Here is a 72,089-nt window from a genome sequence, read left to right on the forward strand (position 1 = left end):
CCTGCAAAATCGTTAATATTTTGCTTCCTTCCATTCCCCAACCCCCAGAAGCCCCAAGCTACACAAGGAGGTGTGCAGATCCTTTATTTATTGTCCAAAGCTTTAAAATGACAGCTTAGATAATAGTAAGTTATTGTACGTTTCTGGAAAAGGATAAAGAAAACTTTATATTGTTTGATGAATCTTTTGCTGCTCTCAGAGCGTTAGCCTTTCATGACTACTTTGATATTTATTCATAATGTAAGAATAAAAAAGCCATTTTGGAAACTTTGGTTCAGATTTGTTATTTGCAAATTGCTATTTCTCTCAGGTCCACACCAGATGTGATACTGGAAAGAAAACCCAGAATATTGCAAATGCGCTCTCCGTGTATTTTATGATTGTTTGGCATTGAGATTAGCCCACCTCTCCTCAGGGCTCAGGGAACTCAGAGGTCACTGGGGTCTGGGAATCCAGGTGCTGAGATCGTAGTCAGTTACATACTTATCGGGAGGATATGAAACAGCAGCCACTTTTTCCTAAATGGAAATGAAACACAGGCTGGCCAGGTACAGTTGCCTAAGCCATTCACTGCACAAGTCACCAATCTGCAGATGCATCAGTTAATAATGACACAAAGGGCTACTAGCATCCTTGACTGAGCATTTCCCCCCAACTTCCACAGATTAAGCCTCCTGGCATTTCAACAATTTAATAGCATATTTGATGCCCTTTGTTCATTGGTCGTAAATTCAGTTGCCCTCATCAGAATCTTAGTGCTGTACTTTACTGACTGCGTTTTTTATGCCACTACTTGCTTCCGACCTCTGTAACTGCAAGAGCAGTATTTCATTTCTTATGAAATCAGACTTGCGTCATTTTTAAATGCCTTAAATTTTACCATTTAAAGTAGGTCCAATTTTTTAAAAGTACAGTAATATGAGATCTGAAAACGAAGTTCAACAGATATTATTATTGTAAATGAACTACTGATTTATCATGAGAAGTATTCAGTGTACATCCCAGTTAGTTATACATTAAGGAAAGATTTGAAATGAAGCAGAAAATAACATGAAAGAGGAATTGTTCTGTTAAATTTAGATAGTCCAGTGATCATAAGAATAGGAAAGGTTGTAGTAAATTACATATGTTAATGAAAAAAGCACATACAAAAAACAAGAAACAAAAAAAAAGTCATGGGTAGAAGTAAAGTGAGGGGGAAGACATCACATTTTGTGGCTTCAAAGAATCACGAAAAAATATAAAGCAAACCAGGAGTGTTCAGAAACTGTGGACCAGAGAGGTGAGTAACTTCCCCAAATCCCACAGCTCGTTAGTGGCAGTGCTGGGACTAAAATCAATTACTCTTGGGAGTGGGAAGACAATACATTTAGAAGGTTGACCTCAGCCATCAACCTACACATCACAGTGAAAGCATGAATATTTAGAAAAAAATAATTTTGTGATCATAACTAAAGCATTCTATTGCTACAGCTAACAATGCTTTTGCTTTCAAATTCCTTTGAAACATGCTACTAGGACTGATAGATATAGAGGGAAACAGGAAATATTAGTTGATTGAGCAACTCCTAAGTGCCAGGGAGTTATGTGTATATCTTCACACACACACACACGTGCACACATATATATGGACTGTGAAGAGTATATCAGGATACGTGTGTGTATTATTATCTCCATTTATACTCAAGAAGAAACTGAGGCTCCGTGACAATTGGGAAATTGCCCAAGTTCACACAGCTGGCACAGAGCGCATCTGGAATCCGAGCCCACTTCCATCTGATCGAAAGTCCATGACCCCCCTACAAGAGGGTGTCACACATTAGAGAAAAAGACTTGTACTTCCTCATCCCAAATGACTTCAACACCTCTTGTCTGGCACCTGAAGCGAGGCAGCCAGTCTCCCGGGTGGTTCGCGTATTCCTGGGGCCACCAGCACATGACAGACCAAGTTTTTCCAAGTTCAAGTTGCGGCAGCTTATTTGGGTTGTAATGGATCGTTTTTGGATACTGAGATTGCTCCTCCCAGGACCCCTCTAATTTAGTATAATGTATGGTATCGTGACATAAAAGTTAAACACTTTTTGAAACAGCTTGAAGTTCATACCCAGCAGGTGGTTTACATGGAATGGGGGGTACACTGTATGATATGCAGTCTGGTTTCCCCTTGGTTTGGTACTATTCACTAAGTCTTCGGTGTATCTGAGTAGAGTAGTATTTTTATTCTCAAAGCACCATTTTACTAAATCCTGATGCCTCGCTTAATGGAGAAGAAGTTTGATTTACTTCATCCGAAGTGGTTTGGGTAAGATCGTATACAAATCAGTTACATTTGGATGCCAATAATTTATCCTCCTTCTACCAAATGATTGCTCCTTTTACTTTTTTTTCCTTTAGCAGTAAGTCCAGATTAAAAGTTAAGGAATGTATAGGGCTTCCCTGGTGGCATAGTGGTTGAGAGTCCGCCTGCCAATGCAGGGGTTCGAGCCTTGGTCCGGGAGGATCCCACATGCCGCGGAGCGGCTAGGCCCGTGAGCCATGGCCGCTGAGCCTGCGCGTCCGGAGCCTGTGCTCCGCAACGGGAGAGGCCGCAGCGGCGAGAGGCCCGCGTACCGCAAAAAAAAAAAAAAAAAAAAAAAAGTTAAGGAATGTATATTAATTGACAAAACACTAAAGGAACCTAAGAATCTGCTGCTGGAGATAATAATAATAGCTCATAATTATTAGCATTCGTACTGTGCCAGCTACTGTTCTAAGCACTTAACAAACATTATCTCGCTTAATCCTTACAGCAACTGTAAGGTGGGTACGATGAGTTTCCTCTCCTCACAGCTGAGGAAACTGGGGCACAGAGAAGTTAAGAAAATTGCCCAAAGTCATGCGGGAAGAAAACAGAGCATCCAAACCTAGGCAGTCTGGTCCGTAAGCCTGCGCTCAATCTCAGCTTAAATCAGCAAGAAAAACTCTAGATAAGGAAAGCAGGAATCAGAAACTCCAGCTAAGTTGCTCCAGGTTGTACAACTACTAAAAAGAGCAAACGTTGTCAGCCCAGGTGTCTGGGTCTGTCTCAGGTTGGCCTCCTTTCCTTTTAGGGCTTGCCTCAAAAAATGGAGCACATCCATTCACTGGAAGAAAACCCCCCACTGCTCACCGTGTGTCCTTACCCCCGAGGCTGGCCCTGCAGGAAGACTCAGTGCTCCTGCTTCCAAGGTGACAGGCTTGGTGGCTGGTCCACGCTCGGGGCTGTGCCCCACTGTGCACTAGCATTGCCCTGGAAACGGGTGAGACTTTTAAAATGCAACCATTCTGTTTACATTCTAGAAAAGATTATCGGCATTCATCCTTGCTCTTATCAGCTGTTTCCCACACTTTTTTCCCCCTTGCCCACATTCCAGCCTCTCTAAAAAAATCAATGGCCAACCAACAGTTCTGTTCAGGAGCACTTCTAGAAAATAACGGGCTTCTATTTAACAGAGGGTCTTCAAGGGGTCACTTTTCCCATTTGACGATTACAGAAGAAAACTGATCTCCGGCAGCACATCAGGACCAATTATCGCCTCTGGGGATCCCAGAGAGCCCCGGTCATTGGTCGTAGTGATTTCTTCCTCGGCTGCCTCTCCGAGGCCTTGTCTCATTGGGCAGATCATTTTTCCTCCTATGTAAAGTGGATTCTGACTAGATGCGCTGATGACCCCCGGTGTCTTAAGAATCTTTGCATCTGGAAGTGTCAGCGGCTGGCAGACGCGGCCTCTCCGCCTGAATCCGGCCCCGCGGCCAGCCTCCCTCCCCAGGCAAGCTGCTATCAGACAGAACCAGCAGGCACACAAGGCACGATAAATAACTGATCTCCAACATGTGCTTCCAATTCAAATAAACAGCCTTTAACCACAGTGCGCAGCGCACGTGACAGAAGTATTTTATGTGGAAATTTGAAGGTTTCTGATAACTTGCTGTAAAGAAGTTTTCACAGGGTCCAAACCTCTTGGGGCTTTTCTGTCTCAAGTTCACGTTACTTAGATAGTGATTAAGAAGGTTTTATAAGCCCAGTGGTAAATGACAAAACAGAGAAAAAGCATTCTTTGGCTATGTAATTTAGCAAGACTTAGTATCTGTTTGGGTTTTCATCCACCGGGCCTGCTGAAAACTGAAAATGATTAACCTGCCTCCCTCGGCGGCCTGTGGAGTCTCTAGAGTTTTCATGGAGAACCTGACATCAGTGATGACCCAGCTCAGGTTACCCTCATTATCTAGAAGCCTCTCGATCTCAGCCCAGTAGCTTTTTCTTGGGATGACAGACAGACTCGAGATCCAGTATTCTTTTACTCTGTAGTACTTACAAACTAGAATCAATCAATGAGACCAAACAGCAGAAGGCAAGCGTTTATTTTAAAAGTTCCCTGCTAGGTGCTCAGCAGCTCAGCGTCTCCTGAACTTTGAAACGTTCAGCCATGTTGACCTAAGTCTCCAAACTCTGCACAAAAGCTCCCAAACCACAGGCCTGGATATTTCCCGAGGAAAGGAGCACAGGGTGACCTGATGAAGCAACAGGCTGCTTGCCCCTGGCCAAATCTCATGACCCAACCACACGGTCGTCAGAGGCTTGTGTGAAGTTGCTTTAGTAAACTAAGAGCCGTGAAAGAGGAACTTGGGAATTCACTTGGACGTAAGGTTTTTCTTACTGAAGAAAAGCTCCAAAGCAATGCGGAGGAATCGCGGTGTCCAGGCAACAGTAGGCTTTTGCCTCTTCAGGAAAACGTCCCTGTAGGAGGCCTTGCTTGCTCTCTGCCCACAGATGGATTCAAACTGCGTCTGTTACTAGCTTTCATTTTTAAAGCCCTCCCACCCAAGACAGCCTTTGCAGAGAGTTTGCCAAGTGCCTCCCTGCTGCTTTGTCTGTGTTATTCCTCCTTGCATTCTGCGTGTGGTGCACAAGTTTCTTCTCCAGAGCACGGGTCATAGTGCTTTTAAAAGTGAAAGTTAGAGAGTGAGAGATTGGCTGCAGCAAACTTAGAAGTGGGGCAGGGCTTTGTGATTTAGAGAGTGCCAAGGGTGTAAAGGATGTTTCTAGAAGTCCGAAGGCAAAGCTTACCTCAAAAAAAAAACAAAACAACTCAGGGGCTTATAGTGTCTTACAGCATATTCAGAATGGAAGAATCAATGCTTAGAATGGATGGAACTAATAGAGTATTTTAAACTGAGCAGAATGAGCGCCCAATCATTTAAAGGAGAGTGGTCCAGAGAATCTGCCTCACGTACCCTGGCCAACTCAGACGGAACGAAGTACGACTATTTAAAGTCAGGGTCTGGGTTCCTTGGTATATTATATATTCAGAGTCCACGTGGATGAACTCATGCAGTCTGATCTCGCCGGGGGTTCTTAAACACAGCCTCGGTAGAGCTCTGCTTTCCTGCCCAAGCTGTACGGTGCTTGCCGGCCTCAGTCTGCAGAGATTTCAGGTCACCATTAAAACACAGGTGCAGGAGGGATGGAAGAAGGTTAAGGGCAGCCCGACAGCAGGCCTGGCCCGTTATCTTATCAAGGTCACTCGGCCCTCACTGTCTCAGAGGGATTTCCAGGCCTAAAGTAATTCTTTTGTATTTGTTTTACAGTCATAGCGGTATTTCCTCAACTCTCCCAGAAAATATGTGGTTTCCACAGAGACCCGCTCCGTGAAATGGCATCTACAAGTTCAGGTTGGACGTAACTGGTACATCCTCCTTTTCCTTCCCAGCCTTGTTTCCTGGTTAACTCCCTCTAGATCTACGGCTCACTCTATCAGTTTGGAATCGCATTTATTGTCACCCCTGCAGAAGTCTGGAGATATGCAATCTAGGCTTGCGCTCTTTTTTTCTTTTTTTTTTGCAGTACGCGGGCCTCTCGCTGTTGTGGCCTCTCCCGTTGCGGAGCACAGGCTCCGGACGCGCAGGCTCAGCGGCCATGGCTCACGGGCCCAGCCGCTCCGCGGCATGTGGGATCCTCCCAGACGAGGGCACGAACCCCTGCATCGGCAGGCGGACTCTCAACCACTGCGCCACCGGGGAAGCCCTGCGCTCTTTCTTACTTGTCCAATTCCCCTCGTCAGGAGCATCCCTGATTCTCACTCTTAAGAGAAGGGCTTCAGGAGCGCCAGCCGCCACGTCTGAGGCCCAGGTGAGGAAGAGGACGAATGCATGAAGGTAAGAGGGCCTTTGATCGCTAAGTCAGCCGCAGCCAAAGAGCCTTCTTAGAAGTCACATCCAGAGAGTTCTGCTGGCACCTTGTGGGTCAGAACTATGTCACAGAAGCACACCCTCCACTCCACCCTCGGCTGCAAGAGAGACTGGGAAACACAGCTGGAATTTTTTTTTTAACCTGGGCACTTTATTATCCCAGTTGGGAATGTGTCAGTCAGGATGAAGTTAAGAATGAGATATTTGATGACGTGGAAATTAAAAATATCCACCCCTTTGTCTTCTGTGTGGGGATTAAGTGTATCTGTGCAAAGCACCTAAGGGTACTTGATGAGCTGGTGGTCCATGGAAACAGCGTTTCCTTCTCTCTTCCTGTGTTCCCTCCTCTCAGGCTATAAAACACAGTGGAGCAGCGCCTTGATGCCACGATTTATTTTCTAATTGGGTCTACGGAATAATGTCTTTTTTAGGGGGAGACGAATGCCAGAAGAAAAAATATTCTCATCATCGACAGAGCACTTCCAACTAGAAATGCTATTTTGCAGGGAGGTTTCTAGCAATGCTTACAGGAGCACTTAATTGTTCATTTGAATAGAGCTGTTCTGCAAGCTGTTAGAAACGAATAAAAAATGGTTTCTAATTCTGCCCACATCCTAACTCTATGAAACAGCAATCTCGGTTTGGGTGCCCTGTCCCCCCTGCTGACCACAGCCACAGAATTTCCACTAGCATAGGCACACACTTTTTGCACAATTTTAAGATCTTTATTATTATGTAACTCATTGGGGTGTCAAAGTGTGTTATCAATCTAAACAGAAAATGGGAGATAAATATTACATGGGGTTGCTGATTGTACATTCTATTCTGGGTAAGAGAATTTGACGGAAGAGGCACGAAGCCCGACAGAGTGTGTCTACTGGACAGTGACACCTCTATCCGGATACTAACAAAGCAAGATCGCGAACGAGCAGAGTCCAGGAAGGAAAGTGAATGAAACTAGACGGGTGTGAAACATGCCAAAAAAGGGGGCAAGTTTGTTGTAGTGTTGGCTGTTTTCTACTTGGTAGGTTGTAATATTCTAATTTAGCTGAGTAACTGCTGCTCCAAAATCCGAATCTACAGGCATGTGCAGTTTTAAAAACATGGGTTTTGCGTTCCTGAAACAAGGCTGGAAGAAAGAAACGCATTATTTAGCACTCTGATGTTAAGTTTCAGGACGATTTTGCAACCTGTGACCTGAACAGATCTCTTATCCATACAACAACAGGAATACAAGCTTTGCACTTGTGCATCATAAAATAACTTTATTGCTCACAGGCAGAAGAAAGGAGGAGGAAAAGGAAAGAAGGAAAACAGGGAGGGAGGAAGGAAAAAGGAGAAAAAAGAAGGCAAACAAAAGAAAAACTTTATATACCTATACATTTTACTTCTGTTGGTAATCTTGGACTGCGATTCAGTAAAATTTACTTGTGTGCTTTAATTTAAATGAGGAGAGAGAGAGAGAGAGATTTTCCAGAAAAAAGCAAAAACTGTGTGTGTGTATATATATATTTAAATAAAATAAACACGTGAAAACCTGTGGCATATACTTATTACCAGCTCAGCAAGAATGTAAAAAATAACACAGATAATTCGGAATATAGCTCGTAAGTCTTCAACTGATAAAGCTTAGAGTGAGTGCCTCTTCACTCGCAGGTGATTGGATTTGTGTTTAAAGTAATCATGATTAACATCTTTTAAGGTGGAAATAGAGTACACACAGTTATCTCCTGTCCTACAATTTAAGCAATTCTAAAGCACTTAGCTGACCCACTTCATAATGTGCATTAAAATCACCTTAATTATATTCACAAAATCCTGCATTTAAATGATTGTTCCACGTTCAATGGAAGCGTTTCTTAAAATTCACAATTCAAGTTATTTGTGTTTTCTAAAGTGACCCATATGGGAAACTTACATAATTGCTTCTCGGCACAAATAAATACTTTTCCCCTCACAGCCTCCCCACCTCCTAACCCCACCGTAACTGCTAAAAAACCCCCAAAAAAACAGGGTTCCATCCCTTGTGTAGCCAGAGCTCCAGTCTTCCAGGAACACGTTTTCTCTCAAAGAGTCTGAGGATGTTTACGGCTCTCCATTCCCTCACCCTATCTCTAGGGTCCCGATCCTTCTTCTTGTCCTTCCTCAAAGAAGGTGTGGGGAGGTGGACATAAGCAGTCCCCTTGTCACACACTTTACAAAGCTCCTGTTTGCCTTATTTCTGCCCCCCCCCCCCCAGCCATTTGTTGGAGTCAAACAGAGCATTTAAGAGAGAAATACCTCTCTGAGTAATAACGCCAACTTTTCTTCTGCCTCACGGATGAGAGAAAAAGTAGCTTCTAGCACTGCTTGATCATTACCTGGCAAGTGGCAGGGGATTCACCGTCAGAACCGGGGGCATTGTTACTTCCTACGGCCACTGCCTCTGCCAGCTGATACTGAGACACTCTGCGGGGCAAACACAGGGACTGATTTCACAGTTAAACAGCTCAACGTTACAATCTCCCGAACGCATCCCTTGCACATCTTGATTATATGATATAATGTCTTTATAGGTAACTCATACTACCGATTTGGATCCATTTAAAATTTTTATTATTCATGCTATTCTCCTTTCTACTTTCTATTATCCCAGTGTCCTACCTTTGTTCCCCATTATTGAATATTATACCTCCAACTGACAATACAAGTATACGGAATAACAAAAGGAGATGAAATTTAAATTAATCAATTAGGCCTCTTAATAGCACCCCTAACACAAAATTTGCTAGCCAAAAAAAAAAAAGTTAAACAGCTGGATATGATGTAATGCTTAGATATCTTTTATCAAGTTTAACCTGCTCTATTTATCCTCCTTCAACATCAAAGACAGCTATCACCTTCTTTAAAAGCTCTGTTGATAACTACTTGCCTTAAGGCGATTGGTTTGGGGGTAACAACATTGACTGGGAGCCCTCGTACTTACAACTCAGGACTACATTTGGGATTCTACAGAGATCCTATTCAAAGTCAGGAGAGCTTTCTGATAAGGCGCTTCCTTACACTGATCCGTGCCAGAGGTGGTGGTCTCCTCTGGGTTTTCACAGCTGCTGACGATGGCAACGGCGCTAAATGACCTTCTTCTGACATTGGTGTCTGATGTGCCGGGTCCTTGGGCTGGCGGGCCTTTTCCCATGTTGTGGATCTGCTGGTCCTTCCAGTCCAGTTGCTTGGCGCTGCAAAAGGGAGCATAGACTTCCACGCTGCCCTCGAACTGTAAGCAGTTCACTTTGTAATACTTTCTCTTCACTTCCAAGACATCATTAAACCTATGGCCCCAGAGAATTTCTCGGGGAACGTAGGAACTCCTGGATTGGTGAGAAGTCCCGGTAGAGTCGCCAGTATAGATAAACGTCACCAAAATCTCGAAGTTATCTTTGGCCACGGCTTTTCGGTCAAGGGCATACAGAGGGCTCTCGTGGTCGATTTCATGAACGATCGTTACTGGTGTGACAAGGATGATCTGGTCATTGACTAACTTTAGGTCCTTAAATGCCATCGTCATCCGCCCGTCGCTGTCTTCCGTGTAGCGGAGAAGCTGGGCCCTGACCGTGCCTTCTACCACGTGGTTGGGGCGGAATTCACCGATGCGCCACATGAGGCAAAGTTTCCCGTCTCTCATGCCGATGAGGGCGAAGTAGCTGAACCGGATGGTCTGGGCTCTCTTCCTGGCGGTCGCCATTTTGGCCAAGGCAGCCCCAATGATGAAGGTGTTTATGATGCTGCTTAAGATGGACTGAAGGATCACCATGAGCACGGCCGCAGAACATTCCTCGGTGACACAGCGGGAACCGTACCCGATGGTGGTCTGGGTCTCCAGGGAGAATAGAAACGCCCCCGTGAAGGAATGGACGTTGTCCACACAAGGCGTGATGTCGGGATCGTTCAACAGGTCTCCGTGATGGAAGGCTATGAGCCAAAAGATAGAGCCAAATATCAACCAGGAGAGAATGTAAGACAACGAGAATATCACGAACATGTGACGCCACTTGGTGTCCACGAGGGTGGTGAAGATGTCCACCACGTAGCTGCCCCATTCTCCAAAAATGTGCTTGAAGTACACGTTACAGCTGCCGTCTTTATGCAGGAGACGCCTCCTGGCTCTTCGCTTCTCGGCTAGAACGTGCTCCTGGGGGTAGCCCGGGTATTTGGGGTCCACGTTCACGATCGGGTAGCTGCTGCCGTAGAAGCTCATGCTTTCTACTGCCCTTCGGGCATCCGGGTGGCTCCTGGGGCGGCGACTGTTCTAGGGGTACTGACTGCTGTTTGTGAGTTTTCACTTCAAACCTGAAAAACAGAAAATTCGACACACTTGCTTTTAATTTCCATCTCTAGAGCCATGTGCCCCACTGGAAGCAATCTGATGCCATCTGAAACAGCTACGACTTGATTTGCGCGACAGAGGCATTAAGTATTGATTACTCAGTTCAGTTTAGAATTCAACTCAGTCATTACAGGAACAAAATATGCGATTAGAGAAAATAACATTTTTATACATGCATAAGGCTTCAGTAAACACTATGATTATCCCAAATGAGTCCTCACTACCTCTTCTGACCTGACATAAAAAAAAAAAAATTGTCTTCATTTCGTAGACTCTTCTGGCCTGAGGGCATTTAGAAAACAAAATAATCTGTAACGTAAAAAGGCAAAATAGAACTCAGGTATTTGTCTAGCCGTCTTAGAGGCTTTCTAAGTCAGATGGTTTTCCTTAGAAAAAAGAGGCAGTTAAGGGTTTCTACGTTCCTGTTGCAATGTAACTTACATACAGGTTGTATCATAGACGGTCCCTCGCCTTCTGCACCTGTGGCCTCCTCTCTCTTCCACGGAGATTTTTCCTCCCTGCGTACTTTTCAGAACAGAACTGACAGGGATGCTATTTCAGATCCAATTCCTTTACCCTAGCTCCACCTTCGGTCTTGAGAGGAAAAAAATCTTTCTTAACCCCAGAGGAGTTAAAACCACTCCCAGGTAAGCTTTCAATAAAGTATAAGATTGCTTCTGCCTTTGTTTCAAAACATCCATCCTTTTTTCTTTTTTCTTTCTTTCTTTTCCTTTTCTTTTTCTTTTTCTTTTTTTTTTTTTTTTTGGACACTGGAAGCTTTTCTCTTTCCCTCTGAAAAGAAGCCGAAAATTTGCCAAGGTTGCTGCTAATCTTGCTTCCCTCTTAAAGGGAGAATGCTGCAATTGGACTCTTCTCACCAGCTCTTCACTGTATTGCTGACGGTTTCACAGCTATGACTGGGCACAATCATTTTCCTCCCTCCAAATCCATTCAGTCTTTAAAAGATCAACTTATATTGATACATACTCTTATTATTGCTTTTAGCATCCTTGATATAGACCAATAGTTTTCCAGCTCAAATCTCAAAGTAAGTTTTAAACTTTCAGTATTAAATGGTCCTTAGTTACTTTTCTGCCAAAAAAGGAGTCACTGGGGCCCAATGTTAACAGTTTAGTAATTACTAGAATAAGTTTTCCACATCATCTACCTGTGCCAGGTGCAGGAGGGGCGTGGAAGGGGGAGGCAAGGCTCTGGATTAGAGGATCCTGCCACTCGGCAGCACAGAACATTCCGTGGGTGTAAATACCGTTCCGGACATGGAGACACCCCTTGAAACCAACCAAGACAATTAATCACCAAGTACTTATCCAGCGCCTTCTCTGCTAGGAAAAGGGAGGAATGAGTTAATTTCCCTCCAGTCAACAGAAATCATTTTTCTGCTTCTCCAGGGATCGGGCCCTCTTTACACTAAACACTTTGTTTGGTGGACCACAGTTAGGATGGACACTGGTTACAGCCAAAATGTCCTGTAAGGCGTGTCCGCGTTTCTCCCTGTCTGTCCGCCCGCCCTGGCCACTTCACCCAGCCGTCCCCCAGATCTGCTTTGAAGAGTTACAGCCTCTCTTTGGTCACCACTTCAGCCATGTTTCCGGGAGACAATTGTATACTTTCAGGATGGGACCCAAGGCTGACAAGATGCTTATTGGAATGTTGAAGGTAAAATACTCCCACAAATTTTGCCCAGAATATATGTGATTCGTTGTAGGTTCCTGTCTGACTTGCCATTGAAGGACACTTTACAAACAAGAAGCTATTCACGGTCGTCAGTTTCCACTCCCTCTCACATGATCATTCAAGGCATGAGAACGGGACAGTTATAATCAAAGGCCCACATGATTGCAAATTAAGAAGGAGATTTGGAGGTAGGGTTATTTTCTTGGTAAAGGCTTCCTTCTAACCCAGTTCCTTAAAGGGAACTGTACGCATCGTGGGAGTCTGAGAATGAGAAAGCACCATTCGATTCATAAATCAAGAGCTACTGTGTGACTCTGCTCTTTCCTGCTACCAAAAGAAAAAGGAAAGGTTTTTATTTGCAGTGGCGTTTGGTCGGCAACCCTGTGAATTCCGGGAGTGCCAACAACTGTTATAAACAAGCCATTTTTAATATACCTTCAACAGTATGCTAACTGGTGAATGAAACTTCACTAATGCAAGCTACAAGTGAGCAAATGTGAGTATGTAGAAAAATTACTTCTGAATAATGGAACAATTTCAGGGATCCAAGTTAACAGCTGTGAGAATTCTACCCCCAGCCCATCACATCCTCTGCAGTGGGTTATTATCACGATCATTCATTTCAACTTATCCAGAGAAACGCTTTCAGATTCTGTTTGAATGCATACTTTTATTCATCTATCCTTTGCTTCTCCCACCACGTAAATGATGCATTTCCAAAAAGACAACTGTTTTCAAGCTAAATGATAGATCATAACCAAACTAATCTTATTTAATAGTAACCATCTCTCAGCCTACACCATGAGCTAAGGCGTTTACAGCGGCCCTTTTGTCAAAATGGCTAGACGACACATGTTTATTTATTAATCTCTTCTTTCATATGCTGTGTTAACTTGAGCACTTTTCCAATTGTTTGCCATTAAGTAACAGAAGATAAGGCTTACTGATTGACTGGACATTCTATATTTAACATTTGTTTTTCTCAGAATTGAGGCTGGGCTTTAAAATTGCCTTAATGCTTTCCTAATCATCTTGTCCCCATCGATTCCATGATGAAAAAGTATTTTCAGTGCTCCTACTTCTGTATTTCTTCTCACATGCTGTGTTCCCTGCTCTCCTGAAACTGATGGTGGCTATTTCATTGATTGCAAAATTCCTTTTTTTAAAAATAAAAATGGAAATATGATCACTGCAATTACAAAATCGTGGGATATAAAACTCAAAAGTAAATGCTAAATCAAAGGTCCCTCTTCTACACCAGTTTCAAACTATTTTGCCCGGCGACTAATGACAGAGGTAAGAAAGGACCTTTGTCATTACATGCAATTTCTTTGTCGTGACATGGGGTCCTTTTACAAATGCGGCTTAGATTAAGAGGCAGCGCACAGTGAGGATGGTGGCTCTTCCTGAGAACGCCATCCAAGTCCATTACAATTTGCAAAGGTACTCAGGAAAGCACTGCAGACACATGTGAGAAAGTCAGAGGGGTGAGCACACCCAATCCTGACAACGACTTTTCTCAGACCTTTGCTCATGGCACTAAGTCAAGACATTAAAAAATGTTCCTTAATCTACTCTGGCTGGTGAGACCTGCTTTTAGTCCCCAGGTTTTTAGAGCTTTGTATGAATTCAAGGAGAAACCTTTATGAATAGAGCACATTTCAAACGGGCTATAGAGACGACGGGGAATATTTTCAGCGAAACAAAGGGGCAGGCTGTGTACCTGTCCCCTTTGCTCAATGCACAAAAGGGCCTCAGTCAGACTCAACAATTTGGAAGCAGTTCCTCTGCCGTTTTGCCACGTCCTCTCAAATTCCGCCACGTACCAAGCAGGCCGCTCTGCAGGTAGCTCTTCAAAGCTAAGCTCTCCATTAGCATGCTGAGGTGTAACACAGTGGCTAAGACTTCACACTCCTGTGTCACTCTGATAATAAAATGTGAACTGTCCCTAGCATCTACTTAATATAAACACATGAACAGCAATAGTTACCATCTCTGTATAATTTGAGATGCTCCACAAATAAAGGTCTAAAATATCTTTGGTAAAATTCACTTTTTCATGCCCATGGCCTTTGAGGTGAACAAGTACTTTCTTCAGCATGTAAATGAGTTTCATGAAGTCATCAGTAATCAAGTTACTTTCCTGGCAAAACTGTTAGATGAGATAAATTTTAGTGGAAACGTGAGAGTTGACGGGGTAGAGAGTAGAAAGCGCGGCCTGAATTCTGCATGCGGGTCATTGTCTTTGAAGACCCCCTTGGTAGAGTCTGGGGTAAGGGAAGGGGGAAGGGGGCCACAGGGAGGTCCAGGGAGGTGTGCTCAGACGACACTTGGGGTGGGCTCTGGTCGGTGAGGAGGAAAGAAAGAGGAGTTTGACGAGTTAGGGGAGAACCCAAACAAGTTATTTTGCTCAAAACCTGTCCCACAGCTTCTTGCCTTAGAATTGAGCCTGAACCTTATCTTGCCTGGAATCCTCATAAGACATTCAGACGCTCTTAGGTGGACCTCGACATTCAGCCACTGAACACCTGCTTCACCCAGTCCCTGCTGGACACTGCCTGTCCTTTTCCGCACACTCCCTGATTTCAAACAGTCTCTCCTTTGTTGACAGGTCCACGGTATCTCACGTTTCCTTCTCAGCTGCTGTCACCCCCCGGGCAGCCTGTGGCTTCACCTATAGCTTTTGTTCCCTCTCCGTTTCCTCCCTCCCAGCCCCACCCTCCATCCCTGGTCCAACTTCTCGGTGACCATGGATTTTACCTCTTCCCTGACATAACCTTGCAGTTTCTCCTTCTGAATCAATTTAGAAAGATTTGTGCCAGTTTATGGAATAGAGGGGTTTCATCATAGGAAAGGAACTTATAATATGTTATCAACCAACTGAACTAGATGCTGGGAAGCAGCAGAAATCCAGCCTGACAATATTACTCGTAACTTTATCTGGAGATCCTTGTTGCAGCCCCGTTTTCCGCTAAGTAATATGTATCACCTATGTAAATTCCGCCTCACCCCAGAGGATGCTGTGTTTTATAAAGAAGTAGAAGAAATTTGAAGTCTGGGATTCTGTTTCTCCATTTTCTGGATGTCAGGACAGTACCAAAATAATATGAGTTGTAATAGCCGGTTGTTCTGGTTTAGAAAGAGAATAACCTCATTATTAAGAAATAGCCTGAAATAAAATGTGTTTTTGGTACTGTAGAGAAATCATGCATGGGAGGTAGACTCCAGGTCCAGATCTGTCCTCTTCATCGCGAGTGGCTGATGTGCGTAACATTTCTCTGAACCTCAGTGTCTTTAAGGGTGACCTGGGGTTACCGAGGCTACCGAGTTATCGCGAGGTTTGAACGAGATAGGGATGGGCAGCCGTCTTGCACCGTGCTGGGCTCACAGCAGTTATTCAGTAATTATCTCCTGAATCTGGATCGCATGAGCACTGTTGCCCCTTCTGTAAAATACCAGAGCACATGCTTTAACTTTCTCAGAGAGCTTCCCAGTTGCATAACAGCAGGGCAGACAGCACGTGGTTCCCAATAAATACGGATGTCACCACTATTTCCTACCATTAAGCCACCTGGGCCACTTCTCTGTCCTTTCACCACTTCCCCCAAACCCCAGGGGCTTTTCTCTTTCACAACTGTTACCAAATGGAAAATCCCCTAGTCCTTGTTCTCAACACACACATACACTCTTAGGTGCACGATACATACACTTCCAGCTCACGTTAAGAATTTTTTTGCTATTTAATCTGAGGAACCAACCTAAAGGAAACAAGAGTGACAAGCTCGGCAAAGTTAACAGGTTAAAGAAATTCACAAGGCGCTTATCGTACTTATTCTTTGTCTTAAATGGTATGTACCTGCTTTACTGAGACAACTCTTAAGGTTTCTCTTGTTCTTATCTTGCAAATCAGCCTGCCCGTCCCTGTCTTGGTTGGACGTCAGCCCCCGTCGCTCAGAGTTTACCTTGAGCGGGACCCGGCTTCACGCAGAGGCTGGATATCATGAGATCTTAACATCTCTCTAAGAGACCACAGTTCAATTTCCCCTGGTTGTGTAAGGACAGCACTTCCCCAGTGGTCTCTAAAACCCTCCAGTGGAGAATTAGTGACTGACTGTTTTCATTCTTCTTTTTTTTTTTTTTTCATTAAAAAAAAATTGAGCTTCTATATGTGCTAGAGCTACCCACCTTCAGGAATCAGTGAAGAGTCCCACCCTTGTGGGATCGGCATTTGAGAGTTGGGCATCAATAAATAAAAGGAGATGATCACCCAGACCGTGGTGTAAACACCACGGAGAAAAGCAAAATGAAGTACGAAGTCGGAGAGTGTCTGGAACCAGAGGCGATGGTACCATTTCACGAGGGCGATGGGAGAGAGCTGGGTCCGGGACCCGACACTGGAGCTGAGAGATGCTCTTCAATTCTCCTGGCTCTCGCTGTGGGTAAAAATGCTCTCAGCTCACGCCTTGCTGCCCTATTTTCGTTTGTTTGCGGCGCTCTCATTGTCAAGGCTCTCACTGTTGATAGGTGCCGTGTGGCTGCTGCATCCTTTGTGCTCAGCTAATCTTAAGGCCTGGTTCTCACAAGAACCTATCATTACAGGAACTCATCTGCATTTTATCACTGAATTCAAGCTTTCCTGATCAGTTAAGAACCTGGTTTTACCTGGTTTACCTAACAGCCTGCTAACCCATCTCTTGCCACTTTCATCCCGCGTGATATTTCTGAAATGTAAATATCCTTCTCCTGTTACCACGGGGCACAGTCCAAGTTACACAACATGGTCCTCCAGTAGCGCAGTTAAAAGGCAGGAAAATGGAGATCAAAGATTTGGATTCTAGTTACGGTTCTACCACATCTTAGTTGTATGATATCTGCATCTTAACAAATATCTTTAAGCCGCATTGTGTTTATTTAAAACATAAGGACAATAGCTGACTTATTTCAAAATGTTTTTGTAAGGAATGAATGGCATAATATAAAAGGCTACAATGGCTACCACCTTGGAAGCTGTCCTTATAATCTTCCTTTAACCCTTAACTTGAACGAACGTTTCTCCTCTGTTTTTCGCAATAGCTTATAATCCTGGGTCCTGATGGAGTCTGGGAGAGATGGATGTCTGGATTACAACCTGAACAATGAGGACAAGTCTAAGAGGAAAGGGAAAACGAGGTTCCCAGGCAGAAGAACAGCATTTGCAGAGGCTCCGTGACTCAGAGATGAGTAGGGTGTGCTTTCCAAAGAACTGAATACGAGGCAGGGGGTGGAGTGGTGGTAGGGTTGGGGATTTGAAGCTGGAGAGAGAGATAGAGACAGAGCATAAATGACCTACTAGGTAGAATTAAAGATTTGGGTCTTTCTCCCAAGAGCAGTGGAAGTGATTGAAGTGTCCTAACCAAGGGCACAGCATGACAAGGCTTGCATTTTTAAAAGATCACTCTGGCTGTGACATGGAAAATTGGCTGGAGAAATTTCAAAGCAAACATGGGAAGGTAAGGCAGAAGCCACTTCTCACTACAGCCTTTCCCCACCCCACACCTGGACGAGGGTCACGGGAACCTGGACCGACCAATCAGAACGTCACAAACAAGACTTTGATTCCTGAGGACGTGACAGAAGCATGCTGAATCCTATGATTCCAGGCAACTACCAAGAGTCAAGAGGCCAGTGGTGTGATGGTGCACATCTCAGTCACCCAGAGAAAGACACAAGCCGTGGCTTCCAGGGAGACAGTTCCTGAGGTTAGATCTTCATTTGGCCTCTTGATTTTGCTCAGATCAGGGTCTTTCTCTTCATACTTCCCTTGATGCTGTAATATTATTTCAATAATATTTTCTTCTGCTTGTATTAACAAGGGATCGCTTTTGTTTCTTGAAACAGAAAGCACTCAGTTACAATTCAGTTTAATTTACGTTTTAAAAGCATCTCCTGTATGCAAGAGTGCTGGTCTCTCACTCTCCTTTACTCCCATTATGGACATGAGCAGCAAGTCCTGTGGGCTCACCTTCAAAGCAGATCTTAAAACTACTCACTTCTCATCATTGTCAAAACCACCACGTCTTTAATGGACCAGGTCTTCAATGGACCCACAGCAACAGCTTCCTAAGAGATCCCCTCTTTCTGCCCTTACTGTACTTGGATCTTCTCTTTTTAAAAATAAAATCAAAACATGTCACTCCTCTACTTAAAACCATCCAGTGTCTTCCCATTGCAATTAGAGTAATGTGCATAATCAGTGTTGTATACAGATTGTATATAGCTGACCTCTGCCCATCTCTGAAAATTATCTCCCAGTCTTCTCACCACTCACTCTCCTTATCAAATCTCCCTTTTTCACTAACGCAGGGGGCAGAAAACTACAGTCCATGGGGCATGTCCAGCTCTTTGGTTGTTTTGTAAATAAACTTTGACTGAAACACATTCAGACCATTGCTTATTCATGGCCTACGGCTACTTACTGCCACGTTTCCCCTGTAGACCCGGGTAGTTGCAACAGAGACCATGTGCTCCACAAGGCCGACAATATTTACTATCTGGCGTTCTACAGAAAAAGTTTGCTAAGCTCTACTCTAACAAGTAAGGGTGTTCCTGCCCCAGGGCCTTTGCACTTCCTTTTCTGCCTGTGTGGCTTCTTATCATCACTGATGTCTCATCTGTAAGGCCACCTTTCCAGAGAGGTCTTGTCTGATGAGGATATAAAGTAAAACTCGCCCCCATACTGTTATTTTGTCTCGTTAACGTGGTTTATTTATTTCAAAATGCTTACCTCTAACTGATGGATTTGTTTGTTTGTTGGCTGGGTTGCCCCACAGAACAGATTGTAAATTCCTTGAGAAAAGCTCTCCTCCTCCTATTTACCACTGTATCCCCAGCAGCTAGAGAGATAAGCAGCATGTGGACCCTCACTAATTAGACTTTGAAGGAGTGAACTAACAAATAATTGAATAAGACGAATTAAACAATGCAACATCCTCAAGGAGGTTTCAGTCCTAGCAAGAGAATCATCATTCCTAGATCCATAAAACCATCAACCCTGCCAGTTCTCCAAACACCAGCTCTCAACTGCTTCCATTTACCTTGCCTCTCCCCTGTCCTAGCTGCCAGTTCATACATAGTTTAAAAAAAACAAAACAGTCTTTCTGTCCACTTTTGCTTAGCGGCTTCCCTAGAACTGACCATTTTTAGCATGGTAACTATGTGTAACTATGCTGCAGAACTCTCTGGAAATCTGGAGTTGAAAAAATAAATGTCTGGCACTAAAAAGTGTTTAATAAAATTTGTTAAAATGATGATTGAATTCTTAGAAATGTGGTTCTCCTAAGAGGAATGCATGTTATTATACTGCCATTTCAAAGATATAATACTACATTTTATACATATATATATATATTTAATTTGAACTATTTCTGGAGGTGAGTTGGGTACATGTGGCAAAAGTCTATGAATTTGGTTCGGCTTCTGATCTAGCAACTCCGCGTGTAGAAATTTATCCTAAAGAAACGATCGTGAATGAGCAGAGAGACTTGGCTGATTTGTAGGGCTATTTGTAGTAGCAAGTTTTGGCTACGGCTTAGCCACCTAATAAATGTGGGATTGTTTCATAGGTAATGGTACAATCATATCATTACTCATCACATTTAATGTAGTCATTAAATGTGAGAGAGTAGAAGAATGCCAGAAAAAATAGAAAACATATTGTTTGGTGGAAAAAATGAAAGAGGACTATAAAACAGCTTGTACAATATAAGTTTTTAAGTTTAAATACATTTAAACATGGAGAAAAGACAGAATGATAGAAACAGAATGTGAATTGTGGCCCTCTCTGGTATGATCGTTGTTTTTTTTCTCCCCCCTTTTCTTCTATTTGTCTATTTACAATTTCAAAAATTTTACAATGAACATGCATTACTTTTGCAAAGAAGAGAAAAACAGGTATTTTCAGCTGGTACTTTGAAGTGTACCGATTCCGAGGCTCCATCAAGGGGGAGCAGACCAATGGCTACCTAAAAGCATTTATTAGCGTGTTTAAAAGGCAGCTATAAATAGCCCAGAGAAGCAGACAGTCTTAGAGACATTTAAAGTCAGACACTGATGCTGTAATTTTTGCTGGAACAATCCACAGAAACAAATATAGTGACATTTAATTCATCTAAGTAAAACCAGATCTCATTTAAAACAAGGAAGTGGGGGAAGAGGGAGCTGGGTCAGAGCTGGCCGCTGGAGACCAATTGGAGAAATCATGAAAGCAGCTGGTCACAATTCAGGGCTACATAAAGCAGAGTTCAGATTCAACAAGCATCGAATGCGGTTCTTCTCCCTCAGTGCCCTCTCGTCTCCCTTCCCCATTCCAAAACCTATTAAACTGCTAATGCCTTTGCTTCTTGGCTTGGTATACCAAAGTCTGTTTTAAGAATCTTTCTTTTATCCTAATATTTGCAATCACTTTGGAAAGAAAATATTAAAAATTGTGCTATTTTGCAACTTAACTACTTTAAGGTCTATGTTGATGGACTTTTAAGACACAGGGAAACGATCTTTAGAAATGGATGCATTTGAAGAAGGCAATTAGATATTTATGATGTAGATTTGCCTAAAGAGCTGGCCCTAGCCAGTTCTTCATAATTCTTATTCATGAACTCCGAAACCTCATTCAGATATCCCTGCAAGCAGTAGAGTGTTTTTGGAAAGTACAGTCTACTACAACCTGCTTCTGAGATCCTAGGGGAACACGTTTATACCTCCAGATCTTTGGATCCCACTCCAATCATTGTGATTTATTCCCCTGCCCAACTCCCCTGTTGATTCTCATATATCCTCAAGATGGAGATCCACCATGTTGAAGCTTCAAGAATGGAGAAGATGGGTTCTAACAGACATGAAATTGAGTTCAGAGGCTTGCTCGATCGCTAGTAAGACTGTGCCCCCTGCGTGTTAGTCTCTGAGCCTCTGCTTGCCCTTATGAAAAAAGGCAGGTCATAGGTTGCTAGGGCGAGTAAATGAGCTATGCTCCCAAAGCTCCTTCCACAGTCTTCAGTATTTAAGTAGTTAAACTGCAGTGCTTGTAGCTGTGACTACAGTCGGTTCAAGTATAGATCCCAATGAGGAGACAGAAAGAGTGAGGGAGAGAGGTTGACAGTTACCTACCATTTTTTTTTTTTCCTCTAAGAATCATGAGGCTGGCAATTTCCAGACTTGTTTTAAAGTCCCTTCTAGCACCTAACTGCCCTGATATATCCTTCAAAGAGCCATGGCAGAGCTGCCGGAAGAACCACAGTATCACTAGGGATAGATCTTATTGCATACTAGTCATCCACTTTGCCTTCTAAGTGCCAGGTTACCTACGACTGGCCTGGAATAGCTCCTGTGTACGTTGGTTTGGGAGCTCCTCCGGTTGAACTTAACTGTTCATTCCAGAGCGAATATATTTTATGGAAAGTGTACAGGCTGTCATGTTTGACCTTCTCCAAGTTTGGTATGTATAGTATTCCAACAGAAAACCAAGTCCTATCTCTCTGTTGTTATTTTCCCATTTTGTGAGAACCGCCTGCAAACTGTCCTTCTGGCAATTACAGACAGTCTATTTATTAGTCTGTTCAATCTTCTGGGCGTCTTTGATCTCACAGATGTAATTTGCTCATAGATCAGGAACTCCTGGGATAATGTCTACTACTTCTCTGACCTTTAAATGATTGAATTTCTGTTTTAAGCTGTCAAAATGAAAACCCAGGACGTCTTTATCGGGGAGGAAAATAAAGCGGCTGTTATTGGCTATTATCTCCATTCCCGTTTTCCCTCGTTGATACAGATAAATTGAGAAGGTCTTAAAATACAAGACAAATGATGTCCCTAGGAAGATCCAGATAGACAGCCTCCTGATGCAATACTTTAAGCAGTGGGTTGCCTATGACACGAGATTAGCTTTCTATTAGACCGAGCCTTTTCAAGGGTACTTGGCAAAGAAGCACTGCCTCTTACTACAGATAACAGAAGATTTAGGTAGCTGACAGAAATTAGTGCATTAGATAGACTCTTGGATTTCCATGCATTTCATTTTCTATACCTTCTCCACTGCTCGTACTTCAGTTTCCACTAGAGTGCTAGAGAAGAAGAATAAATCACCCTACCTAAGTTGGAAGGTTACATGTCATTATCTGTGAATGCCTACACAGACAGAGGTGACCCAGGTTAGCAAGACTTCTCTTAAAAAGAGAAGTGGTTCTGTTCCCAGCATTTCTTAGGCTGGAATATTCATTGGGATGAACACTGGGGAGTTGAGTTTGAGGCAGACGGGGGCACTTTTCCCTTACCTCTCCTGCTAAGATGTTTAGATGTGCGCTGTAAGAGACTCTATCGTACCAATGCCTGTAATGAGCTGGAAAAGATCATGGAAACAGCCTCTGTGTATTCTTCAGTTCAATCGACTTTTAACTGTGCCTGAGGCATTGGGGGACTATTCCCGAGGACTATGAGGACAGTTACCGCCCCTGAGCTGCTCAGTCTTGCCAAGTACACCGCATTCCACTCTGTCAAGACAGGCCACTGAGAGTAGAGGCTTCTCCGGTGGAAGAATATCAATCAAAGTGACATCACGCAGTAGACCCCAAAGAAAGGTAGCTGTTTGAGACTTTTCCCAGCATTTAAGGTGCAGAGGTACCTCCCCAGCATTCTGCTTTTGTGGTTAATTCTTGATTTTCTAGGCTAAGGAAGGAAAACGGTGGCATGGATAAGCCACAGAAGGAAAGAAGTGAGAAATCGATTTGCATTTGGCTTGGAGTAAATCACAGGCTCTGAAAAGAATGCCCCATTTCTGTCTGTGGCTGGCTTTTAAAATGACCTGAAGTCAAGCCATCAGACAGGCAGAATGTAATCAAGGGGAACACTCTGGGTAGTTGAGCAAAAGGCAGTTTAGGAATTTTCATTTTTAATTCCTTGGGCTAATTCACTCAGCAGATAAACTGCCTATGGAACTCTGAGTGGTGCTTGGCTTGAGCAAACAGATGTCCCACAGCCAAAGCAAAACTCATTCTTAGCCAGGAATGTACACAGCATAGCGACATGGAGAAAGATTTCCAATGTATTTTGAAAATTCAACAATTTTTAGCTACTTATTTGATTAAAAATCATTCATAACAATTGTAACTGTAGCCAGCATGGCCTCCTTTTATTTGAGGCTGGTTGGAGGAGGGCAGGTAGGGGAAGGTTTTCTCTGCTAATAAAATAGCTTTTGGTTTCAACTTAATCAAAATGCCAGCGTGCACCCACGTAAGGTAGATAACATTTATGAAAAATTCACTCTATTGATGAGCGCTGGCAGTCCTGCAGAAGTTTAATTATCTTAACAGAAAGAATATGCTATGAACGAAAACAGCTTTTTCCACGCATAGAGTTTAGGGCCAGGGGAAGAAATGTTGGCTTTTTAACTGAGAAATGTAAATATCATTGACAGTTTGAACTCCCAAATCTCATGCAAATTTCCTGTAGAGAGATTGGATGCCCTCATTGAAAAAAATTAGAAGCCAGTCCTCAAAGACAGATGTTCAAACGCTTGTGAATACACCCATGCCAGCTTCCACAACCACAGACAGTCAACAGAGGAGACACAACAGTACAAGGAGATACTTGTTCTGTTCATCATTCGGACTTGATTACATGACACCAAAATCTTGTGAACGTCACTCCCCAGCACCATCAACCAAGAGCTTCCGTTTGCTTCTTGGGTTCTCGGTCCATGGTTGCCTTGCCAATGGGAACACAATATCTACGCCTGTGTCATCAAGCAAAGCTGGGGTCCACCTCCTGTCCCCCGACCTCCATCCTTGTCATTTGAATCAAAGAACACTCTTCGTAATGAAGCAACACGTAAGGATTTTTGAGCTTATCCATCTGTAGGATGTGTTCCCCGGCCGGCTCCTTTTGCCAAGGAGACTTTACTGTCAGTTCAACAGAGCAGCACTAATCAAAATCTCGATTATCTAAAAAGTGATGGCTCAGCGGCCAGAAAGTACCTCCAAGTAGTTCAGAATGACGCGGCCCGGGAGGTCCAGCCCATAGGCGACCTGTGATGCTAAACAAGGCGTCTCTCTGTGCTCCCAGCCCACACTGCTAGTGGCACCTGCCCCTCCGTCCAGCTGGGTCTCTTCTCTCAGTGCCTGAGTTCTGTGTCACTCTCCCCTAATTTTAGCAAAAAACCTGAAATGCTTGTTTTATTTTACCTTTTTTTTTTTTTGCTTTGCAAATTAACAAACTAAAACTTAGAGAAAAGAAGTTGTTCACTATCTATCACAGAGGTGGAAAGTGAAAGAACCAGGATTGCAATCCAGGTCTCTATAACTAGATTCTAAATGGTGCATAAAAGTTAATGTCCGGCTTCCCTGGTGGCGCAGTGGTTGAGAGTCCGCCTGCCGATGCAGGGGACACAGGTACGTGCCCTGGTCCGGGAGGATCCTACATGCCGCGGAGCGGCTGGGCCCGTAAGCCATGGCCGCTGAGCCTGCGCGTCCGGAGCCTGTGCTCCGCAGTGGGAGAGGCCACAGCAGTGAGAGGCTTGCGTACCGCAAAAAAAAAAAAAAAAAGTTAATGTCATCCTCTTGGATGTACATATCTTTTGTAGAAAAGGCTTGAACCAGGTTTTCTAGAATTAAGGAGATTGTATGCTATTCCCTAACTTTAAATATGCAGGTTGTGGGAAAATATCTCAGCATCTGTGGTTGTTTTCAAGCTTTCCTGAGATACGTCTACCCACTCTACTGATAAGATCGGCCCATGATGTGCCACCAGTGTGGGTACACCAGTACCCACAAGCCCCAGTGACTGTCAACCAGCAAAACCACTGGATTGAACCACTCAGAACCTAAAGAAGGTCAGCAAAGAAAGAGGCCAGAGGAAGCCCAGGCCTGGGGTGGGAGTGGGGTGATGCTATCAAAGAAGGCGAATTGGGCGATGCCTCTACACGGAGCCGAACGTTTCCAGTTGTGAGATTACACGGCCCATGGGTGGGTGGCAGGGAAGGTCTGTTGCCTTTGGACGCCCTTTGGAATTAAGCCAAAGTGTTTGAATACAAAGGGAAAAACAACCCAGTGTGGATGATGTCACAGAGCATCCTGAGGAAAGCAGCAAAAGGATAAAGCTTCCTACTGCTTGGATCCAAAGAACACAGACTTATTTTGGCATTAATTTCTTCTGCAGCCAGAAGTGTGATTCTTATGGAAGGATTAGCCCTAATCGTAAACGGCCAGTACTGAGGAGGATGTGTGTATGTGTGTGTGTGGTTCTTGATCAGTAAATCAGAGTACTAGCCTTCCCAGCCCTCCTGCACATGTTTTAGGGAGTTTATGAATCCCTGTCACTAGGCAAAGGCCATTTTCCCTGAGGTTCACAGGACATTGGCGTGCTCTCCTCAAGAACACTAAAACCGTGATCAGAAATCTGCCATGTCATACAAGAGCAGTGGTTAGTAAACCCAGAAAAATTCAGGGTAGAGAAGAGGGACCCAAAACTGAAAGGGCTTTAGGTCAGTGGCAGGCTAGTATCAGTAAAGTAAAGAGAGATTCATTTTACTGAATTTCTTAGGTGACAAAGGAGGGTCTGTCTGTCAGCTCAAGCCACAGATGAAAGAATACCTATGCACGGTAAAGGTTTTAAAATTTTCTGTCCATTATGATGTTTCGACATCCTAAAAGGAAAACAAAAACAAAGACATATTCTGGCTGGAGAGAGACTGCCCTCCTCAGGGATAGCCAGTCCTTAGAGATAGAAGAAGACCCAGCCTGGGGCATGCTTTAGACACACAAACTAACTCATCCAGGGCCACATCTCCTCCAGGTGGCTGTACACCCAAGAAGGAAATATTCTTCTGCCCCCATCATCCCAGGGCCAGGCATCAAGCAACCAGGAACAACCCAGAGTTCTCCAGAATCATTCAAACTAACCACAGCTAAGCTATTCATCCTGCCCTGCTTTGAGTTTCTCACGCAAACCCCGATAGAAGCCAGCTGTGACTTGACCTCCCCTCTGCTGCTGTCTTCTGCCTCTGGACCACCCCGGTGTCTTTCCCACGTGGTCCTGTGCCACATCTCCCGTCTCAAGGACGTTTGAGGATAATACTCTGGATTTTTTTCTGAGCCTCGATGCTGTCTGCTGTCATGGCCACACCTGACTATCTCATAAAAGAATACAGAGCAACCCAAGGTTGGGATGAGAAAAAACACATTTCTATCTTCATTGCAAAAGAAACGCCCCAAGGGTGATGAACACATTGTCATTACAATTCAGCATTTTTTAGATGCAAGGGAGGGAGTGCCTTCTTCCGCTTTGGAGGGACACCTCGGAACACTGTAGCTGGAGGACCGCCGTATTCTGAGCCTCGCAGCCTCGGGAGATCATTGCTAAGGCTGACCCAGCAGCTGGCTGCGGAACATGGCTGGCTGTGCTCACGGCTTCTCGCTCTGCAGCCTGTGGGCTGGGGGAGCCGACTGGATCACCTCAATGGCTGGGAGCATGCATTTAGGGAGAATCCGGTAATGCCTTTCTAGGTGCCAAATCTGATGTGTGTGGACTGATAGGCAATAGAACGGCCAGACCCCTAAGGTCAAAGGCCAAGGATTTCGGGTTGCCCACTGGAGAGGGGTGCTGGCTGTGCCTTGGAAGCAGGTCCACCTATAATTGTGGAAGGACGGGAATTCAGTTGAGCTGACAGAGGACAGCATGGGGAGAAAAGACTCCTAGGGCTTTTGTGAATCAGTGTTACAGCCCCGTAGTGAGAGGCCGAGGGCCTAGCAGGAAGGGGAAACACAGAGGTGGGGAGTTCAAGAGAGGGGAGTGGGGGCAGCAGGGAGACACCCGGGCAGGAGAGTGACCACATCAAAGAGGTGTGGCCAGAAAGAACTGAGCCTGTGTGTGGAGCTGGGCTGTAGGGTCATCGGGAATCCAGACACAGGGAGGATAATAAGGGCTGCATATACCCGTCAGCCTGAAAAGAAACATTTCTTAGGTGCCAGCACTTCACATCCATGAATTTGTTTAATTTTCTCCCAAATCCTGAGAACAAGGTATCAATATCATCACCATTTGAAGGGTGAAGAATTTTTTTAAATTTATTTTATTGGGGTGTAGTTGATTTACAATGTTGTGTTAGTTTCAGGTGTACAGCAAAGTCAATCAGTTGTACATATACACATACCCACTCTTTTTTAGATTCTTTTCCCATATAGGTCATTACAGAGTATTGAGTAGAGTTTCCTGTGCTGTACAGTAGGTCCTTATTAGTGATCTATTTTAAATATAGTAGTGTGTATACGGGAGGGATAAATTGAGAGATTGGGATATATATATATATATATATTCTTTTTTATATTCTTTTCCATTATGGTTTATCACAAGATGTTGAATGTAGTTCCCTGTGCTATACAGTAGGACCTTGTTGTTTATCCATCCTATATATAATAGTTTGCAAGGGATGAAGAATTAAAGCTTAACTAGTTTGGTAGATTTATCTGGGGTCACACAGATAGTAAAGAGTTGGGGGGAAAGGACTACAAGAAATTCATCTCCTCCCATAGCTAAAGTTTTAACCCTTAATGAGAAGAGGAACTGCTGGGAGCAGAATCCGTGCGTAGGTGGGTTTTTTTGGTTGTTGTTGTTAAGGACCTAGAATATCCAAAGCGAACTTGAGAAACATAAACTTGGAAGTCTTATGTTATGCTACATAATTTCAAGATGAACTGTAACATATGGTGATCAAATAATTACTTTACTGGCACAAAGATCAATAAATGGGTTAAATTAACAGAATAGAGAGCTAAGAAATTGATATATACTTATATGCCTATTTTATTTTTTTCGACAAACACATGAAAACAATCCAATGGGAGAAAAAATAGTCAACAAATGGTGTTGGAAAAACTTGATATCCCTAGAGAAAACGATATACCTAGTCCCCTACCCTACACTGAACACAAATATTAACTTGAGATCTATTACAGACTTAAATATAAATAGAAAAACTACACAGCTTTTAGAGAAAAATATAGGAGAAAATCTTTGTGAGTTGGGTGTAAGCAAAGGGTTCTTAGGACACAGCAATCAAAACCATGAAACACAAAACATGATAGTTAGATTTCCCCAAAACTAAATATTTCTCCTCATTAAAATTGGACTTGATCTCAGCCAAAAAAAAAAAAAAAAGAAAAGAGGAACCCCAGTCACCAGGGCTGGGGCACGAGTTCAGAGCAGCAGTCACGGCAGGAGGTTACGGCTGAGTCCTTTGGGATGTGTTCCGGAGCCACCCAGGTGCCCCAGGGATTGACCCACCTCAGAACCGGCAGCAGAGGGGCGTGCCTGTGGGGTACAGTCCCCTAAGCCCTAGGTAGGGACTGGGAAAATTCACAGCAGGGAAATCTAGGCAGATGATTCCACTAAACGCGGATCAATGTCAAGCTCAGAAGGCCAGCGGAGAGGAGCAGTGGCGGGGGGGGGGCGGTGGCCACTGAGCTGAAAAAAATCTAACTTTCCCAGAAAATCAAGGCCAAGAGTCTTGAAAAACTAGTTTTTCATCCACACACAACTCCCCATGAAAGTAATAAAAGTTTGTGTAATTGGAGAGATTCCATATCTGAAGATAATGTTCAATTCTGGGTATTTTGCTTTTCGGGAGAAGTTACTACAATAGTGAAAACTAAGAACTGAAGAAAGAGATACTCAAGAAAGTATCCATTCGCGTATTCAAAACCCTACTGAGCACCAACGATAGTCCGCGAACTTGAACTAGATGTGCTGAGATAATGAAAACATGACCCTGCTCAAGGAGTTCACACCCAGACGTGCAGAGAGGGGACATCTAAATTTGTGCAGTAGAGAGAGGGACCCTGCCGGGTGATGCCACAGAGGTGTGGACCAGGATCTGTGTATGGCGTTTACAGGGAAGTGGAGTTAATCTCTGTACGGAGAAGAATGTTTTTATTGTTAGCGTCTCTAACGATCTGGTGACGATGAAGACTATTGACTCAGAATCTGGAGGACCAGCTTGCAGGATATATAGAGAAGAATGTCCTGAATTTGTTAGGAGGTTGAGCTAAGTAATTCTGAAGGCTTCTTTTTATACAAAGATTGAAAGGTTTTATGTTATTTTTCATTAACCACTAAATAGCATTTCCTCCAATTTTATGAAATGAACAATGGTGAAAGATTGTCCAAGAGGATTAAAAATAAAGTGTCAGAAAGACCTCATCTTCTCGTTCAAGTAAAAACACTTGGGTCTGCTTCTTAATTTTCATAATTATGAGTCACATTTTCATGCCGAGAGAAAAGCTCACACTGATCCATGTTTTGGTATTATTTGTGCCTTTGTTCATTGCATCAACGTTGTATTTTAGTTGATCTGTTTTTATTTTCATTTTGTATTTCTGTGTATGTCCTAAATTAAAAGAAAAAAAAAATCTCGGGCAGGATCATGGATTTTCTTAAGAGAAAAATTAGGGCAAGCCCAGAATAATGGCCGACAGGGAAGTTTCCAAGGGCCAGGGATGCTTCCGGATCAGTTACTCTTGTGTTCCAGGCTGTCCCTGAATCCCGCTGTGAGGTCAGACATACTATTCCTTGCAGGTGAGCCAAATTCAGGTTTTGATGGTCTGGGTCTCAGAAAGGTCTTATCAGGTTCTCTTCACAACCTGTTATTCCATTTATATTATTTACATAATGCAAACAAAATAGTACCTTAACCTACATCATTTATGTTTGATTTTTGGAGGCAGACTGATTTCTGTTGGAATCTCATGTCTACCACTTACCTATGTGAATTCCAACCAGTTATTTTACGTTTTTGATCCCCGTCCCTTTAAAAGGGTAATTAAGAGAATGAAATCAGATAGCATTATAAAATGGTAGATGTCCCATGAATGTCAGTAGTTTTCACCTGGACAAAACCAGGAACTTTGCCTTGGCTGACTTGAAGCAGCCATGGTGAACATGATGGGGCAGATGTTCTGATTTTTTAAAAGATCAGAATGTGAAACGACTGATTTGTCTTTATTAGACCACATACGCACAAAAGCACGCCCTCGGCCTGGACTCGCTTCTTGACCCTCATCACCCTGATGCCAGCCCATCCCACATACCTTCCTGGACCTCGGCCGCATCACTGGGGAGATTGGCCTCATCAGAGAGGCGAGGTCCAGGGATGGAATGTGGGTGTCTGGAAGCTGAAAGTGGAAGACTGCTGCTCAGAAAACCATGTCAGAAGCGGGTCAAATTCTAGAGAAGCCCATAGTATGTGATAAAAAAGCAGATCAGTGGTTTCTCGGGGCTAGAGGTGAGGGAAAGAAGCTGACAGCAAAAGGGCATGAGGACCTTTCTGGTGTGATGGAAGTGATGTGTATCTTTATTGTGGTGTTGGTTACATGCCTTATACACTTGTCAAAGTCCATCAGACTATACACTTAAAATGTTTGAGTTTTATTGTATGTAAATTATACCTTAATACAGCTAATAAGAAAGACAAAAAAAAAAAAAAAAAGAAGAGGGTCAAGGCTGGTGTAAGTTGCCAGAGCTACCTCTGATATCATGAGTTTTCCGTCATCCTAATTGCAAAAGTGCAACGGACACGTATGTTCTCAAACCTGAGAACAAGATGTACGTTCCCTGGAGTCGAGCCATTTGAGATATTACTTTAAGCTTAGCTATTAACCGACGATCACCGTCTGTATCAGCGTTTCCCTCCTCTCTAAAATGGAGCTAATAAGAATTGTCTCCATTGAGTGTGTGCTCACTGTGTGCCAGGCACCACATCGAGGGAGATTAAATCGAAGGAGATTAAATGATATCTAAGAGAGCGAGATTATGAAAGGCTTTTGAAAAGACGGCAGAGAGAAGCTAAGTCACTTGGGAAGGTCACGCTGGTGTAAGCAGCCCATGTGAACTCCAGCTTCAGGATTACGGGCTTTCAGAACCTCTAGGGATGTTCCCCTAGCTCCCTGGGAATTCTCCAAATGATTTCAAGGCTCATGGGAAGTTAAAGAAGGAGGGGGAAGGGCTTTTAAAAAGAAAAGCTTAAACAAATATGGTATTTGCTGCGTTTCTGGTATATACTTTTCTTGTCTATTTTGTTAATGACTTTTTAAAATTATGAATAAGCTTCAAATTTTATTTAATGAGCTTTCTGCATCTACTGGATACATCATACTGAGAAGATCACTTTTTTCCTTGACTGTGTTCATATATTACCTGTATTGATAGATTTTTCTAATGTATATTATCCTTACATTCTTGGGTAGACGTATCCACTGGCAGATTTAATTTGCAATTTCTAAAGTTTCTTTTATTATACAGCAAAATTTAAATTGGCCTATAATCTTAATGTTTTGTGTTTAATCTTTGTTTGTTTTAGGCATTACAATTAAACTAGCCTTGTAAACTGCAAAAAAAAAAAAAAAAAAGAAAGAAAAGCTTAAAGAGTTTCGTAAATAAGACATATTTATGGTTAAACCCACGGCCCTGCATCTACGCAATGTTGGAATTTCCAGGTAGACAAGTTGGATTATCTCAACCTCTGCTCCTTTCACCAGAGAAATGAACTCTCAAGCCATGGGGTGTTAACCGATGTTAATGACTCCCTGGCAACCAAATTGCAAACCAAAAGGCAGTGAGTAGAAGAAAAACATTAAAAGTTAAAAAGCCCAGTGCTTCTCCACCTAATCAGACGTCAAAGCCTGAGGAGCTCACTATTTACTGAAGTTACCTTTTAGCAGTTTTTCTTTTCTAATGCGTCTTCCCAGTATTTCTGTCTATATTTTTAGTAGTCAAGACGTCATTAATGACAGGTCAATGACAGCACTTCTTATCACACAGTTTCAGATCTTCAGTGCCACTTTGTTGCCACTTTGGAACAGTGGAAGAGTGACGAAGACACACAAAAGGAGGGTTTGATGAATGACTATTTCCACAGGAAATTAAAGACTCATCCTTTTCCACATTGCCCCACGGCATCAATAAGTCACGTTCGGTTGGATAAGTCATCATGCTTTTAAGTCTGTCTCTCTGTTTCTAATGGTTACTTCCCCGATCTATAAAAGGCACTTGCATTCTTAATCTGTTCGATTCAGCACTCCCCAGAGATTATATGAAGGAAAGAAAGACTATTCCCAGCCATAGACCGTACAGCAATCAATCACACTATGTAGCCCAAGGAAGCATCATAAGGGTCCTACTAGCAGGCATACGCCCAAAAAAGATCGAGCAAGAGAGCAATGCTTTCAGGCTTGGATCACTTAGTAACCCACTAGATGGTCTCACCTTAGTTACGGATGATGAAGTTCAGCTCAGACCCCCGTGTCCTTTGCGTCGTGTGAGAGCACGGCAACTGGACGTCCAGGGCTCCTTTCTCTCTGCTCCTCCGAGCTCGCTCTCAAGCTGTCAGCACCCACCGCCATGGAGATGAGAAAACCCACGGGAGAATCTCGCTCTTCTTTGCCTTTCCGGACACATTCACCACATACAAAGGCCGCTGAGATCTCCGCTTGCCTCTAGAGAATCAACACTTTCTTTAACTTGTTCCCATGCCTACCCGTAGGAGATAGTCTTGCCAGTGGTGGCTTCCAGAAAACAAGAATCAAGAAGAAAGAGCCTCCCTTCCTGCCCATCTATACCTTTGTGTTTTGAACTTATTCAACAAGGCCCTCCCCAAATCACAACATGGCCGAAAGTTGCCCCTAAACTTCTCACCGTCCCAGAGGCTGGATTTTTTTTTCTCACTAACACCTCCAGGACTTGAACAACGTCTTCCAAGTGTGTTCTTCTTAAGTGTAGGTGCCCTAGACTGTCACTGTAAAGATTTTTCTCTGCAAACACACCCTGTCTATGTAATCGTACACCTAAGGCGAACAGTATTTCATTTGGGTTCCAAGGAAATGTGTGCCCCTTGAAGACCACTGACAAGCCCAGTAGTGGTTTCAAGGACAACGTTTAGATATTTTTCTGAGAAGCCCGTTTCATTTTCTGGCTTGTTTGTTCTAAGTTTGGGATATGGGAGAGAATAAGTCTCTTACTCGATATCCACTTTTCACCTATTGGGAAGTCTTATAATTTGGAATGAACTGGTCATGAAAATGTGGACATTTCTGAGAAATTGATTGGATGCTGGTACCAATTACTAAGATGATGAAACCAGGAGAGAAGGAATTTTGAAGTGGGGAACTCAGTGGTTGAGGTTTTATTGTGGTTAACTGGATGAGCCAGTGAAGGAGACTGAAAAGGAGAATTTCTTCAAGTAGAGAGAAAACCACGAGATGTGGCAGGAGGTGAAGAAAAGATGGCAAGAAAAAGGGAGTGATCCTCTGTGTCGGAGATTAAGGAGAGGTCAAGATGAGGACTAAGAACTAACTGTTGGATGTGGCCATGTGACGTCACCGGCGGCTTGACGAGAGATGTCTCAGTAGAGCTCTGGAGACAAACGCCTGATTAGATCAGGAACAAGTGGGAACAGGGTGAGAGGAAGTGGAGAAAACATGTATCCCCTTTGTAAGGAGTCCTGCTGTCAAATGGAGTAGAAAAATGGGCTGATGGATGGGAAGGAATATGGGGCTCAAGGGGGGTTTATTTCTCAGGGAGGCAGTTTTTTGTTTTGCTTTAATATGAGGGATGTACGGTTTGTCACGGAAGATTTTGCCAACTTCTTAATTTTATTTTTTTTTTACGGTACGCGGGCCTCTCACTGTTGTGGCCTCTCCCGCTGCGGAGCACAGGCTCCGGACGCGCAGGCTCAGCGGCCATGGCTCACGGGCCCAGCCGCTCCACGGCATGTGGGATCTTCCCGGACCGGGGCACGAACCCACGCCCCCTGCATCGGCAGGCGGACTCTCAACCACTGTGCCACCAGGGAAGCCCTTCTTAACTTTTAAATTAAGTAAATGTCCTACAAGGATTCTTGTGTGTCGTTTTTCTTAAAAATAAGTACTTCTTTTGGGAGACTTGAAGAAGGTGTCCTGTTTGGTCTCCTGGTTTCATTACAAAATCATGAGGAGAGCGTGGAATACTTGTATTGGACCAACAGCTGTGTCTGCTTTGTGCATGTTATGTTACCAACCACCAATTTAACTAACTGGGTGAAAAGCGAATAATCAACTTTCTAAAAATCATTTTCTCCCCCATTTTTTTCCTACATTATGCAAAATATTTGGCTTAATTTCATCGTAAATAAAACATCGTTTCTATACTTGTGTAGAACAACATAAACTATAGAAAATATAAAACCCATACTAATAACTTCTCAGTACATTAAAATAATCCTAACTTTAATCTACAAATTAATCATAGCCTACTCCTAAACTACTTGTTCACCTATAACATTGTCTGGTGTACAGTTTATGCTTAATAGTTATTTCTTGAAAAAAAAAAGAATGAATGAATGAATGAGTGAATAACAAGTACTAAAGAAATCTGCTATTATCACCATTTTCCTTAAGAGTTATATTCGTTTTCAGACTACGTTATGAATCTGAGTTCTTTCTAAACCATTCAGATTTGTGAGAAGAGCAAATAAAATATGAGACATATCAGTTGAGAATCTACTTAATGACAGACTGATATGTTAATGAGAGACCCGTTAATAGGTGTAGTCGCATATGCACAGAGTTTTCTGCAGCTTTTATAGTACAGTTGAGGAGGGGCATACATTGTCCTCAACAGAATCACTTTAAATGCACAGGATACCCTAGACCTGGGATGTTCAGCCTTGGTATTTGGGGCCAGATAATTCTTTTTTGTGGATGTTCTGGGCTTATAGGGTGTTTAGCAACAACCCTAAACTCTTCCCACGAGATGCCACATGACCCCAACCCCCATACTGACAGCCAGCAATGTGTCCAGACACTGTCAAATGTCCCCTGGGTGACAAAATCACCCCTGGTTGAGAACTGCTCTCCTAGCCTCAAAGAACCAGGTAGATGAGTTTTACTCTCGGTTAGTGGAATCCGTAATAGAATACGGATTCACAAAATACGTAAATATGATTTCTCTCCTAAAACACGATAAAGGTGGATCCTTGAAGGAGAAGATACATATGTAAATTGTGTATAAAAGGATGCAGTGTTTGGAACTCGACGTTAACACAGCTCTGTGCTTAGGAAAATATCCATTCATAAGAAGGCTGGACTTCAGGAAAACAGGTAGAGAGAAAGCACATTTCCATTGAGGCATTAAGTGTCCGCGTTGGTTTTTCAGAGAATCGCGTTAAGATGGGTTCAATTTCTTATCTGTAAAGTGCGAGGCAACACAGTGATTACGAACTGCGGTGGGAGACACTCTGCTGATTAGAAGCCTGACTCTCGCGGTGCCGGTGCCTAGGTAAAAGAATGATAATAAGAACACCTATTCGGTATAGCTCTCAGCAGAAGCAATAAATGAATATTCGTAAAGCACTTATAAAAGCATCAGACAATAATATTTGCCCTTTCAACGCCGTTAAATAACAGTCTGATGGGAGAACACAAAGAGACACACATGTGGGCTGGAGGATGATTTCTGGGTGGTGAAAAGTCAAACGAAAAATGGAAAACACTGGAAGATCTTACATGGCTGAAGGAACGGGCAAAGTGTCAGGCAAGAGTAAAAGTGTGTAAAATGGAAGGCATCGCGCTTAGGGAAAAACTACATGACTATTCTTATGGTGATCTATAAGATAATCAAACTGGCTAATTTAATAGAGTAATTTGAAATAGAAAAAAAAAGTTAGACCTTTCTATGGTACATTGTAGACACTAGGTAATGGACAGAATTGTTTATGTTAACATAATTTTCCATACTCAAGGGGAAATTCTAAGTTGTTTGGTGTAGCCTTAGCCCCTGCTGAAACCGTGCCTTTGGATAGACCCAAACAAACTTCAGAGGAGCCACTATTGCTGGCCGGAGGGCTTCCTGTTATTCCAACTGCCCGGTGACCATAGGCGACAGAGGAAGTATCTGAAGTTCTCACTCGAAACAGGGCCTCTCCCGCCACTTACGAAAGTCTCTCCCGCTACCTATGTTCCTAAGCTGTGGGAAACTTACTTATTTTCCTCTCTTTGGCCAAACTGTGCCAAAGTGGAGTGGACAATCTTAATAGATGTCCAAATGTGGACTCAGAAATCAATCAGTGGTCAATTGGTTAGCGTGGGCTTCCTCTCAAATGAGCGATCATTGTTCCATTTTAAAGCTTATCAAAAAGGCATCATAAACATTTCTGCTTGGATCATTATTTTCTGAACTGGAATGAATCACTTCTCCGGCTGGTGGTTGTACCATCTACCGAATACACACATTACTGAGCAAAGACCCTGTGAGAATCGCCGCAGTGGCCGTGTCTGTCACCTCAAAGGCTCAGAAGGGCACGAGCACAGCAAGACGTCCTTGCCTGAGCCCTGGTATGACAGCCCCTCAAGGTGGCCCTCGGTCTCTGCTGGGACATTTTCATTGACAGGGACCTCAGTGACCCTCACGTGTTCTGTTCCTATTTTATGATGACTCAACTCTCTCAATGAGGAAGTCCTTCCTTAAACTCAGATAAAAATGTCTTCCGTAGCTCTCACAGGATTTTCCTGTCCCCCTGCTGTCCCTCTGCAAAACAAGTCACGTCTTACTTCCAACAGCCAGTTCTTCAGACAAAAGAAGACCAGAATCTCCTAGTTACTTCTTACCTTCCAAGTCCCGGGCTTCACTTCCTCCAGGGAAAACCCTCCAAAGCCTCCTAGTTCCTGATCTGCAGAGTGATGAGTTAACTTGTCACTTTGAAGGGTGCAGAGTGTTGGGACAAATGCTAAAACGATGAGTCACCGAGACAGCAGGTGTCAAACCAGGGCTGCTGGGACGCTTAGCTTATTCATAAGCAGTTGCGTGCTAGCAAATTTTCATCACGGGTTCTCTGAGGGAAAAAAAGGACTGATTGCAGAGTTTGCCAATTTCTTTTTTTTTCTTAATTTTTAATTAGAGTATAGTTGATTTACAATGTCATGTTAGTTTCTAGTGTGCAGCAAAGTGATTCAGTTATACATATACATATTTCCATTCTTTTTCAGATCCTTTTCCCACATAGGTTATTACAGAATATTGAGTAGAGTTTCCTGTGCTATGCAGTAGGTCCTCATTAGCTATCTATTTTATATCTAGTGGTGTGTACATGTCAATCCCAAACTCCTAATTTATCCCCCCCCCACTTTTGCCTTTGGTATCCATAAGTTTGTTTTCTACATCTGTGACTCTATTTCTGTTTTGTAAAGAGTTTGCCAATTTCTATGGTATAAACTGAAACCCTGGCTGATGTCCAGGTGCTGATGGGATGTACCAGAACGTGGAGGTGGTAAGGGGTGAACAGCTGGCTCCTGGGAGCTGACACAAGTCTGCTCCCGCACACCCCTGGGTCACAAACCATGTTTTAGGATTTGCTCAATATCCTGATTATTCTTCTCTGATTCTCCCTTTTAAAATGTGACATATCTTAATTCACAGTTATTGAGGTGTTGTTTGACCAGCCCAGAATCTGTCCAGATTCCACTCAAAATTCCACTTCAAAGATCCAATTTCATCAAAATTCAACTTCGCAACTACTGGGAATGAGAGGAGGGAGGTGAAGAAAGACAAAGTCACCGAAAGGGCCTCTAGCTTCTAACATTTAGGTCAGGAAAGAGAAAGCTGGTCTTTAGTGTCTGTACTGGAAAGAAAATTGGGCAAAGCTGATATACGTTAAACTATATATATATATATATATTTATATATATATCACTAAGCAATTCTTATATACCACGAAGTCTTAATTAAAGTTGTCATTTTTTTAATGGAACGAAAAAGAAACTGGCTTCAAAACGGCTGGCTTGTTAAGAGGGACAGTGCAAAAAATGATTTAAAGTTTTAAACGTTTCCCTGTGATTCAGTAAGCCTTTGTGAAGTCCTTCTCGTGCATTAAGGAAACTCTATTAAAATTCAACTTAAAACTCTGCAAATGAATACACTTCTTTTCACGGGTAGCCTTCTTCACTCTTGGATAGACTCTACTTTCTTCAAAGCCACGGGTATGCTTGTGATCGCTCTTTAGGGAATCCACGCTGCAGTTGTTACTTGTGAGTCATTTTTCCCCAACAGTGTAATTTACACCCTTCTTCTACTCATACTGAATGCAACTGGTGGAGACAAACCATGTTAGCGCCCAATAGGGGTTACAAGAAAAATTAAAGTGTTTATTTGGCTTGAAGGCGGGATCTAGGATGGGGCAAAGTATGAGAGAGCTGGAGTGGTGAGAGCCACATCTGGTAAGTCAGGTTCAAGAATTCCAGTTATTCTCAGGCAGGATTAAAGGGCTTTGATCAGGGAAGTAGGACAATCTGATTAGAATTTAAGAGCATGTGTTCTGGCAGCGGTGGTGAGAATGGATTGGCCAGACAACTAATAGGGAGGGAAGTGAGGAAGATATTGCATAACCTGGGGGAATAAAGCAAAGGGAACAGATTCAAGAGGTACTTGGGAGTCTGAATCCACAAGAAGCAGAAATCCATCAGGGAGGGAGGGAGGGAAAAGGGAAAGGAGTTGCAGAGTAAAGGGAAGGGTGGGAAGAGTCGAGTATGATTCCAAGGGAAGGATGGGTACGGCTGTAATCAGGTCAACAGGTGGGATGGCGAGAAACTGGTGATTTTATTTCTTGGTTCAATAAGGGGATGGTGGGTACAGAGACAGGATCAGAGACTGAAAGAGAGTTGAAAACATTTGAAATAGTCAACCGTAGGGAAGTTAAAAACTATGTTACGTGGGCCTGCACTGAGGGCCCGTCCTTAGGAACGTTTCCTCAAGAATCTGACGGAAGACGCGCATTCTGTAAATGTGTTCCAGGTGCTCCTCTTAGGGCTTCCCACTTGCATGTAATGATCTGTGCCTCTAATTTTTAGTGAAACTCCCCAAAGAAAACCAGTGCATTTTGATTTAAGAATTTCAACAGGGTAACTCATTCCATTCGTGGTTTCCAGATTGACCACTAAAGGGCCTTTATGACAAAAACAGTGAACTTCCCACAAAGACTTGTTCCGAAAACATTTGCTGGAGGGCTCCCCTCCCCCGGCCCCGCCCTCACACAAGCCCCTGACATCAACACGGGCACAGGAGCGAGTAAGCGATTGATACGTCCTGGTGTGGAAGTCCGAGATTTAGTCAGGGAACAAACCCCAGTGAAGTCATGTCTCGTTCAGGATTAAATGGCTAACTCGGATTCAGTGATCACATTAAGAAAAATGCATGTAAAAGGCCCAGGAATTTTTCCTTTGTTTGATTCACAAATTAAACTTGCACACGTCATGTCTGCAAAGGGAGCATTTCACCATGTCAGATGCTTTCTTTGACTGTAATAGGATGTAAGAGAAAATAAAGAACATGCTACTTTCTCCAGCTGGCTGGGTCGTGGACCTTACCGCACCTCTGGAATTACACATTTCAAATGTAGATTGCGCGACACTCTAAACAGGCAAGTTTATACCCAAAAACCTTAACCAAGTTACTAGCTCTAAACTGCTCAACTGTAGAGGCCACTGAGAACGCCGAGGCCAAAACATAGTCCTGCCTAATCCCAAAGCGTTCCAGGTCTGAGAGGCGTGGTTTTCGGTAGAGCAGAAAGTGTCCATCAACTGAATTATGAAGACAATTGCCTTGATTCTCCGTAAGATGTAATGCATATATTGTCAGATAGCCGTGTTTATCTGATACCTAATGTAATCTGAAAAACTAGCAAGTTACCAGCAATTTCCAAATCTTTGTTCCAAATGTTCTCTGTTATCACATCAGACAAAAAGGATTGTTCCTTTGGAAATATGAACCACTATTTGGATGTTATAATCATAGCCATTACTTACTGAATACATACTACATACGTATTAGTACGGAGGACTTTGGTAACAGTTTTCCAGAAGTTATTTGTTTTCATTCTTAAGCCACCCATAAAATAGGTACTTACGTCCCTAGCAATTTTTAAATAAGATTTAAATATACTGATAGACTATCTCAAAGTCTTGTTATGAAAGAAGGTATCGGCAGGATTAGAATTGAAACCTTCTAAAACCAAATACCACATACTTCTCAGTTAATAAAGGCAAAATAGACTTCTCAAAGAAATAGAGCCAATTTGAACTAATTACAGATGATGTCGTTCTCCAAAGAAAACAACCCCCCAAACCGGACTGTGTGCAGGAGACACAAGCAGTGAGACCTTTTCTGCAATGACCTGGAAAGAGGACTGACTATGACAAATTCCGAATTGTCATCAATCTGAAACAGGTCAAAGGAGTCTTGACCCAAGTTTGAACCACTTCTAACAGTTCGTCTGGCTTTCAAAATTATTGGCACTCCACTGAAGGTCCAGTGGCCCTAAATGACTGTCTAAACTTGGGCAGGGCTCATTTTGCTCTTTAAAAGTTTCTATACAGACATCAAATAAATATTGCAGAAATGAACACCGCCCAAATGAGAACAAGCTGGGGCTATCATTCAGAGTTCGCTCTAAATGATAACTAGGCGGGGAGAGTGGGTAATAAATTTCAACCTTGTCAGACCTACCAATTCAAACTGGTTTCAGTCACAAAAAGGAGGGTCGAAGTATTTGACCATTTTCCCTACCTTTTCTGCCGGCTATATTTCTCTGACTCATCACCTTAGAGGCAGCACAAAGCACCATGTGGATGGGTGCAGGCAGTTAAATATTCTGCCAGCCTTTTCTTTCAATCTAGATGGTGTCTGTGTATACAGTACATACTTTCACTAATTATTAGAAGCTTACGTTCTTTCAACTTCTGCAACTTTCTCCGATTCACAGATGCAACACTGAGTATTTATTTGTGATGCAGACCACATTTTAGACCTTTTGGTATTATATAACACCTGATTTCCTAGCCCATAAATGAGGTTCTGCTTAAACAGGATAAGTAACCTAAATTCGCCTAAATTAAAACTCCTCCCCCCATCCCAGGCCATCATAGTACTTGACTTATGTTATTCACTGTGTAGTCGATGCACCCAAGAGTCCCAAGTTAAATGTAAATATTACATGAGAGGGTACAATAAGGGGAAAGTGGCTCTTCACAGAGTACGGGATCCAGGATGATTCAAGGGAACAGGCAAACATCAAGCAAAGCAGCCCTCCCTGGAGAATAGTAGGAAAGTAAAGACCTACACGGGGCTAAAGCAAAGTACTAGACGTGCAACCAGAAGAGAGGAAATCAGAGCATCGGAAGGAGTGTGTGTGTGTGTGTGTGTGTGTGTGTGTGTGTGTGTGTGTGAACTGGGAGACAGGGTGAGGGACAGAGTAGAAGGAAAACCCAAAATAAATGCTGCCTGTTTTGAACTTGTTTGCAATTTATACTATTAAGGAGCAAATTATATATCATTCCTCAACCTAACTTTTGATTATTTGCCCCAAAGACATAAATGCTGTTCCTTACCCACCCGTCCCCGCCCCCCGGCCTTTTTACTACGTTCAAGGTGGTTACTATGAAGACAGGCTGGGACCTGGGACGCTCTGCTGCAGGGCTTGCACCTGGACAGACGTCTCCTTGAGCAACAAGCTACAAAGGAATTATGAGGGACTAAAAATAACAGCGTGCATGCGCAGTCGGGGCAAATTATGGCCAGTAAGATACAAAAAGGCCAAAACGCAACTGTCACCTCTCCCCCTGTGAGGTGTCGGGAGCAAAAGCACGGCGCCATGCGGGACCCCTGCACGCAGCACCGTGAAGGGGGTGGGCAGACCTCCTCAGCCAGCCACTCCGGCCCAACACACTGCCCCGCCTCCACCCTTACCCCGTTTAAGCTCACCCCCCCGCCCCCCCCCCGCGGGGGGATGGAGCAAGGTTACGCATTACTTGCTTTCGCCCCCTCCTGCTGCAGCACAAGTCCCCGTAAAGCCTTGTCTGAATCCCTCATTGGGCCTCTTACCAATTTCTACTGATTAAAGAGGTCGGTAACAAATAGGCTATTCGCACATTTATGATTTACAAGACATAATGCCGGTCCCTAGGGAGTTAGTAAGCTGTTTAGAGGACTAGCTATAGCAAACAGGAGATAATCACTGCTATTGTATTTTTATTTCAGGTATGTTTCGACTAACAGTCAAATGAATGGGAAACGGTCCTGGCTGATGGCTGATGAGCAGAAAACGGAATAGAAACCAGGATGAATTCAAAGGAGGGTGTGCGCCTTGTTGCTTGATTTCATCTGGGAAAGCGTCATGTAAAAGGCGGATTTGGCTCTAACGTTGAGACACCTGCTTAGATAGGTGACTTAAGTGGGAGAGGACTTACATACTTCAGAAGGGAGGAAAGGACGCAGCATTGGTGTAAAGTGAGAGAGAGAAATGGTGGCAGAGAGGGCCAAGCCCCAAATGGCAAAACTTTGACCTGCCTGGCCGAGGACTTTGAGTCTTTTTTCTGTAGCCATAATCTGCTAAACAATATGTCTGAACAAGGTTTTGGGTCCATTTGTGGCCATCGAGGCAAACGAAATGATCACACTTCCATTCTTCAGTTTCTCTGTTTGACAAATTTAGCAAAATTACACGGTCCTTTATACATTCCCTGGTCATTTAGGTAGATAAATCATAGATCGTTGAAGAGAGACTATAGCATTTGGTCATTCACAATGGCAGCTCTGGGCTTTTAAGTACCTTTAACATATGAATATGATAAATGAACCCAATGAATTCAACTCAGTCTGTAAGTAGCACTATTAGCCTAAAGGAGGTCCATAATTCAGCCCAGAAAAGAAAAGTACCTGGGAAAATAAACTCCAAGGGTTTCTACTGACCTCAGTTACCCATATAATGTGTCGATTTTATCCAGCCAAAGTGTAACAAAGATGATCTGTTTTCTACTAGCTAAAGGTCTGTGAGAAGGCACACAGTGTTTTGCGTAGACTTTCCCCCTTATCTTAGAGCTTTCAAGCCTGTAGCATTTTCTTTCAAGGGAAAAACAAAAACCTCAGAACAATTACCCCATTCAATTATAAAATCACTGCCATCAGCCTTTCTACCACTGACCCTTTGGACAGAAGCAGAAAGAGCAGGTTCTGCCTAGATCGAGTTGCCCTGTTTTACCAGCACAAATACTTTGGCAGGAAGATAAGTATGTGATTAAATTCAAGGTGGAGCCTAAAAAAATAAATGTTTGAGCAAATGATTGAACAGCCTTATTGCTGTGCAAAGAGGCAGCTGAGGCTGGACAGAAGTAGCCACCACCAGAGTCCCAGTCAGATCTCTTTGCTTAAAGCCCCGGGACATTAGGACTAGACCTCGGGTGATGGGCGCAGTTACTGCCAGGGTTATGGAGTGCTAGAGTATCATATTCTGCCTTTATCGTGAGTGTGATGTGACGAGAGATTCTAAACAGAGTTAGTCAGAGCTGTGTGTTCTCTGTAAACACTGAAGTAACTAGCTTTTAATTTTTTACCTACATATAGATTTGGTAAACAGATATGATAACCTTCTGAAAAAAGAATGTTACACACGGTGGTAAGTCTCGTTTATAGCTCAGTATTTTCCCTTCTTCCTAGCCAAGTAAGTTTATTAGTGTGCCCTCCGGTTGTAGACTACCACAGTTATGGAAACCCTGCAGTTTTATTTTACACTTTAGTAACATAAGGTGGTTTTTTTCCCCTCATTGTCTCCTCCAAGTCAAGAATCCCACCTTTGGGAACTATTGGAGCAAATAAACAAAAAAACCCATGGCTTACGTGGCTGTTTCTCTTCAGACTTCAGGAATCTGGGCAGACGGAGTGTTGAATGAAAGCAGCCATACTAAGGTTCTCGTTCCTGGCAGTTAAAATTCATGTACAAATTATGCAAGGCTCTTAATTTGATCTAAAAACAAAAACTCAGGTGGTCAACTCACGTGGCTTAAATCACCCAATTCCTGTCATAGAACACTTCCCACACCCCCTCCCTAGAGAGCCAAATAAATAAGGATAGTAGGACCCCAAGCTTATAGCACGGTGCCTGGCACACAGTAGGACTTTAACAAGTGTTCTCTACTGTTGTAGGTCCAAGAAGAGGGCGAGCAGAGGAATCAGAAGGAGAAATGGGCTTGATTTGCCTGTTCCTATCTCTACACTCCATGTAGCCACAGAAGACCAACTTTGAAACGTTTTGATGGACACGAGGCTAAAAGATTTTCTTCATTAGGTTTTCAAATTGAATTTATAGGTTATTTTAAACTGAAGACTTAACTTACTAAGCCATATTAAGCCCTATAAATTTTAAGTAATTCAAGACATGGAACTAAAATTGGCCATCGGGCAAAGCTATTATGACTCAAATGCCAGAATCCCGTGAACAAACAACAAATAAAATGCTGGTGACAGAGGTCATGCCCCCTCCATGAGCTTTTATTAAAGTTCCTAGCAGAAAAAGACACCACCACCTGACTTCATTTATGGAGGACCAAATTCATTAAATGAGCTAGAATTAACCCTCTTAATGGAATTCACTCCCCTGGGAAGGTCAACATTTCTAATGTTTGCTGTGTGTTCGCTGTTTCATATTCTTGCCACCCAAAACTCTATCACTGACCCAATTTAAAGAGAAACAGAAGTTTGACGGTGGCGAGGTGCCTTGGCCTATACGTTCCCCTGGTTTGCAAACTCGAATGTGGATCCGAATCACCTGGAAGGTTTGTCAGATACACTGGACTCTAACCCCACAGCTGCCGAGTCCGTAGGTCTGAGATGGAGCCTGAGAATTTGCATTTTTTACAAGTTCCCAGTTGATTCTGATGCTTCTAGGGCCGGGACACACTTTGAGAACCTCTAGCCTAAATCACATAGGGCATAACGGGCACAGTCTAGATTAAAACCCATGTCTGTCTGATTCTACAATACAAACCGATTGCACGCTGAGAAATCACCTGTTACCCTCTCCTGCAGAGACGGAAGAGAAAAGGAGGGTCTGTAGGATTTGCTCGCTTTTTGAAAGAGGAATGGAGCTGGAGCCGAAACCCTGGAGTCTGAGGTCCCCTGGGTGCCATGTAGGGCTTCCCTGACCTGAGCCTCAGCATTCCCATCACTACAGTGGGAATTCTACTGCTTTACTCTCACCTCTCCCTCACCTCACAGAGTGCTTTTGAAGATAAGATGTGATCACTGTTGTAAAAGCATTTTCTAAGCTTTGAAGTGCTACCCACAAATGTTTGTTATTTTCATTAGGAATCAAATAAGACAAAGAGTAAAACAAGAAAAACAAAAATATGTGAGTGAAGGATCTGGTCTTCAGTTTAAAAGCCGAGACTACGCAAAAGGAAATGCCAAGCGCGACAGAGAAGTTTATTAGAAGCTTCAGGAAGTCAGGGATGTTTAACATGGACGCACGGACGGTCTTAAGGGCAGGGCAACGACCAAATTTTTCCAACAGTTTTTGTTTTCAACTTAAGAAGTAAACATCCTATTTCTTCAAGAGACATTTTTAGGATGAATCCTGGAAAATGATTAATAATGATTTTCATGTAATTATTTTTAAATAGTAAAAATGTAATGCTAACAGCTTTCTTTCTTTGGAAGTATAGTTTTTTTTTTCTTTCAGAGAATACTGAAAATATTTCACTATTAAAAATACAATTTCATTATATGCTGATCACTGGCTTTGTTGGATGCTTTCTCAAAATATAAATTTGACTTCATTTGTAATAAACGGCGGAACCAATGAAATACAGGATTTGCTATGCCATAAATAGTTAACACAGGTGACTTCATATCACTCACTGTTACTCTTAATTAATTTTAATGCAAGAGTGAAAACTAAGGCTGCTTCTACTTTCTCCATGAAAACTTCCATTGTAAATATTTGCATATCACGAGCAGTGGCTTCTAACTAATGAAGTTAATATTCACTGGCACAAAGAAGGGGTCTATTTTATACTGAATTAAGTAAAGGGAGACTTTCTACTCTAAACTAAGAACTCTGTCAAGGCCCATTGGGCTCTACTTTTATCATATTCTTCCCCTCAAACAAATGGCTTGTTTGGTATTAGTTCAATACTTGGTATTGAAGCCGACAGATTTCCATATGTCATCGGGACCATAAAGAACGATTGTATTTTCCCCCATCAATGAATTATTACTTTCCTTAGATTGGCTATTATATTCGCTTTATGAAGTGAAGTCCTTAGTGATTTACGGTGTCAAAATTCTGTTTGTGTTGATTAACTTTTTTGTGTGTTTATTAACTTTTGATGGAAATGACAGATGCTTGTGCTGGTGCAGCTGGGGTTCTGCCTGTTAAATAGAGCACAGATATCTTCTTTTCTGTTTCTGATTTGCTTTTTATTCTTTAAATGCCTTTGATAGAGAAAGCACAACTTAATATTTGGCGTGCAAAATAGAATACTTCAAAGACACCAGTAACCAGAGAGCAGAGAGCAGGGTTCAGGGGGAAGGGTTTGATTCTATTTTATCATTTCAATGCCTGAGCATTCCTCAGGCTTTCACTCTGAGTTGCGTACAAAGGTTTCTTGAATGTCAGGTGTGTAACCCAAATTACGTGTCAATATAATTTAGCGTTACTAACAATCACACAGATGTGAATTTATGGGGAACTGAGGTTCTTTAGAGGGCGTGGGTTAATGCTTTAAAACACTTATTATAGAGAAAGGCTGCCTGGTCCAAAATCAGCTACGCCACTTACTAACTGTGTGACCTCAGGAACATTTCATGGCCTCTCTGTGCTCCTGTTTCCTTATCTGTAAAAATAAAGTTTCTCGTGGGGGCGGAAGGAGGAATACTTGTCATGCACTTAGAACAATGCACAGCATGTAGTTAGCACCCTCTGTTTGTTAAATAAAAACCAGGCAGTAAATTGAAAACGTTATTTCTGCCGTGAAATGACACATGCTCCTTTGTTATTGGTAAGTGAAACATCCCATAAGTTTCTTCATGTAGTCTCGTATCATTCAGGGAAGATTCAGCAGAAATACCTTCTTTCCATGACTTTGGTAACAGGACGTTTGGGATATGGACACAAACCCTTCACAGAACGGATGAGGCCACCTATCCTTGTGACACCATCTTTGTGATACAGAGAAAACATGATGTCTTTGAAATATACCAAATCTACCCTATTAGACAGCAGCAAAGGAAGAGAAACTGAGGCAGATTAAGCTGTTAGTCAAACATAATCTAATAAGGAAATAGAGAAGATTTATACAAGATGGTGACGATAAAGCAGCAGCTTTCGTAATATCGTTCTGGCATAGCATTTTGAAGCTATTTCCTATCTTCACTGCTTTTTTCTACATTTTTATTGTCAAGGAATTTTGCTACCGGTCAAGAAATTTCTTCATATATCTCTGGGTTTCTCTCCTCAGGTTAAAAGACGGGTAAGTTATACTTAAGCAAAACAAACATCGTCTCTGTGGAAAAACGGTTGGTGACTTAAGTAAGCATACATAATTACGCAAACCAAAAGATCTGGGTTAGTGTAGCGATCTGGTTGCTATCCGTTCAGCACCACCACTCGCCCAAGTGAACTGAGATAAAGACGAGGGTATCTCAGGGAATATACATTTATTAAAATATCTAGAACACATTTCGTCTCCAGTTTTTACTTTTTCTAAGTAGAGGTAATCTAATGTCAAATAGCCAACATGAGACCCTGCAAGGCCATTAAAAAGGTAACACTTCCAAAGCTTGTTCATGTGTGTTGTTCTCACTCTGTGCTTGTGTCCCACCACACCAAGTAGTTCTATTATAACACACGTCGGACTGGATGAAGACTCTCTCCCACCATACCGTTAGCTCTTTGGAGACAGGAACTGTGTTTCAATCATCTGTTTTATATTCTGAATGGCAGGCGTCAGGGGTGGTAGGTTTGGATCGTATCAGTTTAGCTAAACTGGGACTACACGTTCCAGAATTCCATTTCCTTCATAGTCCCAGGTTAGCCTGGGCCATGGGAGACATTCTGCACGACATCTGTAAGGCGGAAGTAAAGCAACAGCTGTATTCTCTTTACACCAGAAGGTCGGCACAGGGCACGAGGCACTGTGGGACTTCACACAGGTTGGCACGGCTAACGTGTTGGCACAGAGCAGCAGGTGAGCCCGTGGTTCCTGCTGGACTTCTTCCTTCAGCTTCTGCGGCTCCTGGGTTACATGGCGGGGGGCAGCCTCTTCCCCTCTGGACACCCCCATGATCTCACTGGAAGCTCAAAGGCTGTGAGAGATGAACGTGAGCTTCATTTCATCCTGGTGGCTTCTGGCTAATCTTTGCCGGTTCTCACCTGCTGTCCTCCTTTACCTCACATCCACCTGTGCTGCCAGCTGCCTGCCTTGCAGCTTCTGGCTGCAGCACCAGAGGTGTCACCCATTATGTAAGATCAAATAGTATCATAAGTCATATATATACACATATAAATACCTAATAGGGTTGGTTAGCAGGGTTTGATTAGAAAAGCAGAGCCACTAGAGGAATGTGTGTGTGTGTGTATATATATATTTTTCTCCTATATATATAATATAGATTTATTTTTATATATAGTATATGTATTTATTTATATATGTAAATATACACACACTTAATATATACATACACTATTAAGTGTTTGTTGAAGGAATGTAGAAATAAATGATGGGAATATTTTTATTTTATAGATGAGGAAACTGACAAGGGAGAACTACTTACTGTCCAATAAGAATAAATACATAACGATCCTAAGACTGAAGGTAACTGACTTTGAGCCCAGTGTTCTTTCCACCACCATGATGCCCCGTTTAGTCGATCTAGTCACCCCTTGGCATACAGAGGAGCTGCGTCTTTGCAGGTGAATCCCTGATCCCATCTCAGCGCTCCATTCACGTGTGAAAAAACTATTCTGACCACGCGCTCCCTAAATAGAGCGGCACCAAGTTAATATCCACGCAGTTTAGGACAATAAAGCACTGCGAGTGGACAGCTTGGGAAGAAAATAGAGCCCCGATGAGCACTCGTTAAGTTATTTGTGTTAGAAAGAGTTCTATGTCTTGGAAAAAGCCCACCTTGCATGAGAATCAAAGAGTCCTCTGTAAAGCAGAAAAACACCAGGGATTAGCTTCTTCTGTCTCTTCTCTGTTCTCTACATTTTCTATTAAATCCTTCTCCTTTCCCAGAATCAGTCACAGGTCATGAATGGGCAAATAGTTCAGTCTTAGAACTAGCGTTGCGTGTGATTTGGGGGAGAAGGGTAAACCCTACAAAAAGCCTTCCCAGGTGACATACTGCTAGGTCACACCACTTCTTTAGCCCAGGTGTCACCACCCTGCCTCAGTTCCTACACCAGCACCCTAGATTCCAGCCACACTGAACTTCTCACATTTTCCCAAACATGTTCGGTTCTTTGTAGATCAGGCAGACATTCCTTTTCTCTTCAAGCTGAAACACAGTGTTACCTCCACGGTAAAGCTTCCCTCAACTTCCCAGCAAAGTTGACTTTTCTGCCCATGTCCTTTTTGGATAGGCTTTATCTTTCCCATTGGCAAGGAACGGATGGAGTTATCTTTATATACCCTAGTGCCCAGTGCAATGAGTACTGTGCACATACTTAGAGGAACAGAGATGCATTTGTTCAAGTCGTGAAACCGAAGTGTAAAAGATGACACAACGTGCTGTCTCCTGAGTGGCGATGTGATTACTGAACGCTATTATTTTGATGCCCAAAATAACCAGGTCCACGATATAGTCATCACGGTATTACTTTGTGCATGACGAAGACAGCCACTTTTTTCCCACACCCAATTCCATGCACAACTGGAGAAACAGTGTCCCTCCTTTATGCCAGCAAAGAACAGGAATGAGGTGACACAAATGTTCAGGAAAAGCACACACAAAATACTGCCTACAGTAATAGAAGGCATGGAAACACGGTCCTGACTCCTGCTGTGAGCGTAAATCATGGTATATTTTACTTCCGTTAGGTTTTGTTTGGGTCTGCTTGTTCATGATTTTGCTTCGTTCAGTTTTGTTTCTCTGAATGTTTCTTTAGCTTTTAAACTCCTGGTGTAAATGGCGTAATCTTATCTCCAACTCAATACTGTTATCTGGTACAGCTAAATAAAAATTTAGTCTTAAGGAAATGAAACCGCCTTCCATTCCCACAAAGCCTAAATTTAAATATGTGTAACTCATAAGTCTTCATTTGCTCGAATTAGCCACACTGCTTTCTCCTTGAGTGTTCTCTAACCACCCACAAGTTGACTCAATTCTGACCTGAAGCAAAGGAGCAAGCTTCTGGATGTGACAATCCTGGCACATAGCTCACAGCCTCTGAGACTCTGGCAGCTTCTCAAATGCTAGTTGCAAGTCCAGGGAAGGATTTTATCATGCCATCTATAAACAGAACTCCACAGTACACGACGAGAACACTAAGAGGTCAGTTAATAACCTCACAGTTCGTCAGGAAGGTTGGGTGCCTCTTTCAGGTAAGTGCAAGTTGGTGAGTCTTATGAAGCTCTCGCTCAGCAGACTCAAGGCAGCGGCTCCCACACAGAAGAGCCCTGGATCAGAGACCTACTAACACTTCCGCGGTCCAGCCCTTATGCCGGGTGCCTTGTTTCCTGAGGCTGCTTTGGTTTATTTTCCCAAGGCAGAGACAGCATGTCCTGAATGGCTATTGTCTGGACGGTCTCACAAGAGAAAAGTACATAGTTGTGAGAAGACTGCCAAGTCTGTGGGTGAGTAGCTATTTGGGAGGGGTGGATGCGGGCAGAGCCCCTTAGCTAATCAAGTACTAACCTATCCCACGTACTTAACAAAAATCCTCCCTTAACAGCGCTTCTCAAAACTGTCCATTAAAAAAATCTGAAAAACCAAAAGAGAAGTGAGTACATTACCGTTATCCCTACCCCAAATCCTAGGAGATCTGAGAACATGACACATCGGACTGAGCCCAAGCTCAAAATATTCCAGTCTTATGAGTTTTCTTTAAAATATATACTGCATTACAAAAATAATTACGTAACCTGCTTATCACTTAAATGATTTAGTTTGTCTATTCTCCATCCAAACTGTTGAGTTAAATTAAGGCTTCAAAAAGATACACCATGTTTACCTTGTGGCTTCTCAAAGCTCCTGGCATGTTGCTACTACTGTGAACATAGGCATTGGGGGGCAGGCCTCATACATATGAAAAATAAACTACACATACTCAATCATGAAAAAGAAAGAAAACATGCCATTCGTAGCAACGTGAATGGGCCTAGAGATTATCATACTAAGTGAAGTTAAGTCAGAAGGAGAAAGACAAATACCATATGATACCACTTATACGTGGAATCTAATTTTAAAAATGACATAAATGAACTTATTTACAAAACAGAAACAGACTTATAGATATAAAAAACAGACTTATGGTTACCAAAGGGGAAATGTAGGGGGGAGGGATAAGTCAGGAGCCTGGGATTAACACACTGCTATAAATAACCAACAAGGACCCCCTGTATAGCCCAGGGAGCTCTACTCAATATACTGTGACAACCTATATGAGAAAAGAATCTGAAAAAGAATGAATGCACGTATGACTGAATAACTTGCTGCACACCTGAAACTAACACAACGTTGTAAATCAACTGTACGCCAATAAAATTTTTTAAAAAAGAAAAAATATAAACTACACAAAAATCTAGGAGAGAATATATAGTAGCTGAAATATATGGTATGGAAAGTGAAGCTAAGAGACAAACGCCTTTAGACGGCTGGACTGTGGTGTCTTTTTCTTTGCCTGAATTAAAGGAAATCATTTTCTCTCTGTCCAGTTTGCCTTATTAAAAAATTGTAGCACTGCAAATGCTGTATTAAATTACTGGATGCTTCTATACAAAAACGACGGTACTTTTAGGCGTCTCCATCTTATGGAATCTTAAGTGTACATAACGAGTAAAATACAGTTAATTTCTTTTACAGAAACTGAAGCTTCAAGCTTAGAATGTCTAACATGGCAAAATACAATCACAGCGAAGGTGCCCTGTGTTCCTGGGGTGGGTTACTTTATGAATCAGTTTGGCCAGGCCATGGGGCCCGGTTGTTTGGTCAAACACCATTCTGGATGTTGTTGTGAAGATGCTTGTTAGATGTGATGAACATTTATGATCTGTAGACTTTTTTTTTTTTTTTTTGAGGTACGCGGGCCTCTCACTGCTGTGGCCTCTCCCGTTGCGGAGCACAGGCTCCGGACGCGCAGGCTCAGCGGCCATGGCTCACGGGCCCAGCCGCTCCGCGGCATGTGGGATCTTCCCGGACCGGGGCACGAACCCGCGTCCCCTGCATCGGCAGGCGGACCCCCAACCACTGCGCCACCAGGGAAGCCCCAGATCTGTAGATTTTAAGTAAAGTATTGATAGATGACCCTCCCTAGTGAGTGTGGGCCTCATCCAACAGGTGAAGGGATTATGAGCAAAGACTGAGGTTTCCCAAAGGAGCTAGAAGCAGCAGCTCTGCCTCAAGGCTGCAGCATGCCTGAGTTTCCTGCCTACTGGCCTACCCTGCAAATTTTGCACATTTTGGACGCAAGCCTGCAATATTAACTCTTAATTTCCAGATTGCCAGCCCACCCTACAGATTTCAGACTTGCCAGCCCTCGCAAACATAGGACCCATTCCTCATATTAAATCTCTTCCTACCTCTTCTTCTCTCTCTATATATGTATCCTACTGGTTCTATTTCTCTGGATGACCCTGATACAGTTACCAAACTACAGGGGAAAGAAAACAATAATTCTAAGGGAACTGTCAGAGTAAGCTTCTGGCAAGAAAAAATCTCGTAAAAGAGCTCATAGTAAAAACAATATTTCAGTGCCTGAAAGCTCTGAATTCCAAAAGCACACCCAGGACAAGGGCAACACGCCACAGATTTATCTATCACCTTATTGCCTTCGTGAAAAAAAGCTCAATTCGTTGGTGTGCTCGTCCTATCTCATGTTATCATGGTACTAGGCCACTGAATTGCCCTTAATTATTTACAGATCCGCCTTTTTCTGCCAGACCGAGGGCAAGGACCAGGTCTTTGTTATCTTGGTACCAGACCCAATAAATGATTATTGATTGCATTGGAACATGGTTCTAATTTAAAATGGAGTATAAAGAAAAATGAAAATTCATTGTGATGAAATATGTTTTTGTCATGTGTGCTGGAACATACTTTTTTCTTTAAAAGAAGAAAGAATAACTGAATGCTTCTTTTTGAGTTAAAAGAATAAATCTTCTGGAACATCATCTAAAGCCATGTAACCGTTTGAAGTCTTTATACTCATATCTTACCTAAAATCAGAACTTGAGGTGATACTTCTGGACACTGTAAAGGTAAAAATCACCTTTATGTGGAACTGTTGGGTAAATCTATTTTGGGGCTGTTTCTTAGATGATTGACTTTTTTCAGTTTTCCTTTGCACCTGTGGACAGCTTCAGGTCTACTTCTGAAAGAGAGTGAATGTGGAGCCAATGTAACTAGAAAACATTTTAAAAGTAAAAGCCTCTTTAAAATGCTATACACATCGTGCATTGGAATCCTTGATTTTAGAGTAGAAAACCCTGGAGGGACAGGAAGAAAAAAAAATCGATCCCATCTTTTTCACTGAAGAGCAGCCATAAGAAAAAATAAAGTCATCCATTGCTTATGTTTAAATAACTACGAAGTCCAGGGTACATACGGCCTAAAAATGATGAGAAAAAGAATTCTCCAAGTCTGCTGAGGCTGGCCGGCTAAGAAAGCAGGATGCAAACGTCCCTGCAGAGGGATCCTCCAGTGCAATCACTACAGGGTGTGGACAAGCCATTCTTTTTTCCTGAAGCTGAGCTCTTGGGCCTAGAAACTGTAACCGAAAACAACCGATCTGAGTTTATTTTGACATTCATCGATGCTACATACTGAATGTTTGTATCCTCCCCTAATTCATCTATTGAAATCCTAACCCCCCAATGTGACGGATTTAGGAGGTGGGGCCTTTGGAAGGTGATTAGGTCATGAGGGTGGAGCCCTCAGAGACCCCAGAGAGCTCTCTCGCCTCTTCTGCCATATGAGCACACACTGAGAAGACAGCCCTATATGAACCAGGAAATGGGTCTCACCAGATACCAAACGTTCCAGCGCCTCGATCTTAGACTTCCAGCCTCCAGAACTGTGAGAAATCAATGTTTGTGATTAAACCACCCAGTCTATAGTATTTTTGCATAGCAGCCCTGATGGACTAAAACAATATGCATCTCAGAAGGACTGTTTGTTTAGAGTCCTTTTACTCCCATGGTTTCCAACAAAGTAACCATTTGAAGATGCTAAGACCAGTGGGTGACTTGTTGGTCATTACTTGCTAAAATCTGAGAGAGGGATACATCCTAATCAGAAGAGAGGCATTTGGAGAAAGCCTTCTAACAGTGTTTCACCTAAGAAAGCTACATTTGCTTTGTAGTTCCCTGTCTGTTGGCAACAGCTGGCATGAGTTTCCGTGGTGATGAGATTGGTGTGCTCCTTCCAAGTCTCATTGGTTGAGTTGCAGGTCATTAACCTCAGCACAGTCTTGATGTTAAGATACTTTTTCATCTTTCCATTGGTCAAGCTGGGGAGCCAGGTCTTCATTTACCCTCCTTTCCCACTTCTGTTATTTTGTTTATCACCATCACCTGCCTGCCATACACAATATTTTTCCTAACTATTCAAATCTATACCTACCCTGGTCTTTTCTAACATCTCAAAAAAACATCTCAGACATATTTAGCTTGCAGAATCCTCTCCATCTTGGAAAAAGATCCTGGCACAAAGATGACCTCATCCACTACTCCTCTTCCCTCTGTAACTTTGCTTCAGCCACACTGGTCTCCTTGTGGTTTCTCGAATATGCCCAGCACGTCAGAGCTTTGCACTGGCTGTTCTATCTGCCTGAACTGCTCTGTTCCAAGGTATCTACCTTGCCCAATTCCTCACCACCTCCAGGACTTCGACCAAATTTCACCTACTTAGTGAAGCTCTCTCTGACCATCCTATTTAAACATGTAAACCTGTGTCAAGCAGCTTTGGCAATGGTCCCCAGTGATCCTTGCCTCCTGGGGTTCGTACTTTTGTGAAATTCCCCCTCCTTGAGGGCCGGCTGGAACAAGTGACTCATTTCTAATCAACAGAATATGGCCAAACTGAGGGGATGTCACGTCCAAGATTAGGCTAGAGAAAGACTCTGCCCTCTGTCTTGCCTGTTTGCTCACTGGAGCTAATGGAAACCAGCTGCCATGTTGGGCGCTGTTTTATGGAGAGGCCCAAGTGGCAAGGAACTGAAGGAGGTCTCTAGCCAACAGCTAGTAGAGACTGAGCCCCCCATCCAACTGTCCCAGAAGAGCCAAACCCTGCCAAGTACCATGTGATTAAGCTTGGAAGAGAATCCTCCCCCGGGCGAGGCTTGAGATGCCTGCGGTCCCACTGGACTCTGTGTCTGCAGCCTGACAGACCCTGATCCGGAGGACCCAGATAAGCCTGGCTTCCTGACCAACACAAACTCGGAGATAACAGATGTTTGTTGTTCTAAAATAACTCATGCAATATTCTCACTCCTCCACCTCTCACACCTAATTTCCTCCCCTACTGTTTTCCTCCATAAAGACTTATCACCTTCGACGTGCAATTTCTTTTACTTATCGATAGTCTCCGTCAACATCTACCAAAATACAAGATTCATGAAGGCAGGGACTTTTGTCTTTTTCATCAATATATTTTTGATGTCTAATTATTGCGTGGCACACAGTAGTCAATCAATAAATATGTTAAATAGATGAAGTGTTGTATCAACTCAATGACAAATTATCTGTTTTTCCTCCTTCACTAATGTTAAGTTCCCTAAGGAAAATGGTTTCCTTGCAATAACTCATCTCCCACTGAACCCTCCTTCTTTAGGACTGTTTTATATTTAATAAATATTTGTTGAGAGGATCAATCAGTGAATAAATTAGAGAAAAGTGGCTTTTTTCGCTAAGTGCAATAACAATCAAATCAGGGAAATGACCAGATGACCCATTAACTCCATGTTAGCATCTTATAGAGGTCAAGGGCTTGAGACTATGGTGGCAGGAAAAAAAAAAAAAAAGAATCAGAATTCTAGAGTTTCTTTTTTCACAGACAAAATGTAGGTCATTGCCTTCTTAAGAACACTAACTTAGTTGTCTCCCATTATTCAAAACAATGGTACTAGCAGGAAAAACAACGAGCAAAATGTCCTCCATGCTGGAAGACCTGCTTTTATCCATGTGACATAAATGCCTAGGCATGAAGAGCAGCGTCAGTCATCACCTTATAAAAAGAATCAGGGTAGATTCTTCAGGGTTAGGTCTTCCGCTACCATAGAGTGATGGAGCCGTGATGATAGGTATCCCATCGGTTTGTTGAAACCGGTATCTGTGGAGAAAACATCACTCATCGGTTCAAGAGAGAGGGTATTGGTCACCCGTCTGTGTTCTCAGCCACATCCTCAGACAAAGATCATATGTGTGAGATCTTCTGGGGACATTTCCCTTTTGCTGTTTGTATCAAGCCTAATAACTCTTAGCATCATAATGTTAGAAAAGGTAGGATATCATCTGGTAATGAGAAGCACGTGCGTTGTGGAATTCACACCAGACTGAGTTTGAAGCTTAGACCTGAAGAAGTTACGTGACTTTCCCAGAAAACACAGCCAGAAAGTGCAAAACCTAATCTTCATCTATAAAATGAATATAATAGCTCCTTTCAAACTTGTAGTGAAGATCCAGTGAATATCGTATTTAATCATCCAGAACACAGTAAGCACATAAAGGCTTATTTCCCCAAAAGCTACCATAGAAATATTTATAGTCTATGTGATGCCTGAAATAATGACATTTTCTATCCACTATTCCTAAAGTTGGATTTGAGGCCACTTTTCCTAGAACAAGGAAGTAACTCAAGGATAAATTCATAGGGGACAAAAGCTAAACAGTTTGTTAAATGATGGGTTTTACAAATTCAAAAAAGAAATGATTCAACCAAATCCTTGGTGGTCTTGGTTATAAATATTTATTCTAAATACCCTTTATATATCTGTTGTTTCTCCAAAACCTATACCTTATGCTATTTTCTAACTTTCAACTCATTTATATCCAAGTCTTGACATGGACTCACCATTCACATGCACAATGGAAAAAACAGATTTTCCAGTGTCCTTTAAAACTCTTGTTCTTTTGCAAATAAAAACCGCACTTATTTAGGAAAAGGCATTAGAATAGCATCGTGAGGGCCCCTTCCACTTCAGTCTTTTCTTCCAGTTTCAAATGTTGTCATGGTCTTGTTTTGCGTGGGATTAATGCCTTGATTTTATCACAGTGCTCATGTTCTAAAAATAAACTTAAGCAGGAGTTACATCTATCAGTTACTCTGGTTCTCTCACTGTCTGTCTCTGTCTCTGTTTTTCTCTCTCTGCTGATTTGAACTCTGGACTCTGTTCACCTTTAAACTTATTTTTGGCTTAATTTCAGGAACTCTTAAATGGCATTCCACAGAACAGCTGTGGCTTAGGCATTTCGAGTCACTTTGTTGGTTAAAATCTGACTTAGAGAGTGAGTGGTCCACAGTTTCCAAAGTAAAGTGGCAAAGGTTCATTAATATATTGTTTTCTTCTTAAGGGTCTGTCTCTTGTAGCTGTAAGGGTAGTGTTTAGCACAAATACTCCAGTCTTATTTCCCTAATGACCTTTCAGTTCCTATGACTGTATGAGAGGATAATGCAAATGACCAAAATCCATCAGCTTTATAAGAAAAGTTCTGGTTTACCACCTATATCCAGCAACAAGGGAGACAATTTGATTTTTTTAAGATTTTTTTTTAAGTTTTAAAATTAATTAATTTAATTAATTTATTTTCAGCTGCGTTGGGTCTTTGTTGCTGCGCACGGGCTTCCTCTAGTTGCACTGAGTGACGGCTACTCTTCATTGTGGTGTGCAGGCTTCTCATCGTGGTGGCTTCTCTTGTTGCGGAGCATGGGCTCTAGGCGCACGGGCTTCAGTAGTTGTGGCACGCGGGCTCAGTAGTTTTGGCTCGTGGGCTCTAGAGCGCAGGCTCAGTAGTTGTGGCGCACAGGCCTAGTTGCCCCGTGGCATGTGGGATCTTCCCGGACCAGGGCTCGAACCCATGTGCCCTGCATTGGAAGGCGGATTCTCAACCACTGTGCCACCAGGGAAGCCCGACAGTTTGATTTTATATGTTAAAGAATGCATGGCGTCCAGAGAGCAAGAATTGATAAATCTATAATTTTCTGAATAGATACTCAAAGACAACAGTGGACCAGAAAAAGGCCTTAGAGAAATTACAATGAACACAACAGGAGAAAATTTTCTACTTCGAATCTATGTTAAAATAAGTCTATATATGTCCGTCCCAATCTCCCAATTCATCCCACAGATACACTAGTACGTATAAAATAGATAACTAGTGAGAACCTGCTGCATAAAAATAAATCAAATCAATAAATAAGTCTAGAAAAATGGATGTTTTTATTTTCTCTCATATAACTATATACAATTCTTAGAAAAAATTAACCTATTTTTCTTGAAGTTTTTTTAGGGGATGTTTAAACACACATTCCAAAGCTTGAAGCCATATACTCATAAATGTATGCATATCTACGGATGCCATGATTTGCTTTTGATAGAAGTTACAGAATACTCCATCTGGTATTAAATATGGGATAGAAGGAAGTCATTTTAGATATCTACATCTACAGTGGCACGTAAGATCTCTTCAGTCAACTCTCTCAAGACCAGTTTGAAACTGTTTTTCACCAAAGTTTCAAAAGAACTCAAGGAATATGACACACAGACTCCTACTTAAAGCCCTTGCATAGGAAATTACATTCTCTTAACTGCATTTAATTCAACACTGATATTTACATTGCTGGATACAAAGCACTGCTACTTCCTAATCAGAGGCCAGCATGAGCAAAACACAGGCTGGATGACTTTGAATAATGACAACAATAGAGCAATGCTTACCTGTGTTCACTCTCTCCATAGAGGATCTATGAGCTGGGTGCTCACAGCTGGGCAATGGTAAAAATGTTCTTTAGTTAATAATACAGGAAAGAAAAGCTCCAGACACCAAGAACCTGGGTTAACCATTGACACTGGTTGGTTCCTACAGTTCCACCCTGGGAATCTACATAGGCAGCCCTTGGCATCTTATAAAGCAGGCAACGGCCGGTCAGCTGCGCCTGAGTTTGTGGCTCCACCTCTGTAGCACAGGAGAAAGTGCGGGGAGAAGGTCACCCAAGCACACCCGGACTCACTTTTCACTCGGGCTGGGATACAAAGGAGGAAGGTCTCCCGGGCCAGGAATGCGTTCAGCAATGCCTGTAGGTGACTCGAATACTTACCAACAGGGTTACTGGGAGCTAAGTGCTCAGACTTGGTCTGAGCAACGCACAGGAGCCCTTCCCAGCAGAGTTCTCTGCGCACACCTTAGCAGGCCAGAGTTGAGACGGGATGCCAATGAAAACTGAGACAAGGCAACCAGAAACAGCTAAGCAGCCACTCACCCCTTTATTCAACATGCCTTTCATGATCATTTACCCCGTGCAGCGCAGTTCCAAAGAACCGGCATCCACGCTTGAATAACCCTTGGTAAACAGAAGACAGAGATGGAGGCTAAAGGTTCCCCCCCGCCCCACACGCCAACCTCAAGAACCAGAGTTTAAGACAGAGATGATGAATAAGCCACAGGCTGTTGTCCAGATCCAGAACGTACAATCTGACAGCTCCTCTGCCCCAGCAATTAGTCCTCAGGGATGAAACAAAACGTTGAGGTGCTCATGGGGTCAAGCTGGCCGGCCAGGAGTCACAAAATTGATTAATAAGTGAAGAGGTGGCAGAGTCTAGAGAAAGTTCCCAAACACGTGAAGGGCGGCCACAAGAAACTAAAGAAGTAACAATCCAAGCTCTTCAGAACCTGGGGCAGCTGTAACCAGGAGACTGCAAAAGGAGTTCTGTGCTGGCTGAGGAATTAGCATTTTTCTTTACTCTAAAGAGCACTGGTAGCACGGGGATCTGGGAGGGCCCATCTCGCCTGGTTCACCCTCCAAAGCTAAGGGGCCATGTCTAGGTTCCGACCACAGTTGCTGTTTGGGGGTTGTTTGGTTTTGTTTGCATTTTTAAAAGCATGAACTCTTTATTTTTTTTAACATCTTTCCTGGAGTATAATTGCTTTACAATGTTGTGTTAGTTTCTGCTGTATAACAAAATGAATCAGCTACACGTGTACATATATCCCCATAAGCCCTCCCTCTTGCAGCTCCCTCCCACCCGCCCTGGCCCACCCCTCTAGGGGTCACACAGCACCGAGCTGACCTCCCTGTGCTGTGCACGAACGCTTGAGGAAGCAACAGTGGATTTCAATGTTGGTGCTGTCACTTACTGGCTTTGCGACATTGGGAGCTGCTTAATCTCTCTGTATCCCAGTTTCCTCATCTGTAAAATGGGAATAATAATCATAACAACAACAGCTCCTATTCAGCCTGATACTCAGTGTTCCAAACCTGTTAGCTATCAATCAGGTTTTGACATTCTCATAGGAACACGTGATTTGCAACCTGTTACACAGTAACCGGTAGAAGAGTTTGAACCCTCCAAGGGACGTATCTTTTAAATCGCCCATAAATGTCAGGGAAGCAGTGGACCCAGAGGTTAACTTTTCTGCCAAGAAATCTGAAGGCTGGAGAAATGTCTACGTTTCCATACAGATCGAGGCCACTTTCGTGGTGGTGTACGCATAATAAAGGCCGATGTGATTGCTCAGTGAGTATTATCAGTTACTCTGCTCGGTTCCCCGCTTTTGGAAAGCTAAGGTTCCTTTATCAGTGGTCCATCTGAAAGGACTTAAGAGAACACAACACACACATAATTCTCTCTACTCTGCAAGGACAATCTCAGGGAAGGTGGCTTTGTTTAGGTGAGTGTTCGGACTGATAGGAGAAGATGAGGCCGCTAAACACGGAATAAAAAAGACCAAAGAGAGGAGCAGAACAGGAGGAAAGATGGGGAAACTGGACGGCATCCCAAGTCCGAGTCAGATCATCACTGCGTGCCTCATTCCTTTGTTTGAAGTAAATTCCCAGAACACCAGACACACCCATACTCACATGTAAGTAGAAAAACACTTTCTAAAGCCAAATAAAAGGATTCTCTGGACTGCCTTTTCTGTTGCATTCTATGCTTCCTAAATCTACCTTAACTGAAAGTTCAATGTATTGACGTTCAGCTTCGGAGAAGTGCAATCCCCCCGAAACACAGAGAGAAACTGAGGTAAACTGAAGGGGCCTGTTTTGTTTTAAGATTTGACAAATGACAAGATGAGGAAAGAATCCATTACTTGAACATAAGACCTTGGATACATGATCTCTTTTTCAATCATCTGTACGTCACTGCTGTCTGGTGATTTTAGTAGTGGTCTAAAAAGAAGACAGACTCTAAAAAGAAGATATACTATACCAATTCTATATACTATACAAAATTCTAGAGTCTAGAATTGAGCTATTACTAATCTAGATCTGTCATGGACAAAGTGTTTTGTTTGTTTGGCCTTACTCCTGTTTTTGTAAGACCTGGGAACTAAGAATAGCTTTTACATTTTTAAATGGTGGTGGTGAGGGAGATTAAAAGAGGAATAATATTTTGTGATATGAAATTTATATGAAATATAAACTTCAGTACCCATAAACAGTTTCATTAGAACACAGCCTCACTCTTTCATTCATTCACGTTTTGTCCATGGCTGCATTCACCCTACAACAGTAGAACTCCATGACCCTCAGAGTCTCAACAGAGACCACGTGGCCCTCAAAATCTCCAATATCTAGTTTCTGCCCCTTTACAGAGAAATGTTTGCAGATCCCTGAGCTAAGCTAAACTATGCAATTCCCTCTTCTCCAAAGACACTGATCCTCTTTTCTGATTAATGAATAACACAGGGTTAATTAACTCCAAGCCAACTGAATTTCTACAATTTAAAATCCTATCTTTTTTACATCCAACTCAGCAGTTGTGCTCCTTGGTATTTACCCAAAAGAGTTAAAAACCTACATCTACACAAAAACCTGTACACATATATTTATAGCAGTTTTATTCATAATTGTCAATACTTAGAAGGAACCAAGACATCCTTCAGCAGGTGAATAAACAGTGGTACATCCAGACAATGGAACATTAAGCGGTGCTAGAAGGAAACAAACTATCAAGCCATGAAAATATATGGAGAAACCTTAAATGCCTGTTACTAAGTGAAAGAAAGCGATCTGAAAAGCCTACAAAATGTGTGATTCCAACTATATGACCTTCTGAAAAAGCGAAAATTATGGAGGTAGTAAAAAGATCAGGGGTTGGTGAGGGCAGAGGAGGGGAGAGATGAATAGGCAGGGCACAGAGGGTTTTCAGAGCAGTGAAAACACCCTGTATGATATTACAGTGATGGATATATATCATCATACAACTGTCTGGATCCACAGAATGTACACCACCAAGGTGAACCCTGAAGTATACGATGGTGATTCCTCGGGTAGTTACGAAATGTCAATGGAAGTTCATCCTTAGTAAAAAACAAACAAAAATGTACCTTTCTGGTGAGTGATGTTGGTAGTGGTAGAGGCTAAGCCTATGTAGCAGGAGAGGGTATACGGGAAATCTCTCTGCCTCCCCTCAGTGTGACTGTAAACCTAAAACTGCTCTAAAAAATAGTCTTTAAAAAAATTCTATCTTTCCTTCAAGGTTCCTGTTACTAACTCTTTCCTTGCCTACTATAAATATCAAGTCACAGTTTATTTAAAAAATAATTTTTAAAAAGAATAAACTTTTTAAAGGCACTCTCCCTTCCAGTCTATATGTCGTGGTGTTTTGGTTGCACGTGTCTTTTCCTTCACCAAATTTTCACTTCTAGCGGGTAAGGATTGGCTGGATCTTATCCATCACCAAATCCAACAAAGTGTCTAGCAGAAAACAGCAACACAATAGATACTAAGGAATTAGTGCTTTTTATAACTAAGCAAGCATATACCATATTCGGAGACCAGAGACTTATTGACATGGACTGATTTTACTCTCCTTGACCCTTTTCTTCAGTTCTCTGTCTCAACCAGCTTCCCTACAATCCCTTGTCCATTTCCACCTCTCCGAAGGCCCGAGGCCCTTTTGCTGCCCTTCTGCTCCACCCAACATCATAATCGCTGGGTTGTGCCTGAGTTTTTTTCTCTCTTTATCATCCCATCTCTCACAATTTTCCTTCCTGGTGTCTCATTTCCACGGGAAGGACTGTGTTTTACCATGTTCCAAGCCCTTCAGAATATACACAATAGAGGCAAAGGGGAGAAAAAGTTAACTTGAGGGCTTCCCTGGTGGCGCAGTGGTTGAGAATCTGCCTGCCAATGCAGGGGACACGGGTTCGAGCCCTGGTCTGGGAAGATCCCACATGCCGCGGAGCAACTAGGCCCGTGAGCCACAACTACTGAGCCTGCGCATCTGGAACCTGTGCTCCGCAACAAGAGAGGCCGCGATAGTGAGAGGCCCGCGCACCGCACTGAAGAGTGGCCCCCACTTGCCGCAACTGGAGAAAGCCCGTGCACAGAAACGAAGACCCAACACAGCCAAAAAAAAAAAAAAAAAAAAAAAGTTAACTTGAATTTGCTTCCTCAAGGAGAAATCCAGTTCAGCATTGTTATAAGCAGATGCACACTATTCCAGCAAAAGATTTAAATACAAATGATGCAATTTACTGCATCATTCAAAAGAGCCTGATACACTGACTGAATCACGCTAATAGGATAAGAGCTGCGTTATCCTTCCCAGAGGAGGGAAAAAATTGGGACAATACCTTCAAGAATCTCTCTTGGATATTCAAGTTATGTATGTTTATTGTGGATACTATTAATAAAAGTGCAAAGAAGGCAATAAAATGAATCGCCAGCCTCAATTTCCTTTGGAAAAGTTATTTCCAGTCTTTTTTCCTTTTGTTTTAAGAAAAAAGTTGAGATTCAATTATATTCACAATTTTGAATCTTGCTTTTTAAACTTTGTCAAGGAGCTCTTGTCTTAACGCAAAAGAACGCCTTTGTCGCCGTGGAATCTCCGACATCCAGGAGAAGCAGATCCTTCGGAGCATGTGCTGGCTTCCTTGCACTCCCCAGTCACGCCCGCATTTACTGATAGGATTTACTCCTGAGTTGTGCGCGTTAACTGAAACTGTGCCCTGAGAGAGCTCTGTAAACCGTCCAGCGTGCCATGTGAAGGCGTGCCCAAACACGGTGCAAATCCTATTCCTCTGGATGAAGTGCTTATACACTGAGAAGCGGTCACTCTCCTCAAGGAAGCCTTATGGGAATGGGAATCGCATCAAAGGTGGTTCATCGGATTTCAAAGGATGCCCTTAAAGACTATTTTTCTTTTATGAACTCTTTCTTTGCCTCTCCAAGGGGAGCCGGTGAGACAATTACCTGAATACTTCAAGCCCCAAACCCCTAGCTAACTTCATTACCACGTGGATTATTTCATTAGGAAACATGTGAGGGAGACTCATTTACCTACATAATGTCCTCAGTTCGTCTTCAGTGTTCATATGGCAGCAAAGCCCTCCCTCCCCTCCTTATGCCCCTCTTGTACACTTTCAAACTGCAGGGATGGATTGTAGAAAGGAAGGTCCTCGTTACTTCCTTCTCTCCCAAGACTTTTTTTTTCCTAATGCTTTCCTCCCCCCACCCCCCAATAAGAATTAAAAGCGATATTTCTTTTGACAGCTGGTAACTAATCCCACCTTAGCAGGAAAGAGAACAGGAAGCCAGCAAAGGAATTTTCCATTCCTATGTCTCTTTTAATTTTTTTCCACATCAGGTACTTTTCAAAATCTAGACATTTCCCGTGAGTCTGTCTATCTTCTTGTTTTGTCTACTGGAGTCACATGTTCTTAACTTCTGTGCCGGCTGCGGAGAAGCCTGACGGAGCTGATGTTTGTCTTCGGAGGGGGTAGAACTTGAGAACCTTTGAATCTCCAGAGGGAATATAACTGAAACGCGATGCCTTTGCTTATACAAACAGGATTCTTCCTGTTGTAAAGTTCACACAGCTAGTCCCACAAACCACAAATCGAAATGCCTCATGTTGTGAAGAGAACTACAAAAGACTTTTTTTAAAATAAATTTATTTTATTTATTTACTTATGTATTTTTGGCTGCGTTGGGTCTTCGTTGCTGCGCGCAGGCTTTCTCTGGTTGCACCGAGCGGGGGCTACTCTTCGTTGATGTGCACGGGCTTCTCATTGCGGTGGCTTCTCTTGTTGCGGAGCTCGGGCTCTAGGCACACGGGCTTCAGTAGTTGTGGCACGCCAGCTCAGTAGTCGTGGCTCACGGGCTCAGTAGTTGTGGCTCGCGGGCTCTAGAGTGCAGGCTCAGTAGTTACAGCTCATGGGCTTCGTTGCTCCGCGGCATGTGGGATCTTCCCAGACCAGGGCTCGAACCCGTGTCCCCTGCACTGGCAGGCGGATTCTTAACCACTGCGCCACCAGGGAAGCCCTACAACTGACTCTTAAAGTAAGTTTCTGCTCACCCATCTTTTACCTGCCAGACTGCCTTCCTTGATTCCTTCCTTCCTTCCTCCTCCTCCCTCCTTCCTTTCCTCCATTTCCTTTTTTTTTAAAAAAAAAAAATACTAATGGATTCTGTGTATTCTGCTATGTTCCAAGTTTTCCAGAGTATATGATAAGAAGTGGGGGAAAAAGGAAAGAATAATCAACTTGAATTTGTTTCCTCAAGGAACATCCATTTGAGCCTTTTCATAACCTAAGGCATAATATTTCAATAAATGATTTTTTTAAATGGTGAAATTAAAATTTCCTAAAGGTGGTGATTTATACAAAACGGGAATGTAATGCATCTACGTCAGTGGGTGTCATTTCAAATGAAATAATTTAATGAAGATGATATCTACTGCAGCCTGTTGGATTCTGTATAACTAAAAGCATTGCTCTAAAACTGAAGATGACTTTTTTCTTAAATTTTCCACCTGTATATTTCTACTGTGGCAATATTCATTAGAATCTAAATAAAAGTAACAAGAAACACTTATTGAGTGGATACTAGTCATGCGTACCCTTTTAGACACTTTTCATGTATTATGTCATTTATTTTTCTCATTTAACCAATGGGGAAACTGAGGTAGACACAGGCATCTTATGTTACCTGCTCAAGGCCTCAAATCTCACAAATGAAGACCCCAGGATATGAACCCAGGCAGTCTGGCTACAGAACCAAAGCTGTGAACCACTTGTTTCTGCCTAAGCATTGGCTGAGCAAATCTTTCCTTGGTCTAACAAATATTGATTAGATACCAGTAAGTTGCCCCAGACACAATTTCATCAGCCCCCAAAGGAAAGCAAAACCATTTCAAATTATGACAACTACAGAGCAATGTTTGCATCTCTGGTTCCAAATAATATCAGCTAGTGAGAGAGCTTGATACAACTAAATCATAAGGAAAATCTCAAAATCTGAAGTTTAGATTATGTCTCTTCTTTGGCAGATGTAAAGCTCACTGTAGAGCAAATATATCAGGTAAATTTACTTCTTGGTCTAATTTTCTGTGGGGCTACTTAGTATGTGTTGAAGGTGTTTGTTCAACTCAGGATGATGCCCATTTTTTAGAACCCTCACGACCCTCCCTCACATATTCAAAGCTCCATGGGGTCTCTGTCTGATTTCTAGACTTTCCCATGGATCTGATGTGAAGACCACCACCGTGTTCTTCCAGGTCATTTCAGGCCCAGACTGCATTTCATTCCTGTTTCACGTTACACACCTTATTCCTGTTACAGACTCCTCTGCCTATTTTATTTATTTACTTGTTTAAATAAACTCAAGTCCCTTGGACTTTTGGATCACTCACCCAGCAAAAAATGAACACCACTAAATTACAGCAATTCTGAATTTTTTTCACTTAATCTTATATCTCTTATACAGTAAAGGAGATACATAATTAGAAGTTTTACGTTTTTCTAGAAGAGATAGAAAAGCAGCGAAGGATGGAGAGTAAGAGAGGGGAGGAAAAAGGAGTAGGCAGAGGGGAAGGAGGAAAGGATCCTCAACTTCTATAAAATTTAGTCATATATGTATATAATTTTGGAATTTGATTTAATACACATTGACTGAGCACCTATATATTCCAGGAGATGTGCTAAACACTACAGTTAAAAACTTGAATAAGATATGGTCCCCTGCCTACTATCAGGGAATTATTAGTGTAGTAGGACAATACAGTAAGTATACTTTAAAAAAAAACTGCTGAATTTTAGGTGATGCAAGTGCTTAAAAAAGCACAAACCAATTGTTATGGAAGCAAAGTAAAGATAAACCCACCCACTGGTGGAGATCAGCAAAAGCTGCATGCAAGTCGTGATTTCACAATGAACCAATGAACTTTCAAGAGGTAGAGAAGGTTATGAATGTATTGTGAACCTAAATGAAAGCATGCAAAAAGTCAGAAGAGAGAAACTATTGGGGAGACAGGAATGTTGCAGGTGGACTGTGGTTCGGGGGCACCTGTTAAGAAAGCAAAGATTGAAGAAAGGGATCGGGACCAGGTCCTAGAAGAACTTTATCATCAGATGAGGACATTGTGGCACACGGGCTCTAGAACACAGGCTCAGTAGTTGTGGCACATGGACTTTGTTGCTCCCTGGCATGTGGGATCTTCCCGGACCAGGGCTCGAACCCGTGTCCCCTGCATTGGCAGGCAGATTCTTAACCACTGCGCCACCAGGGAAGCCCCTATTCTGCTGTTTAAAGACAAACTACACCTCGAAGTTTTTTTCTGCAGTAAATTGACTAACTATATTTATAATGCCCAGTTGTTTCAATACCCTATAAACCACAATCCAGCTTATAAAGCAACATATTTCACATTTCTACTCTCTGCTTTGATTTATGCATAAGGGCAAAGAACGAAGAAGCCAAAATTTAGCCGAAGTGTGTAGACAAACCTCGGCATACAATTATTCTCAGAAATGTATTTTGCATTAATGATTTCTCTTATCCTGATCTATGCATTTCAAAAAGATTGCTAAGTACCAGTACACTCTCTCTCTCTCTCTCTCTCACATACACACACACTATCAAACAGCTGAATATTTACTACTATGTAAACAAGATACCTGGATGATAGATTGTTTATTTCTAATAAAGATATTTGAACGATTATATCTAATGGGTTATATATATCTCATCGCAATTCTTAACCCACTACCATTTTTTCTTTTTAAAAAATAAATAATATAATGAATTAGATGTGCAAAAGTTCACTCTAAGCGTGATATTGTGATTTATACAGTAAGACCTCTTCCTGGCCCAGAGCTCCTAAAACCCCTGGAATTTCCTGTGATAAGGGCAATAAAGGTGTCTTCTGTTATGCTAATGCACTAACATTTGGAAAGCCCACAGGTAACCTAAGGGGTGAGGGCTGGTTGCCCCGGGAACCAACTTTGTGATTAGAAGGTTGGAATACCAGTCCCACCCCCTTTAACCCCTGGGGAGGGAAGAGGGGCCAGAGGTCGAATCAATCACCACTGGCCAATGATTTAATCAACCGTGACCTTGTAATGAAGCTTCCATAGGGACCCAAAAGGATGGGGTTCAGAGAGCTTCCCAGTTGGTGAACCTGTGCAGCAGGTTCAGCTGACCTGGAGGGGGCATGGCAACTTCACACCTTTTCCCCACACCTCGCCCTGTGCGTCTCTTCCATCTGGTTGTTCCTAAGTTACATCCTTTTCTAATAAATGGGTGATGTAGTAAGTGATGTTTCTGAGTTCTGTGAGCCACTGTAGCAAATCAATCGAACCCAAGGAGAAGGTCATGGGAATCTCTGATAGCGAAATGGCCAGAAGTACAGGTTATAACCTGGACCTGCAGCTGACATTCTGAGTTGGAGGGGGTTGTTGGAACCTCCAATTTGGAGACAGCTGGCAGTCAGTTGACACCCTGGGCTTACAACGGGTGTCTGAAGAGCGAGAGGGGGCAGTCCTATAGGACTGAACCTGTAGAATCTGATGCTATCTCTGGATACATCATTTCAGAACTGAGGTGAATGATAGGACATCCAACTGGTGTCTGGAGACACCCCTTGCCCCTTATTGGTGGGGAAAACTGTCCCCTACAGTGTTGGAATCGGGTCCTGAAACCCAAAAGACTATGGCATAGTCTAAAACTGTAATAAAATAATACCTTCAAAGATGATATTTAATAATATCTAAATAAGTAAATACAATGTATTCATTTCAATAATTTATAAATCACAGAGGTTTTTTTTTTTTTTACAGTAAATTTAGCTCAAATTAAAGCAAAGCTGTAATTCTATTCTTTATCCACAAAGTATTTCAATAGGTTCAGTGTTCGAGATCATTATATTTCCTAACAATGAATTTCGATTTGGGTTGAAAAATCCATCTTCCCGTCTTATGCAAACTGAACCTCTAGGGAGGGGGGGTTAGTAGAAGGAAGAAGTGTCACCGTGTGTGTGTACATGTGTGTACGTGTGTATACACGTGTGTGTACGTGTGTGTGTGTTGGCTTTAGTTGAAAAGCTAAGAAACTAATGAAAACACACTCCTGCTGGTTACAGGAATAGAATGTTCTGTGTTTTTTCTGGGGGGGTGACTATTTTACAATTAATTTTTGTTGGAGCACAGTTGATTTACAACGTTGTGTTAGCTTCTGCTGTACAGCAAACTGAATCAGCCATTATCCACTCTTTTTTAGATTCTCTTCCCATATAGGTCATTACAGAGTATTGAGTAAAGTTCCCTTTGCTATACAGTGGGCTCTTAATAGTTATCCATTTTAAATACAGTAGTGTGTATATGTCAACCCCAATCTCCCAATTTATCCCTCCCCACCTCTTTGCCCCCTTGGTAACCAAATTTGTTTTCTACCTCTGTGACTCTATTTCTGTTTTGTAAATAGGTCCACTTGGGGAATAGAATGTTATTGAGCCAGTGACATGGCTGGCTCTCCAGAAAGTGGGAAATAAGAATGGTAACACCCCACTTCCGATTCCTAAGCCTGTCTGTTTGTCTTCACCCCCCCACAGAGCAGAAAGGCATGCGTTGTTCTAGCAGGACAGAGTAGGCAAGATCGGACTTCTCCCGCCCCCTGAACCGATTTTCACAAAACAGAACCCAGTGAAAGAAAACACAGGGCTCCCCAAATGCATATTGAAAAGTCATCCACTTTTCACTCATTGGATAGCAACACTTAATGACCTGGGTCACCCCACTTGGCTTTCCTATGGCCTTAATGAAAAGGCCAGTTCATTCCACTTGGAAATCAGTGAGATGAATTGTAACGAAAAGCCACAGTTCTCTGCCAGGATTCAGCAAAGGCCATGAATAGGCCAGCTTAAAAGTTGAATTTCTTGTTTTCCTTCCTGTGTGGCTCTCTTTGAAAAGGCAAGAAAAGGGTCCATTTGGCCTCTGGAAAACCCATCTCAGAGTACGAGGCACTGCCAACTGGTTAGGTTCATCCTAGGTCAATGGAACCATGGGGGCATCAGGAATCACATGGCCAGGGGACTAATTCAAAATTGAAGACAAAGCACTAACGTGTTTAGATTTTCGTGCTTATAGAGTGAGGGTCCTGAACAGGTCCTATTTCATAGGAAACAGCACCTCCAGGGCAGAGGGTCCTAGTGCATTTCAGTGCTTGTGCTTCACATGCCCATCACCCATGCGTTGTCTTCTGTGGTGTAGCAATTAGTTCTGCTACAACACGATATAAGTGTCCTTAAAAATCACCATAATCTGCAAAAAACCAAACCAAAACAATAAAACTAGGACTTATTGGGGAAAATAGGGTTGGGGTACAATACTCAAAAATTTCATCACCAATACATTAAAAAATAAAAGACAGGACCCTGATTAAAACAGGGGCAGTGTTTTATATATGGTTAAGGAATGCAAAAATGCTACAATAGAGCACTTTACCTTGGGAAAGGCCTCAGGTTTGCTTGTGGAAGTGGGGATCTGAAGAAAGGTTTCAGCTTGTGAGTTATTGGGAAGTGGTGGAAGGAGTGTTCTCTGAAATCTCACGGAAAGTTGTACCACCAGGTGTAGGTAGATGAGCTCATAAGACATTGGGTGAACTGAGATGGCTGGGACAGAGAGAGAGAGAGAGAGAGAGAGAGAGAGAGAGCGCGCGTGCGTGCGCGCGTGCTCATGTCTTCCTACGCAGCTCTGTTGAATTTGATGCAGTTTTTCTCATTCACCTAGTGTTTCTTGAGAATGAAATCACATACAGGGAAACAGGAAGCTTGCTCAAAAGGCATGTTATACTCAAGCAAACAGGGTATGTCCAATCTGCTCCTTAGTATAGCAAGTACACTGGAACTAACTTGCGTGTTCAAAACAAGTATTATAGCAGAACTGACTGTATCTTCTCAGGTTACAGTTATTTAATACCCAACAGTCAAATGAAGAGTTACACTTTTTCTTAACTCTGTGAAGATTTCCAAATAGCTGCTTAGGGTTGTGCTGATGTATTAAATCCTTCTACCTCTGTGTTTTTTCCCTGCCCCCAATAATATCATTTATCTCCTCATACAACAGGACCATAAATATGGCAAAGTCAAGATTGTTCAAGAGCGTTTACTCTTCTTACATGATGGAGTGCCTTGTTGATTAGATTACGTTATCCTTCCTGCTCACCTTCCATTTTTTAATCCCGGCTCTGTTTCTTAATTCTTCTGTTTGTCTCAGATCTTAATCAAAGTGTTCTATAGCACACTGTGTAAAGCATCGCTACTGTTACACTCTGAAAGTGTATCCAGCGATTTCAT

General features: G+C 42.6%; 1 protein-coding gene across 3 annotated transcripts; it reads right to left on the minus strand.

Moving 5' to 3' along the window:
- Window positions 1–6,854: 6,854 nt before the first annotated feature.
- KCNJ16 (potassium inwardly rectifying channel subfamily J member 16) lies at window positions 6,855–32,852 on the minus strand. 3 transcript variants are annotated; one of them, XM_067714807.1, is made up of 2 exons: window positions 32,546–32,852; window positions 6,855–10,533 (listed from the first exon to the last, which is right to left on the minus strand). In XM_067714807.1, the coding sequence occupies exon 2, from the start codon at window positions 10,439–10,441 to the stop codon at window positions 9,182–9,184; it is 1,260 nt and encodes a 419-aa protein (XP_067570908.1). In that variant the 5' UTR covers window positions 10,442–10,533; window positions 32,546–32,852; the 3' UTR covers window positions 6,855–9,181. The 3 variants fall into 3 exon arrangements, with proteins under 3 accessions (XP_067570908.1, XP_067570906.1, XP_067570907.1); XM_067714805.1 differs by lacking the exon at window positions 32,546–32,852 and adding an exon at window positions 11,016–11,597; XM_067714806.1 differs by lacking the exon at window positions 32,546–32,852 and adding an exon at window positions 11,012–11,597.
- Window positions 32,853–72,089: the final 39,237 nt, after the last annotated feature.

This window comes from Pseudorca crassidens, chromosome 19, assembly GCF_039906515.1.
Source record: "Pseudorca crassidens isolate mPseCra1 chromosome 19, mPseCra1.hap1, whole genome shotgun sequence".
NCBI lineage: Eukaryota > Metazoa > Chordata > Mammalia > Artiodactyla > Delphinidae > Pseudorca > Pseudorca crassidens.

What these genes read in the sequence shown, in the direction of transcription:
- KCNJ16 (XM_067714807.1), bottom strand. Translation starts at nt 10,441, where the DNA reads ATGAGCTTCTACGGCAGCAGCTACCCGATCGTGAACGTGGACCCCAAA.